Here is a 72,089-nt window from a genome sequence, read left to right as displayed (position 1 = left end):
CGTTTGACCACGGGATCTAGCCCTTTGACTTTGCACGGACGGGCTTTGGGAAGTGGACCTATCCACCCGGTTGTGTTAGGTAAGCCCATAGGAACACTTTGGAGCAACATCCGGGCCAGACCCACAGCAAGATCCCCTCCGTGTAGACCCGACGCGTCCGTTTCCCCCCTCCAGGTGCCGGCGGCGGCGCCGTCCGTGAGGGGGGGCACACCCCGGAGACGCGTGCCGGGCGTTTGCACCCGCCACAACACTTCCAGACTTGTGAGAGGCCGCCGGCCACAGTCGTAGACACGCGAAGAGCAATCCGCATAGAGGGAATTGTTCAGATACTACTCCATCACGAACAATTATGAAAAAGTACCATCAGTCCTACAGCACATGTGCCCGCGTCCTGTAAAAAACTCATGATTTTATCGCGCTCCGAGTATTTAATAATATTCACGCCGCATCGTTACCGCAGAACGTCTACTACCGTGTCATCGCCGTTCGTGAGGGGGGCACCCCCCGGAGACGCGTGCCGCCTCTTCGGACATGCCACCACACCACCCCGCATGTATGAGGGCCCGGTGCGACGCTCGGGTGGCATTGCTACCCCCAGGGCCCCCGTCCCGCCTAACCCTGTAGCGTTTGACCACGGATCTAGCCCTTTGACTTTGCACGGACGGGCTTTGAGCAGTGGACCTATCCACCCGGTTGTGTTAGGTAAGCCCATAGGAACACTTTGGAGCAACATCCGGGCCAGACCCACAGCAAGATCCCCTCCGTGTAGACCCGACGCGTCCGTTTCCCCCCTCCAGGTGCCGGCGGCGGCGCCGTCCGTGAGGGGGGGCACACCCCGGAGACGCGTGCCGGGCGTTTGCACCCGCCACAACACTTCCAGACTTGTGAGAGGCCGCCTACGCAAGATTTGGCGGCATGCTAGCCCCCGGAGGCCGCCGGCCACAGTCGTAGACACGCGAAGAGCAATCCGCATAGAGGGAATTGTTCAGATACTACTCCATCACGAACAATTATGAAAAATTACCATCAGTCCTACAGCACATGTGCCCGCGTCGTGTAAAAAACTCATGATTTTATCGCGCTCCGAGTATTTAATAATATTCACGCCGCATCGTTACCGCAGAACGTCTACTACCGTGTCATCGCCGTTCGTGAGGGGGGCACCCCCCGGAGACGCGTGCCGCCTCTTCGGACATGCCACCACACCACCCCGCATGTATGAGGGCCCGGTGCGACGCTCGGGTGGCATTGCTACCCCCCAGGGCCCCCGTCCCGCCTAACCCTGTAGCGTTTGACCACGGATCTAGCCCTTTGACTTTGCACGGACGGGCTTTGAGTAGTGGACCTATCCACCCGGTTGTGTTAGGTAAGCCCATAGGAACACTTTGGAGCAACATCCGGGCCAGACCCACAACAAGATCCCCTCCGTGTAGACCCGACGCGTCCGTTTCCCCCCTCCAGGTGCCGGCGGCGGCGCCGTCCGTGAGGGGGGCACACCCCGGAGACGCGTGTCGGGCGTTTGCACCCGCCACAACACTTCCAGACTTGTGAGAGGCCGCCTACGCAAGATTTGGCGGCATGCTAGCCCCCGGAGGCCGCCGGCCACAGTCGTAGACACGCGAAGAGCAATCCGCATAGAGGGAATTTAAAGGGTTTGTGGCGTCGCATCTCTCGATATGATATGTAGGTAGATGTTTTGTGAAGTAGATAGATAGGAAGATGTTAAAATTCGGATCATGGTTAGTGGTTAGTTCATCATGATGATATTGCAAAAAAAATTGAAGACAAAATTTTGATTGACTCAGATGTGATGATCTAAGTTGTTCTTTCGGTGGATTTTGCAGGCTTTGTGGTGTCGCATTTCATCGAAGTGACCGTTGTCCGACGCGTTGGTCCCCTTGAGCATCCCTCTGCTGTTCGACTACTTCCTCTACAGCCGAGGGTGAGCTACAAGTCCATCTCCTCCTTCTTTTCAAATCACTAGATTTCATTCTCAAGTCACCTGGCGTAACCTAGGTCTCCCGTCCTAAAGGGTTGTATCGATAAATATGCATTCAATTGCATATTTATCACCGCAGCTCTTTCGGATTGTCCAGCGTTTTCCACGGACAGCCCGAGGATGTGTAGATTGATTATGTTCTCCATGTTCTACCCTGTTCCGAGATAGGATTTCGGCGGCGCCTCCCCATTGTTCTCCGGAGCACATTCCCTCGGCTATTTGCCGAGACATGTATCTGGAGAACAGCGGGGAGGTGCTGCCGAAATTTTGTCTCGGAACGGGGTAGAATGGAGAACATACTCAATCTACACATCCTCGGGTGGGATTAGGACCCATCTTTACCTATTAGAGATGTAGGTGGATTCAACACGGTAGAAACTGAAAATTTGATGTCATTAATTTAAGTGAATCCTTAATTATGTTGTGTGGCTTGCAAAAAAGCAGAGGATGGCAGATAATCAGTGGATGTACAGTGGTTTTATCTGTCGGAATCGAGTAACATCAGAGTGGATCGAAAACCGATGTGTATTTGAAGGAGATATTCCGTCGTCCAATGAGAATTATCCCACCATGCCCCTGTGCGAGATGTGCCGACGTCACCGTAGAAATCAGACGGACATGAGTGAGCACCTTCGCACGCACGGATATATGCCAAACTTTGACATGCCGCCGATAAACATAGCCGAGCAGAACCGTGGTAGAGAGGAGGTGATGCGACAACGCATCGATGGATATGAGGACGACGGGGTCAGGGACATGCTAGATGATGTCATTGTTGCAGAAACGGGAAATGCGACACCTTCAGAGAATGAACCGGAGGAGCCGGAGGCAACCGCAAAGGCCTTCTTGGAGGTCTTGGCCTCGTCGAAGAAACCTCTTTATGCGGGTGCGAAAATATCTCAGCTGGATGCCATCTCGCAACTGATTGCAGTCAAGGCTGAGTACGGCTGTAGCCAGAAATGCTTCGAAGCATTCTTGGGAGTATGGGCTAACAGCCTCCCTGAGGGTCATGAACTGCCGAAAAGCATGTACGATACAAAGAAAATCATGAAGGCACTCTCTATGGATTATGAGAAAATAGATGTTTGCCCGAAGAATTGCCTTTTGTTTAGGCACGAGTATGCGGATGACAAGTACTGTAGGCAGTGCGGTTCGTCTCGGTACATTGAGGTGGTCGGTGAGGATGGTGAGAAAAAGCAGCTAACCATCCCCGTTAAGGTTCTTCGGTATCTTGATTTTATAAAAAGACTGCAGCGCCTTTTCATCACGAAGGAGTCTGCCAAAATGATGAAGTGGCACAAGGAAGGTATAAGGTACAATCCAAAAAAATCGTACATCCATCGGAAGGGGAAGCATGGAAGTCGTTCGATGAAGAATACCCCGAGGAAGCAGCCGAGGCTGGGAATGTCAGAATAGCCATATCAGGTGATGGGTTGAATCCATATGGTATGTCGTCCAATCCATACAGCTGCTGGCCCGTGTTTGTAATTCCGCTCAATCTTCCTCCCGGTGCCCTAATGCAACGCAAGACCATGTTCTTGTCGCTCATCATTCCGGGGCCTGATTATCCGGGGAAGCAATTGGGTGTGTTTATGCAGCCGCTGGTGGATGCTTTGCACCATTCTTGGTACTTTCCGACGTTGACATACGACCGGGATCTGCAGAGAAATTTCTTGATGAAAGTTTGGTTGCACTATTGCATGCATGACTTTCCCGGCTATGCTCTATTCTGCGGATGGTGTACAAGTGGGAAGATGCCATGCCCAGTGTGCATGCAGGCTCTGCGAATGATTTGGCTGAGTAAGGGTGGCAAGTATGTAGCCTTTGACCTGCATCGACAGTTCCTCCCTCCAGACCATCCAGACAGGGAAGACAAGAAGAACTTCACGAAAGGCCGGGTTGTTCATGAAGTAACCGAGATTCCAACATTTTCGGGGGCAGATGTTCTTGCTCAGCTAAAAGCTCTCCAGCCTAAAGTCAAAGGCAAAGGCAAAGCCAAAGCCAAAGGCTTCGAGGGATATGGTGAGACGCACAACTGGACTCACATTACCCCCTTCTCACAGCTTCCCTATTTCAAGGACCTCAAACTTCCTTACAATATCGATGTGATGCACACCGAAAAGAATGTGGCAGAGTCCCTTTTCCACACGATCCTCAATATTCCTGATAAGACGAAGGATAACGTTAAAGCTAGAGCCGATCAACAGAGAATTTGTGATAGACCACGTCTGAACATGAAGCCTCCCACAGGCGGTCGAAAAAACTGGTTCAAGCCAGATGCTGACTTTGTCCTTAAACCGCCAGAAAAAAGGAAGTACTTATCTGGCTGAAACACATTTTGAAGTTCACCGATGGTTATGCATCGAATATAAGTAAGGGAGTCAATCTTTCAACGGGCAAAGTGACCGGCCTGAAGAGTCATGACTACCATGTATGGATTGAGCGGATAATGCCGGTGATGGTTCGAGGCTATGTCCCCGAGCATGTCTGGCGAGTGCTTGCCGAGCTAAGCCATTTCTTCCGCACGCTCTGTGCTAAAGAAGTAAGTAAAGACGTGATTGAAAAATTGCATAAGAAGGCACCGGAGTTGATAGTCAAGCTAGAGAAGATCTTTCCGCCAGGCTTCTTTACACCGATGACACATCTCATTCTGCACCTCGCGAACGAGGTATTGTTGGGGGGGGCCTGTGCAGAATCGCTGGCAGTACGGCCCTGAGAGACAGAACAAGCATCTCCGACAGAAATGTGGAAACAAAGCTAAGATTGAAGCTTCCATAGCTGAGGCAGTTATCCTAGAGGAGGTGTCAGACCTCAGGACATCATACTATCCAGACCACGTTCCCCATCTGCATAACAAGGTGCCTCGATACAATATAGAAGAGCCGAAGTATCAACCCAAGCTCCATCTATTCAACGCGCAAGGTGGGAGGGCTGGGGCCTCGAAACCTTATAACATGCCACGACAAGAGTGGGAGGACCTCATGTTCTATATCTTGCACAACATCAGGGAAGTTGAGGAAGTGTGGATGAGGTAATACCACTACACCATTCCTTTATGTCTTCCACATCATCATGTTTATGTTCACTTAGTCCCGGTCTAACACCGGTTTTCTTTTTTTAGTGATTTCGTTCAAGAGGAATGGACGGGAATGAATCCTCCTACTGAGGCGGAGGCACTTACTCTTCTCCGTCATGGAAACCCTGGACGTAAAAATTTTGTTGCTTGGTTCATGGAGAAAGTAATTTTCCACACTCCCCTATTAAATACCTAGTTCAACATTTATTAGTTAACTAATGCACGCAACAATTTCAATTATACTTGTAGGGAAAAGATCCGAACATATCTATGGATGATGAATTGAGATGGGTTTCCATGGGTTTTGACCCTGCCGTCATGACATGTAAAAAGTATGATGTGAATGGGTATCGCTTCCATACAGAGGAGCACCAGAACAGCCGGCCTGATCCCAAAACTATAAATACCGGAGTGTACACCCCCGGTCAAAATTCAGTAGACTACTACGGAAGGGTACAAAATATATACGAGATTAAATTCCACCAGGGGCGCGAGACCCTAAGTCTGCCTGTGTTCAAATGTCGATGGTTCGATCCGCGGGAGGGGGTAAAACATACGCCTTCCATTGGTTTGGTCGAAGTTAAACCATCAACCGTCTATGCCGGAGCCGATCTCTTCATTGCGGCTACCCAAGCTACACAAGTATATTATCTGCCTTACCCATGCCAGAAAGAGTACCTAAAGGGTTGGGAAGTTGTGTTCAAGGTGTCGCCACATGGTAAGCTACCGAACCCGAATGAAGACGATTACTACAACATTAACCCCATGACATACGAGGGAGTGTTCTATCAAGAGCAACCTGATGATGATGATGTGGTTAGAAACGATGACGCTAGACCATTGGGTGATGATGATGTGGATCCAAACGACGACGAAGCACGGAATGATGGTGAGACCATTGTCAATGAAAATGACATACTTATGCTAGAAAAGTTAAACGAAGACGCTGACGACGAGGAAGAGCCTCCACCTCCGTCAGACAACGAAGATGATATGATTGATAGTGATGATGAGACGGACCGAGAAAGAGGTTACAACAGTGATGATTCATATGGTTTCTAGCAGATGTACGTGTCAAGTCTTTTTTTCTATAGTTTAGGAATATGCCTTTTATGCATTTTTATTAATGTGTTTATTATCATGCCTTTTCCTTCATTTCATTAATTTACTAATTGCTTATTCTCTTTTCAATGCAGGTTCGTGGAACATGGGCAAGGGGAAGGCCGACGGCGTGGGTTTCCTACGCAAGGTCGTTGGCCTGCCTAGTCGGAGTGGTCGAGCACGTAATCCTCCCCCCCGGCTACTTGACGATGACTCCTCACAGGGAGGTCGAGGGAGAGGTGCCCCTAGAGGAGGAGGGGGCGGGGGGAGAGCCCCTAGAGGGCGAGGTGGTGGGGGGAGAGCCACTACAGGGGGTCGCGGCCAGAAAGAGCGCACCCTCACCGACTTAGGGGTGTTGTCTTCGAGGCCATCCTCTAGTGAGGTACCCTCCTCTGGTGAGGAGGAGGAGGAGGAGGACGAGGCAGGCGAGGAGGAGGAGGTTCGGGATGGGGCCGAGGAGGAGGTGGAGGAGGAGGACGAGGAGGAGGAGGATGAGGAGGAGGTTGGGGAGGGGGAGGCAGGCGAGGAGGAGGGTGGTGGCGGGGATGATGGTGCTGGCGGGGAGGGGGTTGACAACAAGGGATGGCTGCGTGGTAACGCAAAGCTACCAAAGCAGGTTCCTGCTACTGAGGAGCAGAAGTGGCTCATTGAGCCCACGGGGAAAGAGTAAGTGCCACTTTATAATAATTTCATTATTTTGCTTGTCACATGCTCATTCCGGTTGTTATTTATTTTGCTTGTCACATGCTAATAGTTCATTCTTTTGCAGCAACTGGATATATTCTAAAGGGGTCCGTATTCCCAACGGCCTCATCACCGTCTTGCTGAAGTTACACTGGCCGGGGTTGTACTGTCCGGATCCAGTCAGGCACCCGAACCATCGGGTCTTGGCCACGAGCTGGGAGCACTGGGAAGCGGCCCTCCACGCGGACCATGGGACCCATGCCAAGGCCGTGATCACCACTTTCTGGGTGAGTTCTCTTCAGAAGCACAAGTCCATTCTAGTTTCATGAATGATTTAACTCATGGCTTCTTCCATTCTTGTTTCGTGCATGATTGTAGAAATTCTATCGAGTTCTCCCGGAGCACAGGGCCAGAGCGGACCAGATCGTGCTGCGCCAATGCAAGAAGAAGGCCCGCCAGATGCAGTACGAGGTGCGCTATGTGGCCATCTCGACATACCATCACGACTATCTTGGTGTGAAGATGACCAAGGAAGACGCGCGGAGGATGGGCATTACCTTGGAGAGGGACGAGTTCTTGAAGGTAAGTATAAAAGATTTTTCATTATGCTTTCATTACCTTGTGGTACATTTCACCGTTTCGTGTTGACATGCCATTATGCTTTCATTATGTAGGTGTTACCAAATTGGTGTTATGGAAAAGACGAGTCCTGGGCGGCATTGGTGGATCTTTGGTGTGATGAGGCTGGAGCCTGGGCGGCTATGAGAGTCAAAAACAAGGCTAACCGAGGGAAGGAGGGAGTACATGCTCAGGGAAACCGAAACCACTATCTCCACAAGGCAGTTAATGTATGACTAACCCCATTAAACATTCTTCTTCTTCTATTTACCATTACTTTCTTATGTATGACTAACCTCTGTTTGGTGGTGCAGGAGGAGAAACTGAAGCGGCCGCTCTCACACATGCAGGCGTGGGAGATCGCCCATACGCGGAAGGACCCCAAGCCTGGCGAGCCCAAGTACTACGGCAAGAAGACCGCGCATAGGAAGAAGGCCTACTCCGATGGGTATCTGGCGTTACATCCTGACACACCTGACCCCATTGCGGCGGATCTGGACGAAAGGGTGGTGGTGGGCATGGGGCCGAAGGAGCACGGTCGGGAGGCGGTTCTCGATGCTGTGATCACTCCTACTATCTCCTACACACAGCTCCGTCGGATCGACCCGACCCTGAGCCAGCGCACGAGCACGCCCATGAGCAGTGCACCGTCACTGTCCCTCTTTCAGGAGCAGCAAACTGTAAGTATTTTCCCTTTTATCTTCATTGCTCCCTTTATTTTCCGCATTTAGTAGTTTTATGAGTTTCATCATGTCATACTGTAGGCCTACATGGAGTACACACGCCAGGAGACCATGGCGTGGCACGACCGCCTTCATGCATACCATCAGCAGAGGGATCGCCAGATGCAGCACGCTTTTCAGGAAATGGCGGCCGGCAGGTGTCCTCAATGGCCATCAGCAGAGGGTCCTCCAGCACAACCAACGTTGCTGACCTTTGAGGAGTTTGTGGCACAGAACGCTGGCCCCTCGCCGGTTAGTTCATCCCCAATCTATTCACTCAAAGCATATCATGCCTTTCAACACAGTCATATATCCCGTTAATATGTCTTTTCAACATCCAGGGAACCGGTGGATCAACCGTTGGCGGTGGTCTTCGCAGCACTCCCGAGTCACGGAGCCCGACTACTCCGATCCATGGAGGCGGAGGCGGAGGTGGAGGCGGTCTTGGCGGTAGCGCTGCCGCTAGCACTGACGACCTGGGCTTCAGCGGTCTTGGCGGTGACGACCTCCGCGGTGCTCGACGTCCTGGCGCTTAAGCCTTTTGGTTACTTGTGTGCTTATGCTTATGTATCTTTAGATGACTTGTGTGTGGTGATGATGATAAACTTGTGGTCTTTGATGGTCCTTTAGATGACTTGCGTGCTTCTTTATATGCTTATGCTTATCTTTATGTTGATTATGATGATGCTTATGCATATATTGTTGTGATGGTGACGGATGATACTTAGATGTGTTCTATATGTCTATTTCCATCATATATATCTGCTGATATGTGATGTATATCTGAATTGAATTGATTTAAAAACAAACAGAAAAAAGAAAAAAAAATCAAATACAAACTATGCCGACGGCTAGGCCGTCGGCATAGGGCTGGCCTGAGCGCCCAGTTGCTGACGCGTGGCATCTATGCCGTCGGCCTAGTCGTCGGCATAGATTTAAACTAAGCCGACGGCTAGGCCGTTGGCATAGATGCCACGTATCAGCAACTGGGAGCTCCTCGGGCAAGTCTATGCCGACGGCCTGGCCGTCGGCATAGATTTAAACTAAGCCGACGGCCAGGCCGTCGGCATAGCCTTGCCCCAGGAGAGCCCAGTTGCTGCCACGTGGCAGGCCTATGCCGACGGCCTGGCCGTCGGCTTAGTTTAAATCGCCGTCGGCATAGGCTTGCCACGTGGCGAGCAGGCGTTGGTCAGCACTTGACGGCGGCCGCCGTTAGGAGGTAACGTTGCCGACGGCCAGGGCCGTCGGCATAGATGTACGGACACCGTCGGGATAGGGCCTATGCCGACGGCCTCCCGGGCTACGCCGACGGATATGTTGCCGACGGTCCTATGCCGACAAGGCCGTCGGCATAGGCCTGTCCCGACGGCCAATCAAGGCGGGCCGTCGGCATAGGGTGCGATTCCGGTAGTGCGAAGAGCAACGTGAAGACGATACAATCATGAGCTATACTGACCGGTTAGTGATGACACACTCTGTAGTAGTGCCGTGAGCATGATCGATTGCATTGATATTTTGTCTTGTGAAACGAGACAAAAACCACTATATTATTCTACTGCAGCAGGCCAGCCACAACGTCGACGTGGTCAAACTCGCCAAAGAAATAACTTTTTAGCGTTGACGCGGTCAAATTCGCCAAGTGACATGAGTGCTAAATCTCTGGTTTGCTCCAAAGACTCCAACTAGGCCATGCCAAAACCATGCAAAGTGAAACCCACTATGTACTAAACTAAGACAAGATACAAGAATCTGAAAAGTATTTAGCCTTAGATTTAGGAAGTAATGTTCAGCATATAGCGCTCAGATAGTCAGTCCGGCGGCAACCACATGGCGTCCACCACCTGAAGGTGCGTGCACGGTGACGCACCCCACCCGGTCCTACCATTATTTAAGCACCCCATCTACCATTGTTCTTCCCTCCAAGAGAAATAGGGAAGAGCTGTGTTCATCACGCCCAACCCTCAGCCAATCAACCACCACCGTCCTACAAACTTAGCAATGGCGAACAACGGGTTCATCGCTGAGAAGGACCCGCTACATTGGGGCGCTGCGGCGGCCGAGCTCACCGGCAGCCACCTCGACGAGGTCAAGCGCATGGTGGCACACTTCCGCGAGCCTGTCGTCAGGATCGTGGGCGCCGGCCTCAGCGTCGGCCAGGTGGCTGCCGTCGCCCTGGCAAAGGATGGTTCGAACGTCACCGTGGAGCTCGCCCACGAGGCGCGCCCCCGCGTCAAGGCCTGCAGCGAGTGGATCCTGGATTCCGTGGCCAACGGCGGCGACATCTACGGCGTCACCACAGGCTTCGGCGGCACCTCCCACCGTCGCACCAAGGATGGGCAAGGCCTCCAAGTTGAGCTCGTCAGGTACAAGCCACCTCCTACAAAATTTTGCATCTCGACATCTCAACGTCGTGTGGATTGATTCCTCTGCCAAGGCGGGCAGGGTATGCATGCTATTATTTCTTTTTTGACGGCGTGTGCCTGCTAATTTTATTTAATTTAGTGGAGCACAAGAGGTTTATACGTCCACACACAAAAAAGATAGAGCTCTGCTGTCCTAAATCAAAAAGACTCGTTAGATTGTCTTTGTGTGATGGCTAATATTATTATTACCTCTCTCTGAGATAAGATCATATGAGAGGTCATTAATGATTGTGTAGGGTTAATACGGGATTTTTACATCCCCGTATAAGAAAGTAATTTATATTCAAATAAGCAAAAGGTCTACTAGTTCAAATTAATGTTATATATGTGTCTTTTAATCTTTGTTTGGCCCCAAGGAGGTGGTTGTGTGTGTGTGTGTGTGTGTGTGTGTGTGTGTGTGTGTGTGTGTGTGTGTGTGTGTGTGTGTGTAGAACAAATGATGTTACTTATTAATTACATCACATGGTATTTTTCTTCTGCATCCACATAATGTGGTATGATGAATTAAGTAAAATCATAATTTGAGATGTAATATACACATGTATGAGATATTTTACTTTGAGTAGACATGCATAGCTACACTTTTTATTGCCATGTGTACTTCTTTACTAATTCGCACTAGGTGATGTAGTTAAATAACAAGCAGAGGGTAAGATTCAAACCATGCATGGAGCTCATGTGTCTTTTATTCCCTATAAACCAATTCAGTTTGTTTGCTGTTGTAGAAGATATACTTCCTTCCGAGTAATATACCTCTGTTCTATAATATATAGTTCGTATTAGATTTGTTACAAGTCAAATTATATAAAACTTGATCAAATTTGTAGAGAATAATGTGAACACTTTCAATACCAAATATATATGATATGAAAATATATTCCATGATGAACATAATGGCATTGATTATGTATTCTATATGCTGATATTTTTTTGTACAAACTGGTCAAAATTTATAAAGTTTGACTTAAAACAAAACTAATATGTGTTACATCATAAACCAGATAAGGTATTATCATAGTTGGGCAACATGCAGTCACTAATATTAGTACAGTTAGAAGAAAGTATCTAATAAGGCCAACAGTATGCCAGCACAGTCAAATTGATATTTCTATTTAGCATAGTTGGACAACATGTAGCGGCAATCCATTACTGAGCCCAGACTCATCTGCTCCCGACGCACATTAGATTCATAAAAATAGCAAAAAAAATTGTTTTGACATCGAAGATGTTGTAGAGGGTTTGGTGCTTGTAAAATTTCATGGTCAAATGACATTCGGGGAGCTCTCAGCTAAAAAAAACAGGTCTCAACATTGCCATTTTTCAAAGTTTCTTTGACAGCCAAAATTTGTTTCTTTTTTCTAGAGAGCTCCCAGATGTCATTTCATCACAAACGTTTGCATGCACCTAGAGCACTCGAGCATCTTTGATACCAAATTGTTTGATATGTTTTTTTAGTTTGTTTACTATTTTTATGAATTTACTGTTCACATGCGGGAGCAGATGAGCATAGGCTCTAAATCACCACGTATGGAAAATCACAGAATGATCCTAGGTCCATATGAACCCTAATTCGTATTTTTATGTTCTAACATATTCCAGAACAGTTGTACACGGATATATTGAAACTTATCCATGTAATTTTTTGTAAAAGAATATTATAATATACGAGCTGCGCAAACTTTATAAAGCGGAACAATTTACGGATGTCATATACGTTGTAGCAACTTTGGCCCGTACCTTCTTTTTTTTGAACACCTCGTGAGTGGTCATGTTTATTGTATGAAAATTGACAAGGCTAAATTTGATGAAACGTTCTTCCAAATTATGAAAAGTAGGTCCATGTTACCAAAACTCCAGATTTATGTGTAACAAATAAAGTTGCAGGACTTAAACTAGTCTGTTGCCCGGCCGGCATTAACCATATTCTTCCTTGCAGGCATCTCATTGCTGGTGTATTTGGCATTGGAAGCAAACACGAGCTGCCATCAGAGGTTACACGCGCATCCATGCTCGTTCGCATCAACACCCTCCTCCAAGGCTATTCTGGCATACGTTTTGAGATTCTTGAAGCCATCACAAAGCTCATCAACAAAGGAGTACACCCGAGGATTCCCCTCCGGGGCAGCATCACCGCGAGCGGCGACGTTGTCCCGCTTGCTTACATCGCCGGTGTCCTTACCGGACGCCCCAACGCCCAGGCAGTTACCAATGACGGTAGGATGGTGGACGCCGCCGAGGCATTGAAGATCGCCGGGATAGATGGTGGCTTCTTCAAGCTGAACCCCAAGGAGGGGCTTGCAATTGTAAATGGCACGGCGGTGGGTTCTGCCCTCGCAGCCATGGTGTTGTTTGACTGCAACGTCCTGGCTGTCCTATCTGAAATTTTGGCCGCGATGTTTTGTGAGGTAATGTACGGCAAACTGGAGTACACCGACCACCTGATCCACAAGCTGAAACATCACCCTGGCTCGATCGAGGCAGCGGCTATCATGGAGCACATTCTGGCTGGTAGCTCGTTCATGGTCCATGCCAAGATGGTGAATGCTATGGACCCACTCCTCAAGCCAAAGCAGGACAGGTATGCACTCCGTACTGCGCCTCAGTGGCTTGGCCCGCAGATTGAGGTCATCCGGGCAGCTACCAAGTCTATCGAGCGTGAGGTGAACTCTGTCAATGACAACCCGGTCATCGACGTCAAACGTGGCAAAGCACTCCATTGTGGTAATTTCCAGGGAACACCCATTGGTGTGTCCATGGACAACACCCGTCTTGCCATTGCTAACATTGGGAAACTCATGTTTGCGCAGTTCTCAGAGCTCGTGAATGAGTTCTACAACAATGGGCTGACGTCGAACCTGGCCGGCAGTCGCAACCCGAGCTTGGACTATGGCCTCAAAGGCATCGAGATTGCCATGGCTTCCTACTGCTCCGAGCTCCAATACCTTGCCAACCCAGTGACCACCCATGTCCAAAGTGCGGAGCAACACAATCAGGGGGTGAACTCGCTCGGCCTTATCTCAGCCAGGAAGACTGCAGAAGCGGTGGACATGTTGAAACTCATGTCCTCCACGTACATTGTGGCGCTTTGCCAGGCAATCGACCTCCGCCACCTTGAGAGGAACATCAAGATCAACGTCAACAGATGTGTGGAAGAAGTTGCCAAGAAGGTGCTCAACGCCCCCAGCATCGAGGAGATTCTCATGGCTGCCACCGACCGCGTGGACGTGTTCAGCTACGCCGATGACCCCTGTAGCCCCAACTACCCCCTGATGCACAAGCTACGCAGCGTGCTCCTCGAGCATGCTCTCGCCAGTAGGAGCAATGACGACGAGGTTTTGTCCAAGATCAGTAAGCTGGAGGAGGAGCTCGGGTTGGCGCTGCCACGGGAGGTCGAGGCGGCACGCGTCGCCGTGGAGAAGGGCACTGCACCCATCCCCAACATGATCAAGGGGAGCAGGTCATTCCCGCTCTACCAGTTTGTTCGCGAGGAACTCGGTTGTTTGTTCCTGACCGGGGAGAAGCTTCTCGCGCCCGGCGAAGAGTGTGACAAAGTGTTCGTGGGGATCAGCCAGGGCAAGCTCATCGACCCCATGCTCGAGTGCCTCAAGGAGTGGAACGGTGAGCCTCTGCCCATTGACTAAGTGCACGCGTATGATCCGTTCTAGCTCCATACGTGTCCCTGTCTGAATAAGTGAACAATAATACTATTGTTCATGTGTGTTTAGATCATTGCATGTGTGTAAGTGTAGTTTGTTTTTTCATTTGGCTTGAATTTGTATCCTATCATTTTGTAACACGTGAAAAGCTCTGGTGCAAAATGTGTCTTTTGCCTGTTCTGGAACACCTGCGCATATTGCACCCAGCCAAAACAAGCCACACAACCCAGGAGCAACTAATTCAGGGGTATCCAACCAAACGAGGCCGCAGTGGACACTTTTCCTGCACTGAGCCTCTAGCGCTGCTGTGTGGCGCATTTCTACGCCACCACGTTGCTAGGGTTTATAATTTCTTTGGGATTTTGTTGTTTTTTCGGGTTTCTGTTTTTTGTTTCGTTTGCTTTTTTTTTTGGTTTTCATTTTGTTCTCGACTTTACCTGTTTTCTTTTTTTAGATTATCTGTTTTTGTTTTTCTTGTTTCATTTGTTTTTTATACGGCTGGCCGTAGTGTATGCTTCTCGTGTGAAAGCATAACTAACAAAAGCACTCATATGCTTCCGCGTGAAGCACAAGTTATGTTTCTGTGCTTCCCCATCCCCAAAAGCAACATAATTGTGCTTCCGCCTGAAGCATAAGTTATGCTTATGTGCTTCATCAAAAGTAGATGCACGTCTTCATGGGATTTTGTGAAGATCATCACCGAGTACGATGCGCCCCTTCATCAATCGAGCAATGGGCTACCGCTGCGTCACCCCCTCGGGCCGCAGCATCGTCGTCCCGCAGTTCTCCCTGCGGGTGCACCGACCCGCACGCCGCAGTTGCGTCGCCCCTTCGGGTCGTAGAGCCGCGGCACGCGGTTCACGCTGCCGCCTCGAGGCCGTTTCCGCGGTTGCACCGACCTATGCGCTGCCGCTGCGTCGCCTCTTCGGCTGTAGTGTCGCGACCCGTGGTCCACTGCTGCCACGAGGCCGTCCGCTCTAGGCCGTCCTGTGGCTGCACTGACCCTAGCACTGCGGCTGCATCGCCCCATCCGGCCGTATCGAGCGTGGCACACAGTCCCTGCCACCACCCTAAGGTCTTTCCGTCATCGCCTCGACCTGCGTGTTGCCGCTACGTCGCCCCTTCGGGACGTAGTGCCGTGACACACGATCCACTCGATGTCCCCGCATGTCGACTTCTATGTGGTATGCGTCGCGCCGCCTCCCTAGGCGCTGGAACGCCACTGTCTGTGTCGGTCTTCGTCACGCTGTCCGGTTCTCCTTGTCTAGTTCGAGCACCGCCGCCGTGCTCCAAACCTAGCCGCCGCTGCCTCTCTTCATCCTCGGCGCCGCCGCCTTTCGCTCACGCGAGCCGCGCCGCCCATCCACCCCCCTTGGTCTTCGTCCAGCACCAGCTCATCATCAGCGCCGTCGTCATCTTCCCCGACCACTTCATCTACTTCAACAACTGCGGTCGGCATCGACACCTTCTACCCCACATCGTCCGGCGCTGCAACCATCGTCGACTCCTTCTCTGCTAGCCCCCTTGACATGTTATACAACTTGTGCAGGTCCTCGTCTATGCATGTCCGGTACTGGCAACACCGATGCGTGCATTTGTCCATGACGTGTTCCCAGGCATTGCAAGCCTGGAGCGGCGCCTTGTCAACATCGACTTTGTCCGTATACGCATGTCCGGTGCTGGCAACACTAATGCGTGCCTTCGTCGATGACGTGTCCCCAGGCTTGGCAAACCCAGAACGACAACTCATCCACACCGTCTTCTTCCCGATGCACCTCTACCTCAACACCACTGCACCCATGCCTAACTCGGCGCCTCCTTGCGCTCGCGGCTCCACGGCGGCTACTTCGACACTGGTCATGATAATAATATGTGCGACACACGACCACGCTTACTAGTCGAGATAAGGGAAGGTGATCCATTGGATGATTCAAGTTTCATTTAGTTAAGAAACTATATTTTTCTTTGACGCAGGGGATATTTCAGTAGTAGATTGCTAGTACTTTGATACAAACTCGTGGTTGGGGCGCGTCATTGCACGCCGCTTGAGAGGAAGGTGTGCGTGTGTTTCTCTGTAAAGAAAAAAGAACGAAAAACTCACCTCCATCTAAAAAAAAACTCACGTCCATGGCTCCATCTCAATTTTCTTTAAAAAAAATTCTCACATCAGCCAGTCAACAGATGAGACATGGACATCACATCCATCTAAAAAGAGCATTAGCGGCATCTCCAGATCTGAGGTTTGCTCCAGCACCGGCGCAGAGCTTGGGAGGTAGTGCAAGAGCGGAAGCAGATTGTGGTCTGCATCAGCGACATCTGAAAAATGATGGATCATGTGTTGGGTTCATGGTTCGTGGATGGTAGATATGGTTTTCTCCTCCGATGTTTTAGTTGTGTGGGGATACCAGATCTGGAGTTCGATGGCATGTCCGGTGTGTTGCCCTGGTCTGATATGTTCAACGGTAATGGTTTCCCCTTTGATAAGCCGCATTGAAGGTCCGTAAAGCTGCATATCAGTGATAGAGTCGCGTCGAGCTCGGGTAAGGAGGTGGTCCGTTATTTTTCCCTTTGATGGATGTTGTGGTGATGCCAAAGGCTGGTAATGGGCGTTGGTGTCAAGCTCAAAGGATTCTTCTGTCTTGATTGTAATTCTTCTATTTGACTAGTGTCCGTTTGGGCAAATATTGGTGTTCTATTTTTTTAGCTTTGTCAGATTGATATTTATTGTGGCTTGTACTATGATCTATATGATGTAAATGAGACACGGTATTACCGTGCAAAAATGGTGCATGAAATCCAATCAGATAACCTTAAAGTCATGTGCCTACAATTTTATAGAGCACTTAATTATGTTTAGGATTGTAATAATGTTTGTTGCCTTATAATACTTCGTAGGATATCGGCGCACAAGGAAGGATACGATTGTGGCCTAGTCACATTTCCTACTATAGGGCAAGTAGCAATCTTTTTTTGTCTATAAAATCTGTCAAGAGGGATACATATAGAGTCCAAAAGACGGACGCTAACCTACCATTGTTGGTTGCTTCCATGGCCTCTTCGCAACCCTACGCCTCGTCCGAGGAAGACACCTCCTCCGACGGTGACCACCAAGAGGTGGAGATGCTGCCTCTAAACCAAGCATCGACGTCGTTCTGCGTCGATGCTTGGTTTAGAGGCTGCTTCTCCACCTTTTGGTTGTCGCGGCGGGCGCCACTGCAAGGCACCGATGAGGTAAAAAAGGCGGCTCTAAAGTCAACACGGTCCCAGATTTCGAGTCTGGGTCCGACAACACCTCCCAAGTCACGATATATAGGTCAGTTGACCAAACTTTTGTAACTCTAGTCATGCTTGGTCTCATGGTTGATTGTCAGAATTAGTTTCTTCGTTGTTACTAGCTCGCAATGCGGAATGAGACCATGCATCTTGGGTAAAATTGAGCAATAAACTTGATTATATAGTATATATACATAATTCTTGTCATGTAGAATTAAGATCTACCTACCTGGTTATTTATTTCAGTGAAAATACCAAGTTTCTGAGGATATATGAGCGCATAGCTTGTTCCGTAACATATAAATCCAATTGACATGGCTTAATTAGTACATTGCTTAAGAACAAAGGTTGCGTCCATTGGTGGCAAAAGAGAAATATACTGCAAGGATAATATATACACCCTTAAAAGATTAAATTGGTGAAGGTCAGTATTTTAAGGTGCCATCGGCGCCAAGCAAAGGAAGACAAACCTATAATGCACCGTCTGCAATCGTCAAAGGCTATAATAATGTTCCATGCTACATAGATTCCATTACATGCCCCCTTTTTAGTGATTGAAATTATTATTTAACCAAGTCTGCTGATTTCATTATCATAGTATATGTTTCCATTCTGTGACTGAAACTTCTTAGTTTCACTATTCTTTTAGTTTGTTCAAAACTGAGCAGTCCAAACATCTAATTCACTTTAATACACTAATCATGATCTGATTGATGCAGTCTTAGATTTGTTTTTCCCTATGTGTGTGCGTGTAATGCAACAAAGTTCCATTTTCTGGGCAGTAGCAATGAGCATTTGCAAATCCACCTTCATGTTTCTCTTTTCTGTTGGTTGCTGTCTTGCTGATGAACTCGTTGCAGCCATACATTTCGTTTGAACATGGCACTTTCATGGCGTCGATCAATTGCACAAGTCCGGAGCAAGGAGTAGCTACTGCTTTCGCAACCGAGAACACAAAATTTTCCCAGCATCACTACATACATACCCGACATCAACAGAGGACACAAAAGAAAAATTAACATAACAATCAGCAGCAACAACAAAAATGGACAATAAACCAGCAAAATGCACAACGGCGAGCAATGCGCCTCCTTGATCCTTTCATCAGATCATAACAACAGAGTGCAATGCAAACAGAAAGGACGACATCAATCGTCTACATAGTAACAGGCTGTTCCTCAGTTCTTGCATGGGAAATTACATTCGTCTACATATTAACTCTGTTTGTATTTAGTCAAAACTTGAACTAAAACCATGTCAGTTATTTCCGAATGGAAGGAGTAGTAAATAAGCGAGCAGCTAAAGTGGCAGATCACTACAAATCACCAGATTGGAAACTGAGTTCGAACTGCTATGAATTCTTTTTTCAGATCCAAGCAAGAACAGCAGGAGCCAAAGAAGTAAATAACCAAAAAAAAAAACTTTCTTCCAAAAGCAAAATGGGATAACTGCAATTTAGGGCACCAACATGTTGATCCACTGACATTCTTAAATTACAGAGAAAACAGCATGCAACTTTCACCTTTGCGCCCAATAAAAACAGGGAGAAAAGATTCTTGTTTTTACTAGCAATAAAAATCAGGAAAGCATCTACATCGATGAACTCTTAGGAAGAAGAAAGTGCAACATACAGTGAATGCAGAAACAAGAAGAGTATCAAGTAGGAGTACATAATAAAAAAGAGATAGCTGAACTCACATTTTACTAAACAAACTGCTCCTCAAGTTATGTTGTGAAAAAACCATATTCAGTTTTGAGGCACCAACAATAAAGATCTTGCATAGCAACAAACCAGCTAAACTAGCATTCCACAACTACCCACTAGATTGGAAATTCAGTCACAACTGCTACATTTTCAGCTTTTTGAGACAACAGCGAACATCCTAGAAGACCCCATTTAGTAATCCTAGCAATAAAAACACCAGAAGCCGAGCAAGGATAGATGGAAATATTGCAAATTATTCCACTAAAATGTTGATCAAATAGCAGGCAAATGTCAGAGGAAATGGCAGGTACATTTGCATGCAGTCTAACTCTATATGCAGTATGTGTTATACTAGTGCACCCTCTGTTTCAGCGGTGGGAACAGAGGTTGTATTTCGGTACTTGCTCACTAGATGGGAAATTAAGTCCTAGATGCTACATATTCAGTTTTCAAGACACCAGCAATCAAGATCGTAAAAGGTGCCATTTGGTCATCCTACCAAGAACAGCAGCATCCAGAAAAGTAAAATGGAACATCTATTCCTTTGAGAAGCAAACAAGGAATAACTGCAGTTTGTGCCATGGAAATGTTAATCCACTAGCATATCGCATACAAGTTTCAGAAAATACGCCGGCAAATTTCAGCGTGTCCATGGAAGTGCTAAGTTCCATATGTCTGTTACAACAGCCCAGAGCCTATCAGGCATCCATCCACGCAGATAAAGGAAGTAAACGCAGGAACAGGACACAAATGGAGCAGGTGCCGATCGAGCGATCACAAAACATGCCCAGCTTTCACACTGAAGAAAATAAGAAAATTGGCATGACATTCAGCAGGAACGAAGAATGGATAAAGAACTGTAGAAACACAACATTCAGAGAAACACACAATAGCTGCAATGGCTTCCGTCGTGCGGTCCTTCAAAAGTTCATAGCAGGAGAGCGCAATGCAGGCCGAAAAAAAGATCATTGTAAGAGGTCAGCCAAACAAGCATTTCAGTTCCCCAGTTCTCCCCACCAGAATGAAAACGGGCCGGCAGCTCCTCGGTAACCTCGTGGAAAACCATATTCAGTTTTGAGACACATAGTAAGAGCGACTCGACTAGCATTCCACTACTACCCGCTAGATCGGAAATTCAGTCATAACTGCTGCATTTTTATTTTTTAGCTTCGACAAACACACCGACAGTTAACATCCTACAAGGTCCCATTTAGTAATCCTGGCAACAACACCAGCAGCCGAGCAAGCCTAATAGAATCATTGCAATGTATGCCACCGAAATGCTGATCCACCGACATTATGCCTCTTAAATGTGTGCTGTCTATATGCAAGATCCTAGCTACATTCAGCTTTGACAAACAAACAATCAAAGACCTGCAGCAGTCAGACAAGTAGAGTAAAATGATCAGGCAAGCAAGCCAAGTAGAGTAAAATGATCAGCTGCATATATAGCCTGCGCCATACATTGGCAAACATTGCCATGGACAGAATCAATCAAAGCCCAACCAAGGTCCAACCTTTAATCACTACCACATCGCACCATGATAGATATATATACTCCAGTTCACTACCTTCGATCACTACCACCAGTTCACTACCAAATCACCAATGTCCAACCATGGTAGATAAGGGATAAAGAAGCGAAGCTGGCAAGCCAATCAGGCACGGGAACGGGGGCTCCTGCTCGCCCTGACCTTCACCTCCTTGTCGATGCGGAGACGGATGACGATCCCTCCTCCTTCCGGCGCCGGCACGTCGGACGGCACCGGCAGGTACCTGCCACCCACGCCCATGGCCGCCTCCACGGAGGGCACCGCGCAGCTCTCCACCTTGCCGTCAAGCATCTGGACGTCCATGTGGCCGGTGTCCGTGTCCACGGGCGCGTGCACCCACACCTTGCACCTGTACCAGCCTTCCTCCTCCGCAGGCGCGGCCACACGCACCACCTTGACGCCGCGCTCGCTCGCCACGAGCAGGAACAGCCGCTCCCCGTCCTCCGCGGCCAGCAGCCGCCGCCCCTGCTCCACCGCCTGCATCTGGACCTCGAGCACGGACCCGTAGGTGATGTCGGTCACGGGCCAAGCGTGGCGCTCGGCGAGGTGGCCGCGGAGCGCAGGCGGCGGGCCGAGGAAGCCGCATCCGGGCTCGGGGCAGCGGCACGGAGCGTGCGGGCACACCAGCCGGTGGTCGCCCGCCATGCAGTACACCACGGAGCTCCCGCAGCCGTACGCCTGGTTGGGGCAGGGCACCCTGACCGCCAGGAGGTAGCGGTCCGCCCCCTCGTCGCGCTCGTACGCGCCGTCGCACGCCGGGCACTTGTTGGCGTGGTTCGCGGCGCAGGGGCCGCACGCCGCGTGCTTCGCCCGGCACTGCGCAAGAAGCAATTTTGTTTTGTTTTGTTGAAGCAAAGCAACCACGGCACCAATCAAGCAAGGACGGGAAGGAAAGATGATCCATTTGTGGCGTACCTGAAAGACGGGAGGCTTGAGGGGCAGGGAGCAGAGAGGGCAGTCCAGCAGGGACTTGTCGAACTCGACGACGATCTCCACTCGCGGGGCGGCGGCGTTGGCGGCGGCCACCCCCACCATCGCTCCGGTTTCCTCTTCTTCCTTGACCTGCAGATCGTCCTCACCGAGAGTCATGTCGGCCGCCGGCGACTCAACCCTCGCCTTCTTGCCGCCGCGAGCCATCTTGTCTTGGTTGCCGGAGCAGAGGAGGGGAAGGGGAATGCGGCCGCCGGCCAGGGTGGGAGGGAGGAGGGGAGGGGAGAGCCTTGGTTCCCAGAATGGGGGTGGTTCAGGCAGAGGAAATGGGTGTGCAGAGCTCTTTTGCCTCAAATGTGCCTCCTAGGCCTAGCCATGGGTGGGGTGGGGTGGGGTGGGGAGTAGTCAGCCACGTGGAGAGAGACATCTTTCGCTTCTCCCTTTCAAATTTTGAAACCTGGCCCGCGAAATGCTCTTCGTTTTCATTTTCATTTTCGTTTTCGTAGGTCATTCTTCCTGCTCGCGCAGTTGGTAGACAAAAACAAATGCATCTTTTTAATAAATTTGGGAAATATTACGCCGTTTTGATATATTTTTTTCCAAAATTAATGCAGCATCGGCGTTAGCCAAGCCGATTGGGTTCAATTGGTCACGCTGAAGCCGATTGAACTTCTATCGATTTTGTCGAAGCCGATTAGGATCCACTCTGCTTCCGCGAAGCCGACTGGCCAGTTGGCTAGGGGCTGCAGCTCCAATCCGGTTTAGTATGACTATTTAGCACTAATTGGTTTTGGCGAAACCAATTAGTTTCTATTGACTTTGGCAAAGCAGATAGTTGAATGCAATCATTTTTTTTAAATCACCTTGACAGCAGCCGCGGCAGCCGACACGTGGCACAAACCGCTACGGAACCAGGCGGCAACTGCGTTTCCCTCTACCATAGTTTCTCGCTTATATCTCCCGCCATAGTTTTTCGCTTCTGAGTTCCCGCGTATATCTCCTGCCATAGTTCCCCGCTTCTGAGTTCCCACCTATTCTTCTCTTCTCAACCTATAAAACCCCCTCCACACTAAGGTGGGTAAGCAGTCCAGTGTAGTCTTGTAGTCTCATCAAGATGTCTGATTTTCCTTTTGATCGTAGTTTTCACCCTAGTATGTCCCAATGTCTTCTGCGTTTAGCCGGCGATGTGAAGATAGACAATAGAACAGTTCCATGGGACGAACTCCTCAGTAGTAACACCTTACTGAATGAGCTGGGTCACGCATTAACTATGTGCGGGTGGCCTTAAGGACCTTTGAGGAGATACGGAAAGAACTTCCCAGGTTGCATGGAAGATGGAAGAAGCAACAACATAAGAGTGAATCATACCTAAAGTATGCACCAGAACATACTTTTTTATGGAGCTCTGACTGCGAGGAAGAAGACGATATCTTCATGCCGAGCACCAAGGCCAAGACTACCGCATCATCAAAGGGCAAGAGTTCTGCATCGTCGAAGGGCAAGAGTTCACTAGTAAAAAAACTATTTTACGTGAGCAACATTAGTCCCGATTTGTAAATGGACCGGCACTAATATGACCATTAGTGCCGGTTCCAACGGCTAGGGGGCGGGAATCATTAGTCCCGGTTTGTAAATGGACCGGCACTAATATGACCATTATGTTGGAAATATGCCCTAGAGGCAATAATAAATGGTTATTATTATATATTTCTTTGTTCATGGTAATTGTCTATTGTTCATGCTATAATTGTATTATCCGGAAATCGTAATACATGTGTGAATACATAGACCACAGCGTGTCCCTAGTAAGCCTCTAGTTGACTAGCTCGTTGATCAACCGATAGTCATGGTTTCCTGACTATGGACATTCGATGTCATTGATAACGGGATCACATCATTAGGAGAATGATGTGATGGACAAGACCCAATCCTAAGCATAGCATAAAAGATCGTGTAGTTTCGTTTGCTAGAGCTTTTCCAATGTCAAGTATCTTTTCCTTAGACCATGAGATCGTGCAACTCCCGGATACCGTAGGAGTGCTTTGGGTGTGCCAAACGTCACAACGTAACTGGGTGACTATAAAGGTGCACTACGGGTATCTCCGAAAGTGTCTGTTGGGTTGGCACGGATCGAGACTGGGATTTGTCACTCCGTGTGACGGAGAGGTATCTCTGGGCCCACTCGGTAATGCATCATCATAATGAGCTCAATGTGACTAAGGCGTTAGTCACGGGATCATGCATTGCGGTACGAGTAAAGAGACTTGCCAGTAACGAGATTGAACAAGGTATTGGGATACCGACGATCGAATCTCGGGCAAGTAACATACCGATTGACAAAGGGAATTGTATACGGGATTGATTGAATCCTCGACATCGTGGTTCATCCGATGAGATCATCGTGGAACATGTGGGAGCCAACATGGGTATCCAGATCCCGCTGTTGGTTATTGACCGGAGAGGCGTCTCGGTCATGTCTGCATGTCTCCCGAACCCGTAGGGTCTACACACTTAAGGTTCGGTGACGCTAGGGTTGTAGAGATATGTGTATGCTGAAACCCGAAAGTTGTTCGGAGTCCCGGATGAGATCCCGGACGTCACGAGGAGTTCTGGAATGGTCCGGAGGTGAAGAATTATATATAGGAAGTCAAGTTTCGGCCACCGGGAAAGTTTCGGGGGTTACCGGTATTGTACCGGGACCACCGGAAGGGTCCCGGGGGTCCACCGGGTGGGGCCACCTGTCCCGGAGGGCTCCGTGGGCTGAAGTGGGAAGGGAACCAGCCCATAGTGGGCTGGGGCGCCCCCCATGGGCCTCCCCCTGCGCCTAGGGTTGGAAACCCTAGGGTGGGGGGCGCCCCACTTGCCTTGGGGGGCAAGTATCCCCCCTGGCCGCCGCCCCCCCATCTAGATGGGACTTGGCCGGCGCGCCCCCCTCCCAGGGGGCCTATATAAAGGGGGGGAGGGAGGGAAGTAGAACAACAGCCTTGGGCGCCTCCCTCCTCCCCTGCTACACCTCTCCCTCTCGCAGAAGCTCGGCGAAGCCCTGCCGAGACCCTCTACATCCACCACCACGCCGTCGTGCTGCTGGATCTCCATCAACCTCTCCTTCCCCCTTGCTGGATCAAGAAGGAGGAGACGTTGATGCACCGTACCTGTGTTGAATGCGGAGGTGCCGTCCGTTCGGCACTCGGTCATCGGTGATTTGAATCACGACGAGTACGACTCCGTCATCCACGTTCATTGGAACGCTTCCGCTCGCGATCTACAAGGGTATGTAGATGCACTCCTTTCCCCTCGTTGCTAGTATACTCCATAGATGGATCTTGGTGAGCGTAGGAAAATTTTAAAATTATGCTACGATTCCCAACAGTGGCATCATGAGCCAGGCCTATGCGTAGTTACTATGCACGAGTAGAACACAAAGAAGTTGTGGGCGTTGATGTTGCCAATTCTTCTTGCCGCTACTAGTCGTTTCTTGTTTCGGCGGCATTGTAGGATGAAGCAGTCCGGACCGACCTTACACGTACGCTTACGTGAGACAGGTTCCACCGACTGACATGCACTAGTTGCATAAGGTGGCTAGCGGGTGTCTGTCTCTCCTACTTTAGTCGGAACGGATTCGATGAAAAGGGTCCTTATGAAGGGTAAATAGAAATTGGCAAATCACGTTGTGGTCATACGTAGGTAAGAAACGTTCTTGCTAGAAACCTACAAACCACGTAAAAAACTTGCAACAACAATTAGAGGACGTCTAACTTGTTTTTGCAGCATGTGCTATGTGATATGATATGGCCAGAAGATGTGATGAATGATATATGTGATGTATGAGATTGATCATATTCTTGTAATAGGAATCACGACTTGCATGTCGATGAGTATGACAACCGGCAGGAGCCATAGGAGTTGTCTTTATTATTTTGTATGACCTGCGTGTCACTGAATAACACCATGTAAATTACTTTACTTTGTTGCTAAACGCGTTAGCCATAGAAGTAGAAGTAATCGTTGTCGTGACGACTTCATGAAGACACAATGATGGAGATCATGGTGTCATGCCGGTGACGAAGATGATCATGGTGCCCCGAAGATGGAGATCAAAGGAGCATAATGATGTTGGCCATATCATGTCACTATTTGATAGCACGTGATGTTTATCATGTTCTGCATCTTATTTGCTTAGAACGACGTTTGTAAGTAAGATGATCCCTTATAATAATTTCAAGAAAGTGTTCATCCTAACTGTGCACCGTTGCGAAGGTTCGTTGTTTCGAAGCACCACGTGATGATCGGGTGTGATAGATTCTAACGTTCGCATACAACGGGTGTTGACGAGCCTAGCATGTACAGACATGGCCTCGGAACACACGCAATACACTTAGGTTGACTTGACGAGCCTAGCATGTACAGACATGGCCTCGGAACACGGAGGACCGAAAGGTCGAGCATGAGTCGTATAGAAGATACGATCAACATGGAGATGTTCACCGATCTTGACTAGTCCGTCTCACGTGATGATCGGACACGGCCTAGTTAACTCGGATCATGTTTCACTTAGATGACTAGAGGGATGTCTATCTGAGTGGGAGTTCATTGTGTAATTTGATTAGATGAACTTAATTATCATGAACTTAGTCTAAAATCTTTACACTATGTCTTGTAGATCTAATGGCCAACGTTGTCCTCAATTTCAACGCGTTCCTAGAGAAAACCAAGCTGAAAGATGATGGCAGCAACTATACGGACTGGGTCCGGAACCTGAGGATCATCCTCATAGTAGCCAAGAAAGATTATGTCTTAGAAGCACCGCTAGGTGAAGCACCAATCCCAGAGAACCAAGACGTTATGAACGCTTGGCAGCAGCGTGCTGATGATTACTCCCTCGTTCAGTGCGGCATGCTTTACAGCTTAGAACCGGGTCTCCAAAAGCGTTTTGAGAAACATGGAGCATATGAGATGTTCGAGGAGCTGAAAATGGTTTTCCAAGCTCATGCCCGGGTCGAGAGATATGAAGTCTCCGACAAGTTCTTCAGCTGTAAAATGGAGGAGAATAGTTCTGTTAGTGAGCACATACTCAGAATGTCTGGGTTGCACAACCGCTTGACTCAGCTGGGAGTTAATCTCCCGGATGATGCGGTCATTGACAGAATCCTTCAGTCGCTTCCACCAAGCTACAAGAGCTTTGTGATGAACTTCAATATGCATGGGATGGAAAAAACCATTCCCGAGGTATATTCAATGCTGAAATCAGCGGAGGTGGAGATCAGAAAAGAACATCAAGTGTTGATGGTGAATAAAACCACTTAAGTTCAAGAAGGGCAAGGGTAAGAAGAACTTCAAGAAGGACGGCAAGGGAGTTGCCGCGCCCGGTAAGCCAGTTACTGGGAAGAAGTCGAAGAATGGACCCAAGCCCGAGACTGAGTGCTTTTATTGCAAGGGAAGTGGTCACTGGAAGCGGAACTGCCCCAAATACTTAGCGGACAAGAAGGCCGGCAACGCCAAAGGTATATGTGATATACATGTAATTGATGTGTACCTTACCAGTACTCGTAGTAGCTCCTGGGTATTTGATACCGGTGCGGTTGCTCATATTTGTAACTCAAAACAGGAACTACTGAATAAACGGAGACTGGCGAAGGACGAGGTGACGATGTGCGTCGGGAATGGTTCCAAGGTCGATGTGATCGCCGTCGGCACGCTACCTCTGCATCTACCTACGGGATTAGTTTTAAACCTCAATAATTGTTATTTAGTGCCAGCTTTGAGCATGAACATTGTATCTGGTTCTCGTTTAATTCGAGATGGCTACTCATTTAAATCTGAGAATAATGGTTGTTCTATTTATATGAGAGATATGTTTTATGGTCATGCCCCGCTGGTTAATGGTTTATTCTTGATGAATCTCGAACGTGATGTTACACATATTCATAGTGTGAATACCAAAAGATGTAAAGTTGATAACAATAGTGCCACATACTTGTGGCACTGCCGCCTTGGTCACATTGGTGTCAAGCGCATGAAGAAGCTCCATGCAGATGGACTTTTGGAGTCTCTTGATTACGAATCATTTGACACGTGCGAACCATGCCTCATGGGTAAGATGACCAAGACTCAGTTCTCCGGAACAATGGAGCGAGCAACCAACTTATTGGAAATCATACATACCGATGTGTGCGGTCCAATGAGTGTTGAGGCTCGCGGAGGATATCGTTATGTTCTCACTCTCACTGATGACTTAAGTAGATATGGGTATGTCTACCTAATGAAACACAAATCTGAAACCTTTGAAAAGTTCAAGGAATTTCAGAGTGAGGTTGAGAATCAACGTGACAGAAAAATAAAATTCTTACGATCAGATCGTGGTGGAGAATATTTAAGTCACGAGTTTGGTGCACACTTAAGGAAATGTGGAATAGTTTCACAACTCACGCCGCCTGGAACACCTCAGAGAAATGGTGTGTCCGAACGTCGTAATCGCACTCTATTGGATATGGTGCGATCTATGATGTCTCTTACCGATTTACCGCTCTCATTTTGGGGCTATGCTTTAGAGACTGCCGCATTCACTTTAAATAGGGCTCCGTCGAAATCCGTTGAGACGACACCGTATGAATTATGGTTTGGGAAGAAACCTAAGCTGTCGTTTCTAAAAGTTTGGGGATGCGATGCTTATGTCAAGAAACTTCAACCTGAAAAGCTCGAACCCAAGTCGGAGAAATGCGTCTTCATAGGATACCCTAAGGAAACTATTGGGTATACCTTCTACCTCAGATCCGAAGGCAAGATCTTCGTTGCCAAGAACGGGTCCTTTCTAGAGAAGGAGTTTCTCTCGAAAGAATTGAGTGGGAGGTAAGTGGAACTTGATGAGGTGATAGTCACCCCTTCCGAACCGGAAAGTAGCGCAGGGCGGGAAGATGTTCCTGTGGTTCCTACACCGACTGGGGAGGAAGTTAATGATGATGATCATGAAGCTTCGGATCAAGTTACTGCTGAACTTCGTAGGTCCACAAGGACACGTTCCGCACCAGAGTGGTACGGCAACCCTGTCCTGGAAATCATGTTGTTAGACAACGGTGAACCTTCGAACTATGAAGAAGCGATGGCGGGCCCGGATTCCGACAAATGGCTAGAAGCCATGAAATCCGAGATAGGATCCATGTATGAAAACGAAGTATGGACTTTGACTGACTTGCCCGATGATCGGCGAGCCATAGAAAATAAATGGATCTTTAAGAAGAAGACAGACGCGGATGGTAATGTGACCATCTATAAGGCTCGACTTGTCGCTAAGGGTTATCGACAAGTTCAAGGGGTTGACTACGATGAGACTTTCTCACCCGTAGCGAAGCTGAAGTCCGTCCGAATCATGTTAGCAATTGCCGCATACTATGATTATGAGATATGGCAGATGGACGTCAAAACGGCATTCCTTAACGGCTTCCTTAAGGAAGAATTGTATATGATGCAGCCGGAAGGTTTTGTCGATCCTAAGAATGCTGACAAAGTATGCAAGCTCCAGCGCTCAATCTATGGGCTGGTGCAAGCATCTCGGAGTTGGAACATTCGCTTTGATGAGATGATCAAAGCGTTTGGGTTTACACAGACTTATGGAGAAGCCTGTGTTTACAAGAATGTGAGTGGGAGCTCTGTAGCATTTCTCATATTATATGTGGATGACATACTATTGATGGGAAATGATATAGAATTCTTGGAAAGTATAAAGGCCTATTTGAATAAGTGTTTTTCAATGAAGGACCTTGGAGAAGCTGCTTATATATTAGGCATCAAGATCTATAGAGATAGATCAAGACGCCTCATTGGTCTTTCACAGAGTACATACCTTGACAAGATATTAAAGAAGTTCAATATGGATCAGTCCAAGAAGGGGTTCTTGCCTGTATTGCAAGGTGTGCAACTGAGCACGGCTCAATGCCCGACCACGGCAGAAGATATAGAAAAGATGAGCGTCATCCCCTATGCCTCGGCCATAGGGTCTATTATGTATGCCATGCTGTGTACCAGACCTGATGTAAACCTTGCCGTGAGTTTGGTAGGAAGGTACCAAAGTAATACCGGCATGGAACACTGGACAACGGTCAAGAATATCCTGAAGTACCTGAAGAGGACTAAGGATATGTTTCTCGTTTATGGAGGTGACGAAGAGCTCGTCGTAAAGGGTTACATCGACGCTAGCTTCGACACAGATCTGGATGACTCGAAGTCACAAACCGGATACGTGTATATTTTGAATGGAGGAGCAGTAAGCTGGTGCAGTTGCAAGCAAAGCGTCGTGGCGGGATCTACATGTGAAGCGGAGTACATGGCGGCCTCGGAGGCAGCACAGGAAGCAGTCTGGATGAAGGAGTTCATTACCGACCTAGGGGTGATTCCCAATGCGTCAGGCCCGATGACTCTCTTCTGTGACAACACTGGAGCTATTGCCCTTGCGAAGGAGCCCAAGTTTCACAGGAAGACCAGGCATATCAAGCGTCGCTTCAACTCCATTCGTGAAAGTGTTCAAAATGGAGACATAGATATTTGTAAAGTACATACGGACCTGAATGTAGCAGATCCGTTGACTAAACCTCTCCCTAGAGCAAAACATGATCAACACCAGGACGCAATGGGTGTTCGATTCATCACAATGTAACTAGATTATTGACTCTAGTGCAAGTGGGAGACTGTTGGAAATATGCCCTAGAGGCAATAATAAATGGTTATTATTATATATTTCTTTGTTCATGGTAATTGTCTATTGTTCATGCTATAATTGTATTATCCGGAAATCGTAATACATGTGTGAATACATAGACCACAGCGTGTCCCTAGTAAGCCTCTAGTTGACTAGCTCGTTGATCAACCGATAGTCATGGTTTCCTGACTATGGACATTCGATGTCATTGATAACGGGATCACATCATTAGGAGAATGATGTGATGGACAAGACCCAATCCTAAGCATAGCATAAAAGATCGTGTAGTTTCGTTTGCTAGAGCTTTTCCAATGTCAAGTATCTTTTCCTTAGACCATGAGATCGTGCAACTCCCGGATACCGTAGGAGTGCTTTGGGTGTGCCAAACGTCACAACGTAACTGGGTGACTATAAAGGTGCACTACGGGTATCTCCGAAAGTGTCTGTTGGGTTGGCACGGATCGAGACTGGGATTTGTCACTCAGTGTGACGGAGAGGTATCTCTGGGCCCACTCGGTAATGCATCATCATAATGAGCTAAATGTGACTAAGGCGTTAGTCACGGGATCATGCATTGCGGTACGAGTAAAGAGACTTGCCGGTAACGAGATTGAACAAGGTATTGGGATACCGACGATCGAATCTCGGGCAAGTAACATACCGATTGACAAAGGGAATTGTATACGGGATTGATTGAATCCTCGACATCATGGTTCATCCGATGAGATCATCGTGGAACATGTGGGAGCCAACATGGGTATCCAGATCCCGCTGTTGGTTATTGACCGGAGAGGCGTCTCGGTCATGTCTGCATGTCTCCCGAACCCGTAGGGTCTACACACTTAAGGTTCAGTGACGCTAGGGTTGTAGAGATATGTGTATGCGGAAACCCGAAAGTTGTTCGGAGTCCCAGATGAGATCCCGGACGTCACGAGGAGTTCCGGAATGGTCCGGAGGTGAAGAATTATACATAGGAAGTCAAGTTTCGGCCACAGGGAAAGTTTCGGGGGTTACCGGTATTGTACCGGGACCACCGGAAGGGTCCCGGGGGTCCACCGGGTGGGGCAACCTGTCCCGGAGGGCCCCGTGGGCTGAAGTGGGAAGGGAACCAGCCCCTAGTGGGATGGGCGCCCCCCATGGGCCTCCCCCCTGCGCCTAGGGTTGGAAACCCTAGGGTGGGGGGCGCCCCAGTTGCCTTGGGGGCAAGGCACCCCCTTGGCCGGCGCCTCCCCATCTAGATGGGGCTTGGCCGGCGCCCCCCCCCCTCCCAGGGGGCCTATGTAAAGGGGGGGAGGGAGGGCAGAAACACAACAGCCTTGGGCGCCTCCCTCCTCCCCTGCTACACCTCTCCCTCTCGCAGAAGCTCGGCGAAGCCCTACCGAGACCCGCTACATCCACCACCATGCCGTCGTGCTGCTGGATCTCCATCAACCTCTCCTTCCCCTTTGCTGGATCAAGAAGGAGGAGACGTCGCTGCACCGTACGTGTGTTGAACGCGGAGGTGCCGTCCGTTCGGCACTCAGTCATCGGTGATTTGAATCACGGCGAGTACGACTCCATCATCCACGTTCATTGGAACGCTTCCGCTCGCGATCTACAAGGGTATGTAGATGCACTCCTTTCCCCTCGTTGCTAGTATACTCCATAGATGGATCTTGGTGAGCGTAGGAAAATTTTAAAATTATGCTACGATTCCCAACACATTAGTGCCGGTTCCAACGGCTAGGGGGCGGGAATCAGTAGTCCCGGTTCTCATTGAACCTCTAGTACCGGTTCGTGACACGAACCGGGACTAAAGGTGTGGTGGCAGGCTTGTGTCAGGCTGGGGGGCCACTGGCACATTGAGTCCCGGTTCGTGTCACAAACCGGGACTAGAGATGCACCTTTAGTCCCGGTTTTTGTCACGAACCGGGACTAAATATGCTCCTATATAAACCCTTCGTCCAGCCCGCGAGCTCTCTGTTCTTCCCCTTTCCTCTCCTCTCGAGCTCATCCTCCATTTTTTGCGACAATTTGTCAAGATTTGAAGGCACCCCATCCATCCAAGTGTTCACAAAGGTTAGCAACTTTGTCCCTCCATCTCTCATTGCTAGATTAGCTCTTGCAATGCTTTATAAGTATAGTGATTTGTGGGTTTAGTTTGGGAGTATTTATATGTGGTAGTTTATTTGATTTATATGCAATTTGAGCTCAAATTAACTTCTTAGTTTGCATATGTAGGCGTGGTTTACTTAGTGAAGCATGTGGTTGTCCACTCTTACAGTGAGGGAGAAAGTAGTGAAGATGAGGAGGAGGAGGAAGAGTCCAGCGAGGGGGGAGGAGCCAGGTGCGGACGTGGTGGTGGAGGTCGAGGACGACAGCGAGCAGGAGCAGCTGGTGGTGGAGGTGGAGGACGATAGTGAGGGGGAGGTGGCACAGCAGCTGCAGCTGCCTGCCTGCCGACGACCTGTACATGGTGGCGTCGGGGATCCCGCAGCTCGGCGACAGGAGCATGCCAATCGAGGCGGAGACCTACATCCGCGTCGGCATTCGCCACTCTGACCGCATCAAGAAGATGAAGGAGATGCAGAAATGAAGAAATGCAGTGAGTGTCAGTGTTTAAGTTCAGTATGCTTTTGCAGTCAGTGTTTAAGTTAAGTTATGTACTGAAGAACTGCATGTGATGTACTGAAGCAATGCTAGCCTTTTGCAGTCAGTGTTAAGATAAGTCAGATGATTGCCTCTTGCTATTTAAGTTGTGTTTAAGCAATGCTGAACCTGTTATGTACTGAAGCTATTTAAGCAATGTCAAGTTGTTATCTACTGGCAGTGAACTTGTTATGCAGTGAGATGTTTAAGCAGAAATGTTTTCCTCTCTGTTTTCCTCTCTATTGCATTCCACAAAATTATAGTAGCAGAAATGTAGTAGTGTAGTTTACAATATGAAATTGTGCCTCAAAAGTAGCAGAAATGTTGTGCCACAATATTACAACTAGGCAGAGCAGAATGTTTTAATCAAATGGATGGCCCTTTCTTAGCATTTAGTGCCTCCTTGTATGCAGCAAGGTTGAACACACAATGTTGTGGAATTCTGGGTTGAGAGCTTGGCTGTGAGCATTGTTGAGATGTAGGCTCATTGATAACACTAATGACATGGAAGCAGGGTAAACCTGACAGCTGCCAATATGTACATGAGCAAGTCCAGAGCTGCAAGTTAACAGTAAATTTGAATTTCTCATTTTCTTGCACTTCAAATCCATATTTCCCATTCCACAGCACATGACAGAAACTTGATCTCCTTATGTTTTGCTTTAGTTTTTTTTTAAATGTTGGGCATATAGTTCCTTTCCAGTTAACTGACTTCCCTCTATTTTCTTGTACCCTCACCATAATTTTGCACCTGATTCACTCAAGCATGGAGACAATAGCAAGGTACCTAGCTAACAAGATGTAGTTGTTGAAAGATTCACACATGTTGTTATCAACTGAATCACAATTAGACCCCAGCTTCATGTGGGCCCTACTCCAATGAACTGGATCAGTGTTCATCATATCTTTTGCACCCTCAATAGTAAATTGTGCTAGCCTTGCCCTGTTGTAGTTGAAAATCACTCTGTTTGGTGATTTTGCACATCTCCAAAACCTTTTCTGAAGATCATGGTCTAGGTTATTTGCATCTCATAATTTTCTTTCACCACAACAGCCCAAGCAATAGGATACATCTGGTTATTTGCATCTCTTCCTATAGCACACAGCATCTGTCCATAGCAAGCACCTTTGAAAAACAACCATCAAGGTCTATAACTTTTCTACAGCCTGCCAAAACCTTTCTTCAAAGCATCAAAACACATGTAAAACCTTTGAAATACATATGACCCATCCTTTTCATTGTGGTCCAACTTTACTGCTGCTGTGCTTCCAGGATTAGTTCTCAGGAGCTCTAACTGATAATTAAATAATTTGGAGTACTCTCCTTCAGTGGAATGCAATAGTTTCTGCAAGACCATTCTCTTTGCCTAGGCCACCCCAAACCCTAGAAGCGTTGTCGAGGCCACCCCAAACCGTAGAAGCGTCGAGGACACTAATATGATTCCTTGTTAGACTCAAGCGGGGAGTAGTAACTGTCTTAGACTCGAGACGAAAAGATCCTCGGGACTATGCAGACATGACTAAAATGCTCCAAAAGTAAGTTCAATCGATCATTATCGCACCATATCGGCAACTTTGTTCATTTCCTGATATCAAGTAATTATTTTCTTTGTCTGGCAGGGTTTGGAAAGAGTTCACCGGAATTGTTCCGGCACTGCCGAGGGAGCTGCGAATAACACACCCGAAAGTAAGTACTACTAGCTAGTTCCGCGCATCTCCCATTGATTCTAGTTTCATCAATACCATTTATCATGCTTGACAGTTTGACTGAACTCTTTTTCTCGTAAAGTGCTTGTGGCAGGAAGCCGGGAATGATTATTGTGGATACTACGTTTGCGAGTTCATCTACAACGCGAAGACCTCTAAGCGGGGCTACTCTGAAAAACAATATGAAGTGTGTAAGCAATAATATTCACAATTTTATTTTATTACCATTATTTGTGTTGAGTTTCATTCATATAGTATTGACCCCCTTCTTCAAATTAGATCTGGTAGATGCGGGATGAACTCCTACCACATGATCACATACGAGCAACTCAAGAGGAATTGGCGGGATTCTTTCTTGACCACGTCATACATAAAGCCCGAGAATACCATGTGGAAATTGACATAGGCATCAGATGTTAGGGATTGTAAGAGATCTTATATTGTATATATGTAGCTAGTAGCGTCGGATAGATATACGAAAACTTGTTGTTCGACCAATCTCTCAGAGAAAGAGAGGTCACTCCTCTCTGTATATGTTCATGACGATCTTGTGTAATTAATGGTTCCTTCATTTGCTTACTAGCTAGCATGTCGAGTTCTCTCTATATGTATATAGTAGCTAGCGTCGACCAAGCACGGAGAAAAAGAGGACACTTCTCTCTTTTAGCTAGCTAACACAATATATGAAACCCATAAATTAACCTTCCAAAACCCCCTAACCCCCCCCCCCTTCAAAAAAAACAAAAACCCCTGCTCCTGCCAGCTGCTGACGCGTGGATGCCTTTTGGTCTCGGTTGGTGTTACCAACCGGGACTAAAGGTCCTCCTGCCTGGGCACCCGCAGCTGCCACGTGGAGCCCCTTCTGTCCCGGTTCATAAGCGAACCGGGACTAAAGGTTTTGGGCTTTAGTCCCGGTTCCAAAACCGGGAGTAAAGGCCCTCTGGAACCAGGACTAATGGGTCGTTTTCTACTAGTGTGTATGTATCGTTGCTATTAAGGGTAAAAAGATGGGGTTTATTTATAGGTGAGTTTATCTTATCGATATCATGTCATCTTGCTTAAGGCGTTACTCCGTTCTCTATGAACATAATACTCTAGATGCATGCTAGATAGCGGTCGATATGTGGAGTAATAGTGGTAGATGCAGGCAGGAGTCGGTCTACTTGTCTCGGACATGATGCCTATATATGATCATTGCCTTGGATATCATCATAATTATCTGCTTTTCTATCAATTGTCCAACAGTAATTTGTTTACCCAGCGTATGCTATTTTCAAGAGAGAAGACTCTAGTGAAAACTAGGGCCCCCAACTCTATCTTTTATCATATATTAAAACCAAAAATACCTTGATGTGTTTTTACTGTATTTATTTTATTTTGTATTTTTTGTCGATCTATCTATCAAACACCATACAATTTAATCTTGATCGTAACCGTCTAGGGATTAACAACCCCTTGTTTGCGCTGGGTTGCAAGGATTTGTTGTTTGTGTGCAGGTGCTACTAACGAGGTGTTGCTTGGTTCTCCTACTAGATTGATAACCTTGGTTCTTAATCGAGGGAAATACTTATCTCTAATGTACTGCATCATCCTCTCTCTTCGAGGAAATCCAAACACAGTTCACAAGTAGCAGTGTCCTGGTCGTCGACTGATGTGCTAGACGTGGACGTGAATGATGTTGGTGTTGTATGGGTTCTTGATGGTGCGTGGAGAGACGCAGTTGCTGCTGTGTGGAGGGACACGGGGGGGCGTTGTAGGGGCTGCTGGTGAACAACGTCTGAAGTGTGGGTGCACATGATAGCCTCGTAGACATCTCGTATCCTCTTATGCATGTGCGTCACCCAGGGCTGGGGCTGAGACCGATGTTGAAGAAGAGGTCCAGACGACAGTGAACGTCCAAAGTTGGTCATCTCTGTGTGAAGATCTAGTCTCAACTCAGCCTGAAATTGTCACGATGATTATTAAGTAGGTACGGCAAAGTATGTAACAACTAGATGCATTAGATATAGAGAATATATGTTACCGTGTGCTGTCTGGAGCTCGAAGTATCATAGCTCGGGTATGTATCCAACATAGATGGGGCCGGTATCTCCTTTGGGTGAGAGTGCTGAATGATGTGTATCCGTGTTTCGTGCATGTAGCGCTGCAAATAGTGATTGAATAGACCGATATCAAACCCGAGATTCTCGTGCCAGAGATGTGTTATCGCAGTCTCCTATTCTATAATGTACGTTTGAAGCCTCTGCAGCCACTGAGTCTCGGTCCTGCTAACCCATTCCTTGTGATCCTGAAATTGCGGTGTGTGTTCAACAATTAAGTACTGCTTCAATATGGACAACTGTTAAAGACAATCAAGAAATGAATAAATACACATACATGTGGACTACTACTAGCAGGGTAGCCTCTGTAGGCGGAGGTTCGACCACTTGTCAAATACCAAATTGCCTCATAACCCACTGTTGTGTCATCTCCTCCACGAAGACATCGAAGATGATCTTCGATTTTGTCATCCAATAATCCTGATCTCTTGTGCAGAGCACAGAAATACCGCCGGGGTATCTTGCATCTATGGCTGCTTGGGTGTACGGCTGCCAGATCACCCCAGTGAACACATCGAACTGCTTGTTTCATGCCATGTAGACTCGCCTAGTCTGACTACTAGAACGGCGTGTCTGCGCAAAACAAAAGTTAGTTACAACCATAGTGTATGTAAAGAAGATGCATTAAATTATGACACGAGACATACCTTGCGACATGTCCAACACATACCGAAAGTAGGCATGTCGATGAGATCTGCATCGAACAGCTCGCCCAAAGGGAAACCCTTGGTCGACCGATAGGGAACCCCTCCCACGACCACAGATGCAAAAGTAGAGGGCATCCAAGAAGGGCGGCCTTCTAGGACACAAGCTGGCAACCATAGCACATACCTCGGTATGTAGCCACTAAGACCGTCGAATCCCAACTCCTCTGTGTGATCTGCTCCGAAAACTCAGCTCTCACGATCTCCGGTGCAATAGGTTCCCGGACGGCGCAAAAATACTGGGTCGGGCCGGGCCTGATCGTGCCATTGGGCAGGACTCGGGCATGGAAATTGAGTCCGACGGGTAGACCGGGAAGGGCTCGGGCTTGCGAAAATTAAGATTTTAGCCGTAGTCAGGCCGGACCGTGTTAGGCTTTTCCGGGACCCAATTTATTAGGCCTGGCGGTCAGGTCGTGCCAGGCTCGGTCCTGGTGAGGGAGTCCTGGATTAGGGGGTCCTCGAACAGCCGGACTATATGCTTTAGCCGGACTGTTGGACTATGAAGATACAAGATTGAAGACTTCGTCCCGTGTCCGGATGGGACTCTCCTTTGCGTGGAAGGCAAGCTTGGCAATTCGGATATGTAGATCTCCTCCCTTGTAACCGACTCTGTGTAACCCTAGCCCCCTCCAGTGTCTATATAAACCGGAGGGTTTAGTCCGTAGGACAACAACAATCATAATCATAGGCTAGCTTCTAGGGTTTAGCCTCTACGATCTCGTGGTAGATCAACTCTTGTAATACTCATATCATCAAGATCAATCAAGCAGGAAGTAGGGTATTACCTCCATCGAGAGGGCCCGAACCTGGGTAAACATTGTGTCACCCGCCTCCTGTTACCATCCGCCTTAGACACACAGTTCGGGACCCCCTACCCGAGATCCACCGGTTTTGACACCGGCAATGGTGCTTTCATTGAGAGTTCCACTGTGCCGTCACCATAAGGCATGATGACCCCTTCGATCATCGGCAACGATGCGATCCAGGGTGAGGTTTTTCCCCTCAGACAGATCTTCACATTCGGCGGCTTCGCACTACGGGCCAACTCGCTTGGCCATCTGGAGCAGATCGAGAGCTACGCCCCTGGCCGCCAGGTCAGGTTTGGAAGCTTAAACTATACTGTCGACATCCGCGGAGACTTGATCTTCGACAGATTCGAGCCCGTGTCAGGTGCGCCGCACAGTCACGATGAGCATGACTTAGCTCTGCCGACGGACAGTGTTCGGGAGATCACCCCTGTGGCAACTCCGGCCCTCGATCCGGAGCAGATCGCGCCGTCCGAGGACGGGTGGATGGACCCCGCCACGGAGGCCGCACACTCAGCAGCGATAGAGCCGAATACTGACTTCACTTCCTACGAGACCTGTGTTGCCGGATCCTTGGATTCGTCCCCGGCCACGGGCTCCGAACCGCCTGCGTCCGTGCCTATCGAATCTGATTGGGCGCCGATCATGGAGTTTTCCTCCGCGGATATCTTTCAGCACTCACCCCTGGGCAACATGCTAAATTCGTTAAGGTCTCTCTCCTTGTCAGGAGGCCCTTGGCTGAACTATGTCCGGCTCGAGTGGGAAGCGGACGACGAAGAAATTCGTTCCCCACCCACCACCCACTTAATAGCCACTGTCGACGACTTAACCTACATGCTCGATTTTGGCTCCGAAGACATCGACGGTATGGACGATGATGCAGGAGAAGAACAGGAACCACCGCCCACAAGGCGCTGGACTGCCACCTCATCATATGATATATACATGGTGGACACTCCCAAAGAAAGCGATGGCAATAAGGCAAAGGTGGATAATCCCCTCGAGAAGCAATCTAAGCACCGGCGTCATTTGCGCCGCTCTAAGCCCCGCCATAGCAAAAGCACCGATACCGCACAAGAGACAATAATGCTGCGGATAGTGCCGAAGACGAAGACAATCCCCTCCAGCCAGGCCTCGAGCGGGAGGATGGGCAAGCTAGCCCTAAGGAACAGGCAGCAGACGGAGAATCAGAGGATGACAATTACATGCCTCTCTCCGAAGACGAGGTGAGCCTCGGCGACGAAGAATTTATCGTGCCTAAGGATCCCGTCGAACAGGAGCGCTTTCAGCGCCGGCTTATAGCCACAGCAAAAAGCCTGAAGAAAAAGCAACAACAGCTTAAAGCTGACCAGGATCTGCTAGCGGATAGATGGACTGAGGTCCTAGCAGCCGAGGCATACAACTCGAGCGCCCAACCAAAAGTTACCCAAAGCGCAGGTTGCTACCCCAACTCGAGGAGGAAATAGTAAAGCCTATGCTTCCAGCGTATGATGCGGCTGACCGGCCACCTCGTGGCCGAGACAAAGCGGCATATCAGGCTGAAGTCCAGCCCGCACCCCGCCGCCAGTCAAACAAAAATACCAAGGCCCGGGGTAACACGCAGGACCTGCGAGACATATTGGAAAACAAAGCAGGACATGCAAGATCGATCTACGGATCACTGGGACGCGCCTCAACGCGTGACAACAACCGTCACGCCGGATATACCAAAAGCAAATCCGGTCGGGCCGAACACAGCAAACAAGACTCGTATGAACTGCGTCGTGATATAGCCCAGCACAGAGGCGCCGCACACCCCCTATGCTTCACTGATGAAGTAATGGATCATGAATTCCCAGAAGGGTTTAAACCCGTGAACATTGAATCATATGATGACACTACAGACCCTGCGGTATGAATAGAGGATTTCTTCCATATTCACATGGCCCGCGGGGATGATCTACACACCATCAAGTACCTCCCGCTAAAACTCAAAGGGCCGGCTCGGCATTGGCTGAATAGTTTGCCGACAAACTCCATCGGAAGTTGGGAGAACCTGGCAGACGCATTCCTGGACAACTTCCAGGGCACTCATGTGCGGCCACCGGATGCTGACGATTTAAGTGACATAACACAACAGCCCGGAGAGTCAGCCAGGAAATTCCGGACTCGGTTCCTAACTAAAAAGAACCAAATTGTCGACTGTCCGGATGCCGAAGCCCTAGAGGCCTTTAAACATAACATCTGCGACGAGTGGCTCGCCCAACATCTTGGCCAAGAGAAGCCAAAATCCATGGCATCACTCACGACACTCATGACCCGCTTTTGCGCGGGCGAAGATAGCTGGTTGGCCCGTAGCAACAACACAGCAAGCAACCCTAGCACATCAAAGGCCAGAGATAGCAACGGCAAACCCCGACGCAACAAACACAAGCGCCGCAAACATGGTGAAAACACCGAAGATACGACAGTCAATGCCGGATTTAGTGACTCTAAGTCCAGTCAGCGGAAGGGGCCACTCAAAAATGATAATTCGGGTTCGTCCAGTCTGGACCGCATACTCGACCGCCCATGCCAAATTCATGGCACCCCGGGAGCACCAGCCAATCATACCAACAGAGAATGCTGGGTCTTCAAACAAGCCGGCAGGTCAGGCGCCAAAAACAAAGATAAGGGGTCTCAAAGCGATGATGGCGACGAGGAGCCCAGACCACCGAGTACAGGAGGGCAAAAGAAATTTCCCCCGCAAATCCAAATGGTGAACGTGGTAAACTGCACCCACACTCCCTACCCGGACTGGATGCGCACCCTTAGGGATATCGACTTAACAAAACCAGTCGTCCCACAATATAAACTCAGGCCGATCACCTTCAACCGCACGGATCGTCCGGTTAACACCAATCAGGGCAATACAGCCACACTAGTCCTCGACCCAATAATTGACGGGTTCCACCTCACACGAGTCCTTATGGACGGAGGCAGCAGTCTAGACCTGCTTTACCAGGACACAGTGCGCAAGATGGGCATCGATCATTCGGTGATCAAACCCACTAACACCACCTTCAGAGGTATTATACCAGGTGTGGAGGCAAGCTGTATAGGCTCCATCGCCCTTAAGGTAGTCTTCGGATCACCAGACAATTACCGTGCCGAAGAGCTAATCTTCGACATCGTCCCCTTTCGCAGTGATTATCAGGCACTGCTCGGACGAACCGCGTTCGCTCAATTCAACGCGGTGCCACATTATGCCTACCATAAGCTCAAGATGGCCGGTCCGCACGGCGTCATCACGGTTAATGGCAAGGTCAAACTTTCCCTCGGTACCAAAGAGTATACCGCTGCTTCAACAGCGGAAGCAACAAGTGGAACCTTTCAATCGAACCTCGAGTCGACGGCCAGGCTCCCGGGCACCGCCAAAGGACTCCGAACTACTTCGCGGCAGAATAGCCCGGCTCGTCCAGAGCTCAATTAAACACTCCGGCGAAGGCCAGGAGAGGCCACATGCCGCGGCTCAACCGCTCTGCGGCACACAAGCATTTCTTACATTTTTTTTGCAGGTTCAACTTTGCGCAGACCAGTACTGGCGATATAGAAGCAGCTCGAACACGCAAGGGAATCCTTAGATATTCCCCGCGATGACCATCCGAATATGCTCCGGATCCGCACACAGCCTCTCCCCCTGGTCTCGGCAGGTTCCACAGTCATATTTCTTTTTTATCGCATTACCTGTACTAATACGCATCGACGTACTATTCAAAATACAACATGTGGATTTATATAACGCTTATCTGCTGTTATTTCTTGTTAAAATTCTTTTGTCAAGTGGCATCCGTACACCGCGATATGCCTTAAATATGTCAGGGGCTTCGTTTTACCCATAGTACGGCAATAAAGTCCGAACACCTTCATGGAAGTTCGGCACCCCGAACTTATAGCATTATATGCATCAGCTCCGAATCATGTCTTGGGTCAAATGTTGGGTTTGCCCGGCTCCCATGTTTTGCTGCCTTACGTTCCGCTATATCGGCTAAGGCGGCACAGGGAGAACTACTGCGATTGTGTCCCGATTCTTCCGGACGAGCACCTCAGTAGAGAAAGCCGAAAACTGACTGTCATGATACGGCGAGAGCTGGTCAACTGTTCGAGAGGTTGTAAAATCTTTAAGGATTTCTCCCGCATAATGCCATAACCAATGCAGCGTGCGATGGATCGTTTTTCTTCCGATCAGGTGCTTATACGAGCCCCTCGTGCGGTCTTCCGAACACCGGGGGCTGCGCCTACCTTCCTTTCCTAAAGCTCCTATGGCTAAGTGAGAGTGATAAAGCCCTATAGTCCGATTGCCTGGTTCGTTGTGCTGAACACCTCCTTCGAAGAACCCAAAACTGGGATAAAGAGTGATCAGGTTTATCCCGAACACCCCCGTACTTCCTACGTGGGGGCAGAAGCCGACGACTGGCCAACTCTCAGAATTAATATATAAAACGGCCACGCAGGAGGATAAACTTTTAATATAACAGGCAATAAATAATAGACATGACCTTGTTCAACATTACAAAGGACAACATGATTGTATTCATGGAAATATAATGTCCTTGGTGCATTGCTCCGCCGCAAGGCAGGATCCTTCCAGGACACTTTCATAATATAATTCGGGCTTGCGGTGCTCCTTCCCCTCTGGCGGTCCCTCGGTCATCAGCTTTTCAGCATCCATCTTCCCCCAGTGCACCTTTGCGCGGGCGAAGGCCATTCTCGCACCCTCTATACAGGCCGACCGCTTGATGACGTCAAGTCGAGGGCAAGCACCCACAAGCCGCTTCACGAGCCCGAAGCAGCTGCTTGGAATCGGCTCGGCGGGCCATAGCCGGATAGTCAAATACTTCATGGCTAGTTCGGCCGCCCTATGCAGTTCGATCAGCTGTTTAAGTTGGTCGACGAAAGGCACCGGATAATTCGGTGCCAGATACTGCGACCAGAAGAGCTTATATGCAGTGTTCCTTTCTTCGGCTCGGTAGAATTGGGCGGCATCCGATATGCTGCGGGGCAGTTCCGTAAACACCCCTTGGAGAAATCCGAACTCAAAATTAGAAACATGATTTTCTCTTCAAATACTTGATTTACATGGAAAAGAGCCTTACCCGCTGCGATCTTCCTCGCCTCTTGGATCTCCTGCAGGGCGCCTTGGGTTTCCCCCGGGCATCGCGCGCGGCCTGATGAGCCCTGGTGAGTTCGGATTCTTTCTCCGTTAAACTCTGCTCCAAGGTCTCGCATTTCTTAACGGCATCTTGAAGCTTCTGCTCAGCTTCAATAACCCTGGCCTCGTGCTTCTCACGAAGAGCCTGCCCTGCGGATGCCTTTTCCTCGGCCTCGGCCACAGCCTTCTTAAGAGCCTCGACTTCGGTCATCGTCCCTAGAGAAAATCATGGAACATATTTTATCATACTGGAAATTTGTTCGCACTAAACGCAAACAAGGCTTGCGTTTACCTTGCTTATCTTCCAACTGCCTTTTCAACTGGCCAAGTTCTTCTTTGGTCCGCTCCAGACTTTGATTCAGTCCGGAGACCTCCGCAGTATGAGAGGCAGCAGCCGCTGCAGACGCCTGCTTATAAAAGAGAGATAGATGTCACCAAATGAGTCTTCATGCGAACATAAAATTTGATCCTCTGTCCGGTTCTTTCTCTCACCGAACAGTGTATCAGGGGCTACTATCCATACTATGACATTCTTCGAAACCTCATAAAACATACCTCAAAGCCTCTTATAAGGCTGATGCAGGCTTCATTCAGTCCACTCTCGGCGGATGAATCTTCTCAATCACCGCACCCATAAGGGCACGGTGTTCATCGACGATGGAGGCGCTCTTCAGCGCCGCCAACAAAGCATCCGGCACCTCTGGTTGGACAGAGATTGCCGGTGGAACAGACACGCCCCCTCCAGACGAGGGAGGCCTCCTGCTTGATTCTGGAGCCGTATTGGTCTCCGGAATTGCGTCCGGCTGGGAGCTAAATTCAAGATGGCTCCCGCCGACGACTCCCATGGGAATCTTCTCCCCCAAATCTCCGGCCCCTGAAGTTTGACCCCCAGGCGCCGCTTTCATGATCTCTTCCTCCCCTCCTTGGCCGGGGTCCTTCTGGGACGAAGCCTCGGTGTTATCCACATGTTTCAGAGAAGGGGCCTTCGGGGGCGTCCCGCTCTCCATAGCATCCGAACTCAGCAAATCTTCTGATGAGGATCGTTCGGTGCGGGACCTCGCCGGACTACAAAAAATATGGCTCAGGTTAAAATATTACGCCATGATGAGACTGGACGCATAAATGTGTTCGGATTTTATACTCACGGGTTCACCAGGGGCTGGGCCCTGGGATCCCACGCCGGGCTGTTGTCGGCGGCGGCAGTGGACTCTTCCGGAAGAGGAGCTTTTCCCCTTTTAGGTGACTCGGCCTCCAAGTGTATGGAGGCCGCCCTCTTCTTTCTCCCCCCCGCTGGGGATTCGTCTTCTTCCTCCTCCTCGTCCTCTTCGGAGGCAGAACGGGCGTTGGAACCTTCGGATATTGTGTCTGAAGTGCCGCGGCGAGGAAGGACACCCCGGGTCTTTTTGGCCTTCTTCTTCGGCTCCTTGTACGGCGCCGGGACCAGCATCTTCGTCAGAAGTGGGTCGGCCGGTCCTTCGGGCAGCAGGGCCGGACAATGGATCCGCTCCGCCTTCTTCGTCCAGCCCTAGTGGAGTTGAGGAAAACACACTAAGCATTTTCCTTGGGTTATGCGGATAAAACGTAAAAATAACTTACCGAGCTTGCAGGGCGGGACAGTTCGTACCCGCGGTCCTCGGCCGAGTCCGGCCATGATTTGCCGGACTTGAAAAGCACCTTCCAGATGTCTTTGTGCGAGGAGCCAAAGAGCTCTCGCAGGGTCTGGTGCTTGGCCGGATCGAATTCCCATAGATTGCAAGTCCGGTGTTGACAAGGCAGGATCCGGCGAACTAACATCACCTGGACTACATTGACAAGTTCGATGTTCTTGTCTTCCATATCCTTAACGTGCATCTGGAGCACCGACAGTTCGTCGGACGAAGACCAGTTCAGGCCCTTCGTGGGCCAGGACGTAAGCCGCAGAGGGGCTCCGGATCGGAACTCGGGAGCGGCGGCCCATTCCGTGCCGCGCGGCTCAGTGATGTAAAGCCACTGCTGTTGCCACTCTTTGACGGAATCATTAAAAGTACCTGTTGGCCATGTGAAGTTGGGCATCTTGCTCACCATAGCACCCCCGCACTCGGCGTGCTCGCCACTCACCGCCTTGGGTTTCACATTAAAGATCTTCAGCCATAAGCCAAAGTGTGGCGAGATGCGGAGAAAAGCCTCGCACACGACGATGAATGTCGAGATGTTGAGGAAGGAATTGGGGGATAGATCATGGAAATCGATCCCGTAATAATACATGATGCCGCGAACGAACGGGTGGAGGGGAAACCCTAGCCCACGGACAAAAATGAGGAAGGAATACAACTCTCTCATGGGGTTCCGGAGTAGGGACGATCTGTCCCGCCGTCGGGAGACGGTGCCTGATTTTCTTGGCCAGGTACCCGGCCTCCCGAAGCTTTTTGATATCCTTCTCCCGGACGGTAGAGGCCATCCACTTGCCTCCTACTCCGGATCCGGACATTTTTGGAAGGCCTTTGTGGGCGGAGAATGTTGGGGATCGTAGCAGAATTTTAAAATTTCCTACGCATCACCAAGATCCATCTATGGAGTATACTAGCAACGAGGGGAAAGGAGTGCATCTACATACCCTTGTAGATCGCGAGCGGAAGCGTTCAAGTGAACGGGGTTGATGGAGTCATACTCGCCGTGATCCAAATCACCGATGACCGAGTGCCGAACGGACGCCACCTCCGCGTTCAACACACGTACGGAGCAGCAACGTCTCCTCCTTCTTGATCCAGCAAGGGGGGAGGAGAGGTTGATGGAGATCCAGCAGCACGACGTCGTGGTGGTGGATGTAGCGGGATCCCGGCAGGGCTTCGCCAAGCACAAGCGGGAGGGAGAGGTGTTGCAGGGGGAGAGGGAGGCGCCAGGGGCTGTGGTCTTGCTTCCCTCCCTCCCCCCCACTATATATAGGCCCCCTGGGGGGGCGCCGGCCCAGGATCCCATCTACAAGGGGGGCGGCGGCCAGGGGGGAAACTTCCCCCACAAGTCAAGTGGGGCGCCCCCCACCCCTAGGGTTTCCAACCCTAGGCGCAGGGGGAGGCCCAAGGGGGGCGCCCCAGCCCACTAGGGGCTGGTTCCCCTCCCACTTCAGCCCATGGGGCCCTCCGGGACAGGTGGCCCCACCCGGTGGACCCCCGGGACCCTTCCGGTGGTCCCGGTACAATACCGGTGACCCCCGAAACTTTCCCGGTGGCCGAAACTTGACTTCCTATATATAATTCTTCACCTCCGGACCATTATGGAACTCCTCGTGATGTCCGGGATCTCATCCAGGACTCTGAACAACTTTCGGGTTTCCGCATACACATATCTCTACAACCCTAGCGTCACTGAACCTTAAGTGTGTAGACCCTACGGGTTCGGGAGACATGCAGACATGACCGAGACGCCTCTCCGGTCATTAACCAACAGCGGTATCTGGATACCCATGTTGGCTCCCACATGTTCCACGATGATCTCATCGGATGAACCACGATGTCGAGGATCCAATCAATCCCGTATACAATTCCCTTTGTCAATCGGTATGTTACTTGCCCGAGATTCGATCGTCGGTATCCCAATACCTTGTTCAATCTCGTTACCGGCAAGTCTCTTTACTCGTACCGCAATGCATGATCCCGTGACTAACTCCTTAGTCACATTGAGCTCATTATGATGATGCATTACCGAGTGGGCCCAGAGACACCTCTGTTGGGAATCGTAGCATAATTTTTAAAATTTTCCTACGCTCACCAAGATCCATCTATGGAGTATACTAGCAACGAGGGGAAAGGAGTGCATCTACATACCCTTGTAGATCGCGAGCGGAAGCGTTCCAATGAACGTGGATGACGGAGTCGTACTCGTCGTGATTCAAATCACCGATGACCGAGTGCCGAACGGACGGCACCTCCGCGTTCAACACACGTACGGTGCAGCGACGTCTCCTCCTTCTTGATCCAGCAAGGGGGAAGGAGAGGTTGATGAAGATCCAGCAGCACGACGGCGTGGTGGTGGATGTAGCGGGTCTCGGCAGGGCTTCGCCGAGCTTCTGCGAGAGGGAGAGGTGTAGCAGGGGAGGAGGGAGGCGCCCAAGGCTGTTGTGTTTCTGCCCTCCCTCCCCCCTTTATATAGGCCCCCTCGGAGGGGGGGCGCCTGCCAAGCCCCATCTAGATGGGGGGGGCGGCGGCCAAGGGGGTGCCTTGCCCCCCAAGGCAACTGGGGCGCCCCCCACCCTAGGGTTTCCAACCATAGGCGCAGGGGGGAGGCCCATGGGGGGGCGCCCAGCCCACTAGGGGCTGGTTCCCTTCCCACTTCAGCCCACGGGGCCCTCCGGGACAGGTGGCCCCACCCGGTGGACCCCCGGGACCCTTCCGGTGGTCCCGGTACAATACTGGTAACCCTCGAAACTTTCCCGGTGGCCGAAACTTGACTTCCTATATATAATTCTTCACCTCCGGACCATTCCGGAACCTCTCGTGACGTCCAGGATCTCATCCGGGACTCCGAACAACTTTCGGGTTTCCGCATACACATATCTCTACAACCCTAGCGTCACCGGACCTTAAGTGTGTAGACCCTACGGGTTCGGGAGACATGCAGACATGACCGAGACGCCTCTCCGGTCAATAACCAACAGCGGGATCTGGATACCCATGTTGGCTCCCACATGTTCCACGATGATCTCATCGGATGAACCACGATGTCGAGGATTCAATCAATCCCGTATACAATTCCCTTTGTCAATCGGTATGTTACTTGCCCGAGATTCGATCGTCGGTATCCCAATACCTTGTTCAATCTCGTTACCGGCAAGTCTCTTTACTCGTACCGCAATGCATGATCCCGTGACTAACGCCTTAGTCACATTGAGCTCATTATGATGATGCATTACCAAGTGGGCCCAGAGATACCTCTCCGTCACACGGAGTGACAAATCCCAGTCTCGATCCGTGCCAACCCAACAGACACTTTCGGAGATACCCGTAGTGCACCTTTATAGTCACCCAGTTACGTTGTGACATTTGGCACACCCAAAGCACTCCTACGGTAACCGGGAGTTGCACGATCTCATGGTCTAAGGAAAAGATACTTGACATTGGAAAAGCTCTAGCAAACGAAACTACACGATCTTTTATGCTATGCTTAGGATTGGGTCTTGTCCATCACATCATTCTCCTAATGATGTGATCCCGTTATCAATGACATCGTATGTCCATAGTCAGGAAACCATGACTATCGGTTGATCAACGAGCTAGTCAACTAGAGGCTTACTAGGGACACGTTGTGGTCTATGTATTCACACATGTATTACGATTTCCGGATAATACAATTATAGCATGAACAGTAGACAACTACCATGAACAAAGAAATATATAATAATAACCATTTATTATTGCCTCTAGGGCATATTTCCAACAACCTCTCCGTCATACGGACTGACAAATCCCAGTCTCGATCCGTGCCAACCCAACAGACACTTTCGGAGATACCCGTAGTGCAACTTTATAGTCACCCAGTTACGTTGTGACGTTTGGCTCACCCAAAGCACTCCTACGGCATCCGGGAGTTGCACGATCTCATGGTCTAAGGAAATGATACTTGACATTGGAAAAGCTCTAGCAAACGAACTACACGATCTTTGAGCTATGCTTAGGATTGGGTCTTGTCCATCACATCATTCTTCTAATGATGTGATCCCGTTATCAATGACATCCAATGTCCATAGTCAGGAAACCATGACTATCTGTTGATCAACGAGCTAGTCAACTAGAGGCTTACTAGGGACACGTTGTGGTCTATGTATTCACACATGTATTACGATTTCCGGATAATACAATTATAGCATGAACAATAGACAATTACCATGAACAAAGAAATATATAATAATAACCATTTATTATTGCCTCTAGGGCATATTTCCAACAGTCTCCCACTTGCACTAGAGTCAATAATCTAGTTACATTGTGATGAATCGAACACCCATTGCGTCCTGGTGTTGATCATGTTTTGCTCTAGGGAGAGGTTTAGTCAACGGATCTGCTACATTCAGGTCCGTATGTACTTTACAAATATCTATGTCTCCATTTTGAACACTTTCACGAATGGAGTTGAAGCGACGCTTGATATGCCTGGTCTTCTTGTGAAACCTGGGCTCCTTCGCAAGGGCAATAGCTCCAGTGTTGTCACAGAAGAGAGTCATCGGGCCCGACGCATTGGGAATCACCCCTAGGTCGGTAATGAACTCCTTCATCCAGACTGCTTCCTGTGCTGCCTCCGAGGCCGCCATGTACTCCGCTTCACATGTAGATCCCGCCACGACGCTTTGCTTGCAACTGCACCAGCTTACTGCTCCTCCATTCAAAATATACACGTATCCGGTTTGTGACTTCGAGTCATCCAGATCTGTGTCAAAGCTAGCGTCGACGTAACCCTTTGCGACGAGCTCTTCGTCACCTCCATAAACGAGAATCATATCCTTAGTCCTCTTCAGGTACTTCAGGATATTCTTGACCGCTGTCCAGTGTTCCATGTCGGGATTACTTTGGTACCTTCCTACCAAACTTACGACAAGGTTTACATCAGGTCTGGTACACAGCATGGCATACATAATAGACCCTATGGCCGAGGCATAGGGGATGACGCTCATCTTTTCTATATCTTCTGCCGTGGTCGGGCATTGAGCCGTGCTCAATTGCACACCTTGCAATACAGGCAAGAACCCCTTCTTGGACTGATCCATATTGAACTTCTTCAATATCTTGTCAAGGTATGTACTCTGTGAAAGACCAATGAGGCGTCTTGATCTATCTCTATAGATCTTGATGCCTAATATATAAGCAGCTTCTCCTAGGTCCTTCATTGAAAAACACTTATTCAAATAGGCCTTTATACTTTCCAAGAATTCTATATCATTTCCCATCAATAGTATGTCATCCACATATAATACGAGAAATGCTACAGAGCTCCCACTCACTTTCTTGTAAACACAGGCTTCTGCATAAGTCTGTGTAAACCCAAACGCTTTGATCATCTCATCAAAGCGAATGTTCCAACTCCGAGATGCTTGCACCAGCCCATAGATTGAGCGCTGGAGCTTGCATACTTTGTCAGCATTCTTAGGATCGACAAAACCTTCCGGCTGCATCATATACAATTCTTCCTTAAGGAAGCCGTTAAGGAATGCCGTTTTGACGTCCATCTGCCATATCTCATAATCATAGTATGCGGCAATTGCTAACATGATTCGGACGGACTTCAGCTTCACTACGGGTGAGAAAGTCTCATCGTAGTCAACCCCTTGAACTTGTCGATAACCCTTAGCGACAAGTCGAGCCTTATAGATGGTCACATTACCATCCGCGTCTGTCTTCTTCTTAAAGATCCATTTATTTTCTATGGCTCGCCGATCATTGGGCAAGTCAGTCAAAGTCCATACTTCGTTTTCATACATGGATCCTATCTCGGATTTCATGGCTTCTAGCCATTTGTCGGAATCCGGGCCCGCCATCGCTTCTTCATAGTTCGAAGGTTCACCGTTGTCTAACAACATGATTTCCAGGACAGGGTTGCCGTACCACTTTGGTGCGGAACGTGTCCTTGTGGACCTACGAAGTTCAGCAGTAACTTGATCCGAAGCTTCATGATCATCATCATTAACTTCCTCCCCAGTCGGTGTAGGAACCACAGGAACATCTTCCCGTGCTGCGCTACTTTCCGGTTCGGAAGGAGTGACTATCACCTCATCAAGTTCCACTTTCCTCCCACTTAATTCTTTCGAGAGAAACTCTTTCTCCAGAAAGGACCCGTTCTTGGCAACAAAGATCTTGCCTTCGGATCTGAGGTAGAAGGTATACCCAATGGTTTCCTTATGGTATCCTATGAAGACGCATTTCTCCGACTTGGGTTCGAGCTTTTCAGGTTGAAGTTTCTTGACATAAGCATCGCATCCCCAAACTTTTAGAAACGACAGCTTAGGTTTCTTCCCAAACCATAATTCATACGGTGTCGTCTCAACGGATTTTGACGGAGCCCTATTTAAAGTGAATGCGGCAGTCTCTAAAGCATAGCCCCAAAATGAGAGCGGTAGATCGGTAAGAGACATCATAGATCGCACCATATCCAATAGAGTGCGATTACAACGTTCGGACACACCATTACGCTGAGGTGTTCCAGGCGGCGTGAGTTGTGAAACGATTCCACATTTCCTTAAGTGTGTACCAAATTCGTGACTTAAATATTCTCCTCCACGATCTGATCGTAAGAATTTTATTTTCCTGTCACGTTGATTCTCCACCTCACTCTGAAATTCCTTGAACTTTTCAAAGGTTTCAGATTTGTGTTTCATTAGGTAGACATACCCATATCTACTTAAGTCATCAGTGAGAGTGAGAACATAACGATATCCTCCGCGAGCCTCAACACTCATTGGACCGCACACATCGGTATGTATGATTTCCAATAAGTTGGTTGCTCGCTCCATTGTTCCGGAGAACTGAGTCTTGGTCATCTTACCCATGAGGCATGGTTCGCACGTGTCAAATGATTCGTAATCAAGAGACTCCAAAAGTCCATCTGCATGGAGCTTCTTCATGCGCTTGACACCAATGTGACCAAGGCGGCAGTGCCACAAGTATGTGGGACTATCGTTATCAACTTTACATCTTTTGGTATTCACACTATGAATATGTGTAACATCACGTTCGAGATTCATCAAGAATAAACCATTGACCAGCGGGGCATGACCATAAAACATATCTCTCATATAAATAGAACAACCATTATTCTCGGATTTAAATGAGTAGCCATCTCGAATTAAACGAGATCCAGATACAATGTTCATGCTCAAAGCTGGCACTAAATAACAATTATTGAGGTTTAAAACTAATCCCGTAGGTAGATGCAGAGGTAGCGTGCCGACGGCGATCACATCGACCTTGGAACCATTCCCGACGCGCATCGTCACCTCGTCCTTCGCCAGTCTCCGTTTATTCCGTAGTTCCTGTTTTGAGTTACAAATATGAGCAACCTCACCGGTATCAAATACCCAGGAGCTACTACGAGTATTGGTAAGGTACACATCAATTACATGTATATTACATATACCTTTGGCGTTGCCGGCCTTCTTGTCCGCTAAGTATTTGGGGCAGTTCCGCTTCCAGTGACCACTTCCCTTGCAATAAAAGCACTCAGTCTCGGGCTTGGGTCCATGATGCGACTTCTTCCCAGTAACTGGCTTACCGGGCACGGCAACTCCCTTGCCGTCCTTCTTGAAGTTCTTCTTACCCTTGCCCTTCTTGAACTTAGTGGTTTTATTCACCATCAACACTTGATGTTCTTTTCTGATCTCCACCTCCGCTGATTTCAGCATTGAATATACCTCAGGAATGGTTTTTTCCATCCCCTGCATATTGAAGTTCATCACAAAGCTCTTGTAGCTTGGTGGAAGCGACTGAAGGATTCTGTCAATGACCGCATCATCCGGGAGATTAACTCCCAGCTGAGTCAAGCGGTTGTGCAACCCAGACATTCTGAGTATGTGCTCACTAACAGAACTATTCTCCTCCATTTTACAGCTGAAGAACTTGTCGGAGACTTCATATCTCTCGACCCGGGCATGAGCTTGGAAAACCATTTTCAGCTCCTCGAACATCTCATATGCTCCATGTTTCTCAAAACGCTTTTGGAGACCCGGTTCTAAGCTGTAAAGCATGCCGCACTGAACGAGGGAGTAATCATCAGCACGCTGCTGCCAAGCGTTCATAACGTCTTGGTTCTCTGGGATTGGTGCTTCACCTAGCGGTGCTTCTAAGACATAATCTTTCTTGGCTACTATGAGGATGATCCTCAGGTTCCGGACCCAGTCCGTATAGTTGCTGCCATCATCTTTCAGCTTGGTTTTCTCTAGGAACGCGTTGAAATTGAGGACAACGTTGGCCATTAGATCTACAAGACATAGTGTAAAGATTTTAGACTAAGTTCATGATAATTAAGTTCATCTAATCAAATTACACAATGAACTCCCACTCAGATAGACATCCCTCTAGTCATCTAAGTGAAACATGATCCGAGTTAACTAGGCCGTGTCCGATCATCACGTGAGACGGACTAGTCAAGATCGGTGAACATCTCCATGTTGATCGTATCTTCTATACGACTCATGCTCGACCTTTCAGTCCTCCGTGTTCCGAGGCCATGTCTGTACATGCTAGGCTCGTCAAGTCAACCTAAGTGTATTGCGTGTGTTCCGAGGCCATGTCTGTACATGCTAGGCTCGTCAACACCCGTTGTATGCGAACGTTAGAATCTATCACACCCGATCATCACGTGGTGCTTCGAAACAATGAACCTTCGCAACGGTGCACAGTTAGGGTGAACACTTTCTTGAAATTATTATAAGGGATCATCTTACTTACTACCGTCGTTCTAAGCAAATAAGATGCAGAACATGATAAACATCACATGCAATCAAATAGTGACATGATATGGCCAACATCATTATGCTCCTTTGATCTCCATCTTTGGGGCACCATGATCATCTTCGTCACCGGCATGACACCATGATCTCCATCATCATGATCTCCATCATTGTGTCTTCATGAAGTTGTCACGCCAACGATTACTTCTACTTCTATGGCTAACGCGTTTAGCAACAAAGTAAAGTAATTTACATGGCGTTATTCAGTGACACGCAGGTCATACAAAATAATAAAGACAACTCCTATGGCTCCTGCCGGTTTTCATACTCATCGACATGCAAGTCGTGATTCCTATTACAAGAATATGATCAATCTCATACATCACATATATCATTCATCACATCTTCTGGCCATATCATATCACATAGCACATGCTGCAAAAACAAGTTAGACGTCCTCTAATTGTTGTTGCAAGTTTTTTACGTGGTTTGTAGGTTTCTAGCAAGAACGTTTCTTACCTACGTATGACCACAACGTGATTTGCCAATTTCTATTTACCCTTCATAAGGACCCTTTTCATCGAATCCGTTCTGACTAAAGTAGGAAAGACAGACACCCGCTAGCCACCTTATGCAACTAGTGCATGTCAGTCGGTGGAACCTGTCTCACGTAAGCGTACGTGTAAGTTCGGTCCGGGCCGCTTCATCCTACAATGCTGCCAAAACAAGAAACGACTAGTAGCGGCAAGAAGAATTGGCAACATCAACGCCCACAACTTCTTTGTGTTCTACTCGTGCATAGTAACTACGCATAGGCCTGGCTCATGATGCCACTGTTGGGAATCGTAGCATAATTTTTAAATTTTTCCTACGCTCACCAAGATCCATCTATGGAGTATACTAGCAACGAGGGGAAAGGAGTGCATCTACATACCCTTGTAGATCGCGAGCGGAAGCGTTCCAATGAACATGGATGACGGAGTCGTACTCGTCGTGATTCAAATCACCGATGACCGAGTGCCGAACAGACGGCACCTCCGCGTTCAACACACGTACGGTGCAGCGACGTCTCCTCCTTCTTGATCCAGCAAGGGGGAAGGAGAGGTTGATGGAGATCCAGCAGCACGACGGCGTGGTGGTGGATGTAGCGGGTCTCGGCAAGGCTTCGCCGAGCTTCTGCGAGAGGGAGAGGTGTAGCAGGGGAGGAGGGAGGCGCCCAAGGCTGTTGTGTTTCTGCCCTCCCTCCCCCCCTTTATATAGGCCCCCTGGGAGGGGGGCGCCGGCCAAGCCCCATCTAGATGGGGGGCGGCGGCCAAGGGGGTGCCTTGCCCCCCAAGGCAACTGGGACGCCCCCCACCCTAGGGTTTCCAACCCTAGGCGCAGGGGGGAGGCCCATGGGGGGGCGCCCAGCCAACTAGGGGCTGGTTCCCTTCCCACTTCAGCCCACGGGGCCCTCCGGGACAGGTGGCCCCACCCGGTGGACCCCCGGGACCCTTCCGGTGGTCCCGGTACAATACTGGTAACCCCCGAAACTTTCCCTGTGGCCGAAACTTGACTTCCTATGTATAATTCTTCACCTCCGGACCATTCCGGAACTCCTCGTGACGTCCGGGATCTCATCTGGGACTCCGAACAACTTTCGGGTTTCCGCATACACATATCTCTACAACCCTAGCGTCACCGGACCTTAAGTGTGTAGACCCTACGGGTTCGGGAGACATGCAGACATGACCGAGACGCCTCTCCGGTCAATAACCAACAGCGGGATCTGGATACCCATGTTGGCTCCCACATGTTCCACGATGATCTCATCGGATGAACCATGATGTCGAGGATTCAATCAATCCCGTATACAATTCCCTTTGTCAATCGGTATGTTACTTGCCCGAGATTCGATCGTCGGTATCCCAATACCTTGTTCAATCTCGTTACCGGCAAGTCTCTTTACTCGTACCGCAATGCATGATCCCGTGACTAACGCCTTAGTCACATTTAGCTCATTATGATGATGCATTACCGAGTGGGCCCAGAGATACCTCTCCGTCACACTGAGTGACAAATCCCAGTCTCGATCCGTGCCAACCCAACAGACACTTTCGGAGATACCCGTAGTGCACCTTTATAGTCACCCAGTTACGTTGTGACGTTTGGCACACCCAAAGCACTCCTACGGTAACCGGGAGTTGCACGATCTCATGGTCTAAGGAAAAGATACTTGACATTGGAAAAGCTCTAGCAAACGAAACTACACGATCTTTTATGCTATGCTTAGGATTGGGTCTTGTCCATCACATCATTCTCCTAATGATGTGATCCCGTTATCAATGACATCGTATGTCCATAGTCAGGAAACCATGACTATCGGTTGATCAACGAGCTAGTCAACTAGAGGCTTACTAGGGACACGTTGTGGTCTATGTATTCACACATGTATTACGATTTCCGGATAATACAATTATAGCATGAACAGTAGACAACTACCATGAACAAAGAAATATATAATAATAACCATTTATTATTGCCTCTAGGGCTTATTTCCAACAACCTCTCCGTCATACGGACTGACAAATCCCAGTCTCGATCCGTGCCAACCCAACAGACACTTTCGGAGATACCCGTAGTGCACCTTTATAGTCACCCAGTTACGTTGTGACGTTTGGCTCACCCAAAGCACTCCTACGGCATCCGGGAGTTGCACGATCTCATGGTCTAAGGAAATGATACTTGACATTGGAAAAGCTCTAGCAAACGAACTACACGATCTTTGAGCTATGCTTAGGATTGGGTCTTGTCCATCACATCATTCTTCTAATGATGTGATCCCGTTATCAATGACATCCAATGTCCATAGTCAGGAAACCATGACTATCTGTTGATCAACGAGCTAGTCAACTAGAGGCTTACTAGGGACACGTTGTGGTCTATGTATTCACACATGTATTACGATTTCCGGATAATACAATTATAGCATGAACAATAGACAATTACCATGAACAAAGAAATATATAATAATAACCATTTATTATTGCCTCTAGGGCATATTTCCAACAGTCTCCCACTTGCACTAGAGTCAATAATCTAGTTACATTGTGATGAATCGAACACCCATTGCGTCCTGGTGTTGATCATGTTTTGCTCTAGGGAGAGGTTTAGTCAACGGATCTGCTACATTCAGGTCCGTATGTACTTTACAAATATCTATGTCTCCATTTTGAACACTTTCACGAATGGAGTTGAAGCGACGCTTGATATGCCTGGTCTTCTTGTGAAACCTGGGCTCCTTCGCAAGGGTAATAGCTCCAGTGTTGTCACAGAAGAGAGTCATCGGGCCCGACGCATTGGGAATCACCCCTAGGTCGGTAATGAACTCCTTCATCCAGACTGCTTCCTGTGCTGCCTCCGAGGCCGCCATGTACTCCGCTTCACATGTAGATCCCGCCACGACGCTTTGCTTGCAACTGCACCAGCTTACTGCTCCTCCATTCAAAATATACACGTATCCGGTTTGTGACTTCGAGTCATCCAGATCTGTGTCAAAGCTAGCGTCGACGTAACCCTTTGCGACGAGCTCTTCGTCACCTCCATAAACGAGAATCATATCCTTAGTCCTCTTCAGGTACTTCAGGATATTCTTGACCGCTGTCCAGTGTTCCATGTCGGGATTACTTTGGTACCTTCCTACCAAACTTACGACAAGGTTTACATCAGGTCTGGTACACAGCATGGCATACATAATAGACCCTATGGCCGAGGCATAGGGGATGACGCTCATCTTTTCTATATCTTCTGCCGTGGTCGGGCATTGAGCCGTGCTCAATTGCACACCTTGCAATACAAGCAAGAACCCCTTCTTGGACTGATCCATATTGAACTTCTTCAATATCTTGTCAAGGTATGTACTCTGTGAAAGACCAATGAGGCGTCTTGATCTATCTCTATAGATCTTGATGCCTAATATATAAGCAGCTTCTCCTAGGTCCTTCATTGAAAAACACTTATTCAAATAGGCCTTTATACTTTCCAAGAATTCTATATCATTTCCCATCAATAGTATGTCATCCACATATAATACGAGAAATGCTACAGAGCTCCCACTCACTTTCTTGTAAACACAGGCTTCTGCATAAGTCTGTGTAAACCCAAACGCTTTGATCATCTCATCAAAGCGAATGTTCCAACTCCGAGATGCTTGCACCAGCCCATAGATTGAGCGCTGGAGCTTGCATACTTTGTCAGCATTCTTAGGATCGACAAAACCTTCCGGCTGCATCATATACAATTCTTCCTTAAGGAAGCCGTTAAGGAATGCCGTTTTGACGTCCATCTGCCATATCTCATAATCATAGTATGCGGCAATTGCTAACATGATTCGGACGGACTTCAGCTTCACTACGGGTGAGAAAGTCTCATCGTAGTCAACCCCTTGAACTTGTCGATAACCCTTAGCGACAAGTCGAGCCTTATAGATGGTCACATTACCATCCGCGTCTGTCTTCTTCTTAAAGATCCATTTATTTTCTATGGCTCGCCGATCATTGGGCAAGTCAGTCAAAGTCCATACTTCGTTTTCATACATGGATCCTATCTCGGATTTCATGGCTTCTAGCCATTTGTCGGAATCCGGGCCCGCCATCGCTTCTTCATAGTTCGAAGGTTCACCGTTGTCTAACAACATGATTTCCAGGACAGGGTTGCCGTACCACTCTGGTGCGGAACGTGTCCTTGTGGACCTACGAAGTTCAGCAGTAACTTGATCCGAAGCTTCATGATCATCATCATTAACTTCCTCCCCAGTCGGTGTAGGAACCACAGGAACATCTTCCCGTGCTGCGCTACTTTCCGGTTCGGAAGGAGTGACTATCACCTCATCAAGTTCCACTTTCCTCCCACTTAATTCTTTCGAGAGAAACTCTTTCTCCAGAAAGGACCCGTTCTTGGCAACAAAGATCTTGCCTTCGGATCTGAGGTAGAAGGTATACCCAATGGTTTCCTTATGGTATCCTATGAAGACGCATTTCTCCGACTTGGGTTCGAGCTTTTCAGGTTGAAGTTTCTTGACATAAGCATCGCATCCCCAAACTTTTAGAAACGACAGCTTAGGTTTCTTCCCAAACCATAATTCATACGGTGTCGTCTCAACGGATTTCGACGGAGCCCTATTTAAAGTGAATGCGGCAGTCTCTAAAGCATAGCCCCAAAATGAGAGCGGTAGATCGGTAAGAGACATCATAGATCGCACCATATCCAATAGAGTGCGATTACAACGTTCGGACACACCATTACGCTGAGGTGTTCCAGGCGGCGTGAGTTGTGAAACGATTCCACATTTCCTTAAGTGTGTACCAAATTCGTGACTTAAATATTCTCCTCCACGATCTGATCGTAAGAATTTTATTTTCCTGTCACGTTGATTCTCCACCTCACTCTGAAATTCCAGTGACCACTTCCCTTGCAATAAAAGCACTCAGTCTCAGGCTTGGGTCCATTCTTTGACTTCTTCCCGGCAACTGGCTTACCGGGCGCGGCAACTCCCTTGCCGTCCTTCTTGAAGTTCTTCTTACCCTTGCCCTTCTTGAACTTAGTGGTTTTATTCACCATCAACACTTGATGTTCCTTTTTGATTTCTACCTCCGCTGATTTTAGCATTGAATATACCTCAGGAATGGTCTTTTCCATCCCCTGCATATTGAAGTTCATCACAAAGCTCTTGTAGCTCGGTGGAAGCGACTGAAGGATTCTGTCAATGACCGCGTCATCCGGGAGATTAACTCCCAGCTGAGATAAGCGGTTGTGTAACCCAGACATTCTGAGTATGTGCTCACTGACAGAACTATTTTCCTCCATTTTACAGCTGAAGAACTTGTCGGAGACTTCTTATCTCTCGACCCGGGCATGAGCTTGGAAAACCATTTTCAGCTCTTCGAACATCTCATATGCTCCATGTTTCTCCAAACTCTTTTGGAGCCCCGGTTCTAAGCTGTAAAGCATGCCGCACTGAACGAGGGAGTAATCATCAGCACGTGATTGCCAAGCGTTCATAACGTCTTGGTTCTCTGGGATGGGTGCTTCACCTAGCGGTGCTTCTAGGACATAATCTTTCTTGGCAGCTATGAGGATGATCCTCAGGTTCAAGACCCAGTCCGTATAGTTGCTGCCATCATCTTTCAGCTTGGTTTTCTCTAGGAACGCGTTGAAGTTGAGGACAACGCGGGCCATTTGATCTACAAGACATATTGTAAAGATTTTAGACTAAGTTCATGATAATTAAGTTCATCTAATCAAATTATTCAATGAACTCCCACTCAGATAGACATCCCTCTAGTCATCTAAGTAAAAACATGATCCGAGTTAACTAGGTCGTGTCCGATCATCACGTGAGACGGACTAGTCAAGATCGGTGAACATCTCCATGTTGATCATATCTTCTATACGACTCATGCTCGACCTTTCGGTCTTCCATGTTCCGAGGCCATGTCTGTACATGCTAGGCTCGTCAACTCAACCTAAGTGTATTGCGTGTGTTCCGAGGCCATGTCTGTACATGCTAGGCTCGTCAACACCCGTTGTATGCGAACGTTAGAATCTATCACACCCGATCATCACGTGGTGCTTCGAAACAACGAACCTTCGCAACGGTGCACAGTTAGGGGGAACACTTTCTTGAAATTATTATAAGGGATCATCTTACTTACTACCGTCGTTCTAAGCAAATAAGATGCAAAACATGATAAACATCACATGCAATCAAATAGTGAAATGATATGGCCAATATCATTTTGCTCCTTTGATCTCCATCTTCGGGGCGCCATGATCATCTTCGTCACCGGCATGACACTATGATCTCCATCATCATGATCTCCATCATCGTGTCTTCATGAAGTTGTCATGCCAACGATTACTTCTACTTCTATGGCTAACGCGTTTAGCAATAAAGTAAAGTAATTTACATGGCGTTATTCAATGACACGCAGGTCATACAAAATAATAAAGACAACTCCTATGGCTCCTGCCGGTTGTCATACTCATCGACATGCAAGTCGTGATTCCTATTACAAGAATATGATCAATCTCATACATCACATATATCATTCATCACATCTTTTTGGCCATATCACATCACAAGGCACATGCTGCAAAAACAAGTTAGACGTCCTCTAATTGTTGTTACAAGTTTTTACGTGGCTTCTATAGGTTTCTAGCAAGAACGTTTCTTACCTACGTAAAACCATAACGTGATATGCCAATTTCTATTTACCCTTCATAAGGACCCTTTTCATCGAATCCGTTCCGACTAAAGTGGGAGAGACAGACACCCGCTAGCCACCTTATGCAACTAGTGCATGTCAGTAGGTGGAACCTGTCTCACGTAAGCGTACGTGTAAGGTCGGTCCGGGCCGCTTCATCCCACAATACCGCCGAAAGAACATAAGACTAGTAGTGGCAAGAAAAATTGACAACATCTACGCCCACAACTGCTTTGTGTTCTACTCGTGCATAGTAACTACGCATAGGCCTGGCTCATGATGCCACTGTTGGGGATCGTAGCAGAATTTTAAAATTTCCTACGCATCACCAAGATCCATCTATGGAGTATACTAGCAACGAGGGGAAAGGAGTGCATCTACATACCCTTGTAGATCGCGAGCGGAAGCGTTCAAGTGAACGGGGTTGATGGAGTCGTACTCGCCGTGATCCAAATCACCGATGACCGAGTGCCGAACGGACGGCACCTCCGCGTTCAACACACGTACGGAGCAGCGACGTCTCCTCCTTCTTGATCCAGCAAGGGGGAAGGAGAGGTTGATGGAGATCCAGCAGCACGACGGCGTGGTGGTGGATGTAGCAGGATCCCGGCAGGGCTTCGCCAAGCACAAGCGGGAGGGAGAGGTGTTGCAGGGGGAGAGGGAGGCGCCAGGGGCTGTGGTCTTGCTGCCCTCCCTCCCCCCCACTATATATAGGCCCCCTGGGGGGCGCCGGCCCTGGATCCCATCTACAAGGGGGGCGGCGGCCAGGGGGGAAACTTCCCCCCCAAGTCAAGTGGGGCGCCCCCCACCCCTAGGGTTTCCAACCCTATGCGCAGGGGGAGGCCCAAGGGGGGCGCCCCTGCCCACTAGGGGCTGGTTCCCCTCCCACTTCAGCCCATGGGGCCCTCCGGGACAGGTGGCCCCACCCGGTGGACCCCCGGGACCCTTCCGGTGGTCCCGGTACAATACCGGTGACCCCCGAAACTTTCCCGGTGGCCGAAACTTGACTTCCTATATATAATTCTTCACCTCCGGACCATTCCGGAACTCCTCGTGACGTCCGGGATCTCATCCGGGACTCCGAACAACTTTCGGGTTTCCGCATACTAATATCTCTACAACCCTAGCGTCACCGAACCTTAAGTGTGTAGACCCTACGGGTTCGGGAGACATGCAGACATGACCGAGACGCCTCTCCGGTCAATAACCAACGGCGGGATCTGGATACCCATGTTGGCTCCCACATGTTGCACGATGATCTCATCGGATGAACCATGATGTCGAGGATTCAATCAATCCCGTATACAATTCCCTTTGTCAATCGGTATGTTACTTACCCGAGATTCGATCGTCGGTATCCCAATACCTTGTTCAATCTCGTTACCGGCAAGTCTCTTTACTCGTACCGCAATGCATGATCCCGTGACTAACTCCTTAGTCACATTGAGCTCATTATGATGATGCATTACCGAGTGGGCCCAGAGATACCTCTCCGTCATACGGAGTGACAAATCCCAGTCTCGATCCGTGCCAACCCAACAGACACTTTCGGAGATACCCGTAGTGCACCTTTATAGTCACCCAGTTACGTTGTGACATTTGGCACACCCAAAGCACTCCTACGGCATCCGGGAGTTGCACGATCTCATGGTCTAAGGAAATGATACTTGACATTGGAAAAGCTCTAGCAAACGAACTACACGATCTTTGAGCTATGCTTAGGATTGGGTCTTGTCCATCACATCATTCTCCTAATGATGTGATCCCGTTATCAATGACATCCAATGTCCATAGTCAGGAAACCATGACTATCTGTTGATCAACGAGCTAGTCAACTAGAGGCTTACTAGGGACACGTTGTGGTCTATGTATTCACACATGTATTATGATTTCCGGATAACACAATTATAGCATGAATAATAGACAATTATCATGAACAAAGAAATATAATAATAACCATTTATTATTGCCTCTAGGTCGTATTTCCAACAGAGAAGACGAACGCTTGGGCGCTGGAGCTCGAGCGAAGGGGAATGAATCGGGAAGAAGAAAGCGTGGGTACAAAAGGGAGTCCTTATCCCCTTATAAAGGCAGCAGGGATTCTGCGCCTCCCCACTTGCCTGGTAAACTCGCTTAATCCCCAAGCGCCGTGATTAATGGCGTGGTTGGGTTACCCACACCCGTATTGATGAGAATCCCGTGATAAGGGGACACGATCTCTGCTTCGACAAGACATGCCAAGAAAACCGCCTCGCAATATGTGAAGTAGCTGGTTGAGAAAAACGGTTCGTAATGACCGGACCACGGCAGGATGTCACGCTATGAAAAGTTGTCGGCAGATTAGATTTGTGGAAATATTATGCTCTCTACGGTGGTATGTGGAATTTGTTTTGCAGAACCAGACACGATCCTTGTGTTCAAAATCTTCTATGGAGTATTCGGAGGAAGAACCCGCCTTGCAATGCCGAAGACAATCTGCGCGCCGGACTCATCGTCATTGAAGCCTGGTTCAGGGGCTACTGAGGGAGTCCTGTATTAGGGGGTCCTCGGACAGCCGGACTATATGCTTTAGCTGGACTGTTGGACTATGAAGATACAAGATTGAAGACTTCGTCCCGTGTCCGAATGGGACTCTCCTTCGCAAGCTTGGCAATTCGGATATGTAGATCTCCTCCCTTGTAACCGACTCTGTGTAACCCTAGCCCCCTCCGGTGTCTATATAAACCGGAGGGTTTAGTCCGTAGGACAACAACAATCATAATCATAGGCTAGCTTCTAGGGTTTAGCCTCTACGATCTCGTGGTAGATCAACTCTTGTAATACTCATATCATCATGATCAATCAAGCAGGAAGTAGGGTATTACCTCCATCTAGAGGGCCCGAACCTGGCTAAACATTGTGTCCCCCGCCTCCTGTTACCATCCGCCTTAGACGCACAGTTCGGGACCCCTTACCCGAGATCCGCCGGTTTTGACACCGACACCTGGGTTCTTAGAATCGGGCTTTTTTGGCCCGACCCGACATATGCCCAGGTATACTCTCTACTAGTAGCAGGTTATCAAAAAGGGCAGTTCTTTTGTGCATGCCTTCTAGCGGGTTTGGGGGCAATCAAGCCGTCCTGGAGAAGCCTATGCCGATTGGATGCCAGGCTAGGAATATGTGTCATTCTCTGCGAACTCCTCCTCCTCCTGGTTTGGCTTATCATTTCCCCATTAAATAAGCATTTGCCTATGTTTTGTCCGGCCTATATCTGTTCTCAAATACCCTAATTTTGGGATTATGATGGCGGTTCGTGTTCTGATCTGGAGGTCCTTCTATTCTTGTCTCCCCTTAGGTTCGAATAAGCTTTCGTGCTACCTATTTTCCACTATGTTGTTTCTAGGATATTAGGTGAGGCGTAGCCCCTATTGTAATCTTGGATGTGTTTTCTACTCTCTATGCTCTCTCGCCTTGTGGTTAGCACAGGTTGGTTGTGAGCGGATACTTGATTTTCCACATCATCCTTGGTGTTAGCTTCTCCGAGCTCCAACTAAGTCGTTCAAGCCTTTCCCATGCACTGATACGAGGACGATCTTGGTTGGTGTCCTCTCTGGTTAACCTCCAGTGTCTCTAGAACCTCCAGGTGCGGATGCCCGCTTAGAAGTCTCTGGATTAGGTGGTTGAGTGCTGTGGTAACCGACGGATTGCTCATTGCTTCTTGATGGCATCTGCCGGATCAAGGGATTATTTTTCCTACTCTATTACAAGCATCTAATCAGGACTTTTGGCGTCCGGGGTCTCCAAAATCCAGTACTCTATTCCAGGGGTCTTTTTGGAGGCTTGTGTTCATGTTGTTGTTACTTGCTGGTGGCAGCCAGCAGATATGTCGTATGTGTCGATCGATGACAGTGGGAACGGCGAGAAGTGTGGTGACCTGGGTGACAAGTTGTGACGCGTCTGTGTTGCTCCCTTGTACTATTTGGTTATGCATGTCCCTTGCGCTGACACATATATCCTTTTCTTTTTATGGGCTACCACGTGTTTGATGGTGTTATAATCTGGCGATGGAGTCAAAAGTACTCCGCCGTGTATCAATTAAGCAGGAAACCGCGGAAAAAAGCAATGTGCTTACATTTATGTTCCTCAATTTTTCTAGAACAACATGGATCTGCAATAGTCAACCTTTTATCGCACACTTGTAGGTACTTGAAAGAGAAGACATCATGAATACATGGACAAAGTAGCAATAATGAATTTGATTAAGAGCACGGCTTATATCTATACCATATAGTATAAGTTCTAATCGAGCATATACAAGGAAGTGCTCACAACATATACTTACAAAATATCTTAACATTGATATCTCATAGTAATAGATGCAGCCGGTTAAGAACACAATAGATAGATGCTTACAAAAGATATACAAGTACTGAAAATTACTATCCTAACCATAATTGACCGATTACGCTAATTACGGCAACCTCTAGATATGGAGAGGATGGAGAGGAATAATCGAGTATTGCAGATATTTGCTTTGTCTAAGCATAAAAAAAAAATACTACCTCCGTATAAAAATATCAGACAATTTTTTAGGCTAAACAATGAGATAACATACATGCAGCTGGTTGGAACATCTACTTTAATGCAGATGCAGGGGGTTGTGTGGAACAGTGGCAAGGTGCACCGGTCAATGAGGAAGGAAGCATTTATAGTGTAGTACTTGGAACAGTAGCTGCCTCGGCCGCTTTTGTTCTTGGACCTTTGCTCTTCTCCTCTCTCTCTCCCACCTCCTGCTAGAAAAAAGTTTTCTTTCCCCAAAGTCCGGCCAGCCAGGATGCAGGGCGCCGCCGTCGAGGGGAGGAGCAGGGCTTCGCCGGACCAGGGTCCGGCCGACGAGGAGAGCGCCAAGAAGGCGCGGCTGGACCTGCCCGACGCCCACGTGAAGCAAGAGCTCGCGGACGGAGGCGCCATCGTCGCGGCGGCGGCGCCGTACAGCCCGAGAGAGGAGCTCGCCGTGAGGATCGACAAGCGCCTGCTCCACTGCCCGCTCTGCACCCTCCCCTTCAAGCCCCCCGTCTTCCAGGTAGGTTCCTCTATTTCCTTCCTTTTTTCTTCCACACTCGATCGGCGCCGGCCGGTGAAAGATCCATTCTTTCCTTCCTCAATAAGAAGATGTGCTGATTCACCGACGGACTCCGATCTGTGTGCCTGCCTGCAGTGCAAAGCGGGGCACCTGGCCTGCGGCTGCTGCGTCGCCCAGCTGCCCTGCGGCCAGTGCAAGGCGTGCGTGGACGGCGGCGGCTTCTTCGACCCCTGCCCCGCGCTGGACGCCGTGGTGTCCTCCACCAGGGTCGAGTGCCCCAACGCCGGCTGCCCGAGGTACGTCACCTACCACGAGGTCGCCGAGCACCAGACCACGTGCCCGCACGCGCCCTGCCGCTGCACGGAGCCGGGCTGCGGCTACGTCGGCGCGCCGCAGGCGCTCGCCGGCCACCTCCACACCGTCCACTCGGTGCCGGTGCGCGCCGTGCAGTACGGAAAGGCCAGCCAGCTCCGCCTGCCGGTGTCGGCGCCGCGGCTGGTGCTCCTCGGCGACGACGACAACCGCGTGTTCCTCCTGTCCGTGGGCGCGCTCGGCGCCGGCGTGACCGCCGTATCCGTGGTGTGCGCCAGGGCGAGCGCGGCGACGCGGCCCCGGTTCGCGTGCAAGTTGTGGGTCAACCTGGAGGCGGCCAACTGCGGCAAGGAGGACATGGTGCTGGTGGACATGCACATGAGGAGCAGCTCGTCGCCCGGCGCCGTGGTCGCCGCGGGCGAGCCCACGTTCCTGACGGTGCCACCGATGTACCTGGTGCCAGCAGCAGCAGCATCAGGGGATGGGGCTGCGTCCATGGAAGTTCCTCTGCACATCCGCATCGACAAGCTCTCCCCTTGGTCCGACGCATTGGTTTGATTAGGTCCAGCACTCAAGGCAGTTCGTGGTTGCTTATCTTGGAGTTCCAGCTTAAACTAAGTATTTGGGTGATGTTTATTAGAAGATGCAGTTCATCTTTGATGGTAGTCCTACCTAGTAGTGAACTTTAATGTCATTGTAGGGTACTTAAATCGGAGGATATTAAGCTTGGTGCTAATCCTGTGGTGAAATGCATCATCTTCCGTTGTTATGTCATTCCAACTTGCAAGCATTTCATTTGCATCTGTTGCAATCTACTCCGTATCTTAAGTCAAGAGTAGAGCTCAATCTCATGTCAAGAAATGTTATCCATGACACCAAAGCGACGCTTAATCCGGGTTTCCTGGAGGATGGTGAGTAACAAAGGAGGCCTTCTGTCAATAAAATCTCCTAACTCTTCTCTATGTATGAATTTGAATATTCATCATGCAGGATACCGCCTATGTTGATGCAGCATGTAATTCCTGATGAAGCTTCTCTCAGAGTCTTCCTAAGGAATGAATCAAGCAACCATTCCATATTTGTTCAAGGTCTGCTATGAAAGTTTGTTCAGTTTTGCAGGCAGAAGCAAATCAATGGGACTTCTTCTAGCGGCTGCAGTCCTCAATGCTTTGGACTGGAACACTGTTTCTTTTTTCTCTGATTGCAGTACTTTGGTAGAAGTTCCGGAGGCCAAGGATTTGATTTGGCATCCTGGACATTGGAGCATACGACCTACTTTGCTCATTTCTTCCATCTTGTCTCCGGTCTTCATTCTTACAGGATTGAGCACATTCCAATGATTAAAAGCTATGTGGCTCATAATCTTGCTAAGAAAGCCTTCTCGAGTAGATCTTCCCCTAGCTGTACTTTTCTTTGCAGCAAAGGTTCTAGATGTAATTCCAAAAGGTCTTTTGAAGTCATCTCCTTCCTAAGGGCCTGTTCGGTTGACAGGGAAAATGGAGGGGTTTGGCAGGGATTACACCCTCTACAAGTCAAAACCTCCTCCAATCCACCTCAATCCCCCTGTGAGGAGGTGTAACCGAACAAAGCCTAAGGGCATCTACAATGCAAGAGCGCTTATTTGGACGCTTAGGCAATAAAAAGAATTAATTAAAGAAGTGGCATCGTTGTAGGAGTCCGTCTCCTCAACGCATGGGCGCCTGGTCGAGCGCTAATGCAATCGGTTTCTCGTAGAAGAAAAGGGGCAGCGCTCGTTAAACAGCTCAGAGGAAAGAAAAAAAGAACGAAGCGCCCGATGGCAGCCCTGGCATCGACGCTAGCACCTGGGATCAACCAGGATTAGACCATAACGGCCAGGAAGTGAATCCTAGCGCCTGTCATTAGCGCCGGCGTTGTACATGCCCTAAGGGGGAAACTTATGTCTGTACACTCCTTAGATTGCTAATAATAAAGTGTTAAGCCCCCTTTGAGGGCTGGAGTTTGCCCCCAAAAAAACTAGTAACTTCTAGTACTGCACATGGCCATAATTCTTCTTTTATATGAATGCGCTTTGTTAGCAAAAAAAACATTTTCTAACAAAATAATCTTTCTATATTAAAATAAAAGCGAGTCATCGACACTATAAGTGTAAACATCTACTGACAAATTGGATGGCGGCCGAGAGTTACCCTACCAAACTATTGGTATTGACTGATGGGCATGGCATGCGTTTGGATAACTCCCCAAATTTTAAATCTGACTCACTGATTTTTGATTTATTTTTTGGTTTTATTGATAGAAGAAGACTACGCCAGCTAGTGGAGCATGAAAACGCTTGCTTTTTTTAGTTGCCCCTCTTGATTTTCCGCCCGACGCATGTCGGCATATTTAAAAGCGGGGTACCCCAAGCGTAATTACAAATGGACCAGCCCAAAAAGCCAGGTCGGTAAGGCTTTTACTTCGGAAACGGAAAAAAATTGGACGTCACAAAAATATGTAAAATTTTGGAAATTTGAAAGTTAATTTGGATTTTGAGTTTCAAAAATCAACATTTTTTTATTTTTTTAACCTAATTTAAATTTTAGTTTGAATTTGGCTCAAAATTTCAGGGTTGCAAGTATTTCAGACTCCACTGAAATATGCGAGATTTCGTTGAAATTTTGAAACTTCACTGGAATTCCACTTCACAATTAATACTACAACATCCCAAAAGGAGCTAATTATGTGGCGGCATGCAAACCTTTGTGTAGGTTTACTGCCAATTAAATCTACCCTGGTTAAACTTGATCTACCAAAACGTCAGCAGTGTCGTTTTGGGACGGTGCTAGGTGTCGCGAACACGGGCCTCCTCAACACACGTGCCTTGCATGTAGACAACTTTCACAAAGACCGTGTGAGGTCGCCTTCTCGTCCACACATTTAATGTGAGTGCGGGCTAAGGTGCTTAGCCTACCGCTGTCGGGGGTGACAAGTGTCGAGAAGTCCGCCTCGGTCATCAAAGACGACTTCCCCACACAACCGACACTCTCGGTCAAGGCTATCAACGCCACATGCTCCCGCATGGACTTCCCGGGGTTGCTCTTTCATGGGGACATCAAGCAACATATATCTTTTTATATTACAGAGTGCGATTTAAAAAAAAATCAATTTGTCTCACGCAAGCGTTTGATTGCTAATATATGCCTTTGTTTTTCTCATGGCTTTTCAGTAATATTATTGATGCCTAATGGTATGATGCGTCAAACATGCCATGTTCTATGTATTAGTGATTTCTCTTTTTCTTGAACCTCGGTAGGATTTATTTTGGCGGCAAACTGAATTTTGTTCATCCCCAATTAAACCTTCCACTTGCTATCTTTGATGTCAAGATAGCGAGTGAACTTTAATGTCATTGTAGAGCTCAACCTCATGTTATGAAATGCATGCATTTGTGTACACCAAGTTAGTGAACTTTAATGTCATTGTAGGGTACTTAAATCGGAGGATATTATGCTTGGTGCTAATCCTGTCGTGAAATGCATCTAGGTTCTTCCGTTGTTATGTCATTCCAAGTTGCAAGCATTTCATTTGCATCTGTTGCAATTTATCTATCTTAAGTCAGGAGTAGAGCTCAACCTCATGTTATGAAATGCATGCATTTGTGTACACCATTGCTATCTGATGGATCTTTTTCCTGCATAATAAAATGTTATGTTCAACTAGTAAGTTCTACTACACATGCCCATAATTCTTTTTGTTATGAACGATGTTTCTAAGCAAAGTAAAAAAAATCCCTTTTCTAACAAAATAATTTTTTATATGTTGCAACTAAAAGTTTTAATATTTGTTACAATCATTTTTATTAGAAAGAAGAAACGCAAAACCCTTGTCCTCTGGATTCTCAAATGCACACAATCATAACTCACTAAAATACCCCCTCCACTCCATAATATATGACGTTATTACATCCAATTTGTGAGCACATGAGATGTAATAACATCTTATATTACGAGTAGAACGAGTCATAGAGACTAAAACATCTACTTACAAAGGGTTGGGAGCTTGTTTGTATGGCAGCTGGCAGTTATTGTATCAAATATTGGCATTGACCGATGAGTGGGGCATCCGTTTGGATAACTCCCAAAATTTTGAATTAAGCATTTTCCTTTTTTTTGATTGCATTGATAGCAGAAGAGTATGCTAGGTAGCGGAGCGTGAAAACGGTTGCTTTTTTGGATGCCCCTCCTTATTTTGCGCTCGGCCCGGTTGATTCACATGGCCGCGACTGATCCGCGCCCATGTTTTGGTAGTGCGAGTGCTGAAACAAGGCACCGAGACTAAAGGCAGCCGGTGAGTTACCTTACCAAATTATTGGCCTTGACCGATGGGCGGGGCATGCATTTGGATAACTCCCAACATTTTGGATCCGAGCTAATTTTTTGGTTGCCCCTCCCGATTTTACCCCTGACGCGGGAGATTCACGTGGCGGTGAAATTCTCCATAAAAAATTGGTGAACCGGTTTCACAGGAGGGGGGAGGCTAAGGCGATTGACAACTAACCCTAGCTCCCACCTATCGTCGAGCGGGAGAATATGGCCTTAGGCATTCTCAAAAAAAAAAAAAGAGAATGCCTTAGGCATTCTCGGGAGTGATATTACTACACCGAGAATTTGGACCGGCCCACTATACCACACCGAGGTAGCCTATTTTTTGAAATGTTCATGTTTTAAAAAATTTGTTCAACGTTTGAAAAATGTTTTTTTTACATTTTTTTTCATAAATTAGAAAAATGTCCACGAATTAAAATATATGATTACGTGTTTTGAAAAAGTGTTCGCGTTTTAAAAAAAACTGTTCAGAAATTACAAGAAATGTTAATGCTTTTAAAGTACAAATTTGAAATTTCCAAAAAATGTTTCTCTTTTATTATTTGGTTCATAAATTAAAAAACAACTTGTGGAATTTTAGAAAATGTTCACATATTTGAAAATTGTTCAGAAGTTAAAAAAACCACTCTTTTTTTCATAAATTCAATTTCGTGTTACTCAAATAATGTTTGCAATTCCAAAAGTTTGCATAGGTTTCAAAAAATGTTTTAAAATTTTAGAAATGGTGTCACATTCTCCAAAATATGTTTTTTATTTTTTATTTTTTTGTGTTTTCATATATGAATGCTACTGTGTTTTCTCCAAAAAATATATATATATATGTGTGTGTGTGTGTGTGTGTGTGTGTGTGTGTGTGTGTGTGTGTGTGTCATGTTGTCTATCATGTATGTGTGCTTGGAGTGCGAGGTCCCGAGTTCGAGTCCTCGCAAGCCCACAGGTTTTCTTATAGAAGAAAAGTGGCTTCATCGTGTATTAAAAAAAGTGTTGAAAACACGCATTAAAAAATGTACATTATGTATTTAAAACTATCCAAAAACATGCATTTAAAAATGCTCTCTCCTTGGTCCGATCAGATCTGCTGCTGATGATGGGGTAACAAACGATGCATTCAAGGCAGTTCGTGCTTACTTATTTTGGAGATCCAGCTGAAACTATTTGGTTGATGTTAATTAGT

At 48.3% G+C, this 72,089-nt stretch overlaps 3 protein-coding genes across 3 annotated transcripts; 2 read left to right on the top strand and 1 right to left on the bottom strand.

Moving 5' to 3' along the window:
• The first annotated feature begins 10,198 nt into the window (after positions 1–10,198).
• On the top strand, positions 10,199–14,264 carry LOC123073645 (phenylalanine ammonia-lyase-like). The gene is made up of 2 exons (XM_044496709.1): positions 10,199–10,563; positions 12,560–14,264. Exons 1-2 carry the CDS (start codon positions 10,199–10,201, stop codon positions 14,262–14,264), a joined length of 2,070 nt encoding a protein of 689 aa, XP_044352644.1.
• A 6,487-nt stretch (positions 14,265–20,751) lies between these two features.
• LOC123073644 (E3 ubiquitin-protein ligase SINA-like 10) lies at positions 20,752–22,101 on the bottom strand. Its single transcript, XM_044496708.1, has 2 exons — positions 21,726–22,101; positions 20,752–21,626 (listed from the first exon to the last, which is right to left on the bottom strand). The coding sequence occupies exons 1-2, from the start codon at positions 21,945–21,947 to the stop codon at positions 20,916–20,918; spliced, it is 933 nt and encodes a 310-aa protein (XP_044352643.1). The 5' UTR covers positions 21,948–22,101; the 3' UTR covers positions 20,752–20,915.
• A 43,801-nt stretch (positions 22,102–65,902) lies between these two features.
• On the top strand, positions 65,903–67,343 carry LOC123073643 (E3 ubiquitin-protein ligase SINA-like 10). The gene is made up of 2 exons (XM_044496707.1): positions 65,903–66,257; positions 66,393–67,343. The coding sequence occupies exons 1-2, from the start codon at positions 66,009–66,011 to the stop codon at positions 67,125–67,127; spliced, it is 984 nt and encodes a 327-aa protein (XP_044352642.1). The 5' UTR covers positions 65,903–66,008; the 3' UTR covers positions 67,128–67,343.
• Positions 67,344–72,089: the final 4,746 nt, after the last annotated feature.

Source organism: Triticum aestivum, chromosome 3D (assembly GCF_018294505.1).
Source record: "Triticum aestivum cultivar Chinese Spring chromosome 3D, IWGSC CS RefSeq v2.1, whole genome shotgun sequence".
NCBI classification, from domain to species: Eukaryota; Viridiplantae; Streptophyta; class Magnoliopsida; order Poales; family Poaceae; genus Triticum; species Triticum aestivum.
The sequence above is the reverse complement of the archived record's forward strand: the minus strand, read 5'-3'. Positions and strand labels throughout refer to the sequence as shown.

Coding starts and splice junctions, on each gene's coding strand:
- LOC123073645 (XM_044496709.1), top strand. CDS start 10,199: ATGGCGAACAACGGGTTCATCGCTGAGAAGGACCCGCTACATTGGGGC. Junction 10,564..12,559: donor CTCCAAGTTGAGCTCGTCAG/GTACAAGCCACC, acceptor TCTTCCTTGCAG/GCATCTCATTGCTGGTGTAT.
- LOC123073644 (XM_044496708.1), bottom strand. CDS start 21,947: ATGGCTCGCGGCGGCAAGAAGGCGAGGGTTGAGTCGCCGGCGGCCGAC. Junction 21,627..21,725: donor TCAAGCCTCCCGTCTTTCAG/GTACGCCACAAA, acceptor CTTCTTGCGCAG/TGCCGGGCGAAGCACGCGGC.
- LOC123073643 (XM_044496707.1), top strand. CDS start 66,009: ATGCAGGGCGCCGCCGTCGAGGGGAGGAGCAGGGCTTCGCCGGACCAG. Junction 66,258..66,392: donor TCAAGCCCCCCGTCTTCCAG/GTAGGTTCCTCT, acceptor GCCTGCCTGCAG/TGCAAAGCGGGGCACCTGGC.